Source organism: Helianthus annuus, chromosome 11 (assembly GCF_002127325.2).
Source record: "Helianthus annuus cultivar XRQ/B chromosome 11, HanXRQr2.0-SUNRISE, whole genome shotgun sequence".
Lineage (NCBI taxonomy): Eukaryota > Viridiplantae > Streptophyta > Magnoliopsida > Asterales > Asteraceae > Helianthus > Helianthus annuus.
The window spans coordinates 7,233,028-7,305,116 of record NC_035443.2 but is presented as its reverse complement, the minus strand read 5'-3'; the positions used below and the strand labels follow the sequence as shown (position 1 = coordinate 7,305,116).

The 72,089-nt window shown below is 35.8% G+C and overlaps 3 protein-coding genes and 3 long non-coding RNA genes across 29 annotated transcripts; 2 read left to right on the top strand and 4 right to left on the bottom strand.

The window, feature by feature from the left end:
- The first annotated feature begins 27,016 nt into the window (after positions 1-27,016).
- LOC110887680 lies at positions 27,017-27,607 on the top strand. Its single transcript, XM_022135255.1, has one exon. It carries the CDS (start codon positions 27,017-27,019, stop codon positions 27,605-27,607), a length of 591 nt encoding a protein of 196 aa, XP_021990947.1.
- A 6,037-nt stretch (positions 27,608-33,644) lies between these two features.
- LOC110891701 lies at positions 33,645-35,840 on the bottom strand. Its single transcript, XR_002565493.2, has 3 exons — positions 35,717-35,840; positions 34,345-34,401; positions 33,645-33,903 (listed from the first exon to the last, which is right to left on the bottom strand). It is a non-coding gene; the product is annotated as an uncharacterized LOC110891701 (long non-coding RNA).
- A 3,220-nt stretch (positions 35,841-39,060) lies between these two features.
- On the bottom strand, positions 39,061-40,605 carry LOC118483960. The gene has a single exon (XM_035979780.1). The coding sequence runs from the start codon at positions 40,603-40,605 to the stop codon at positions 39,061-39,063; it is 1,545 nt and encodes a 514-aa protein (XP_035835673.1).
- A 1,033-nt stretch (positions 40,606-41,638) lies between these two features.
- On the bottom strand, positions 41,639-42,989 carry LOC110891702. Its single transcript, XR_002565494.2, has 3 exons — positions 42,866-42,989; positions 42,252-42,308; positions 41,639-41,810 (listed from the first exon to the last, which is right to left on the bottom strand). It is a non-coding gene; the product is annotated as an uncharacterized LOC110891702 (long non-coding RNA).
- Positions 42,990-61,746: 18,757 nt separating this feature from the next.
- On the top strand, positions 61,747-63,899 carry LOC110891703. 2 transcript variants are annotated; one of them, XR_004871953.1, is made up of 3 exons: positions 61,747-62,357; positions 62,766-63,122; positions 63,218-63,899. It is a non-coding gene; the product is annotated as an uncharacterized LOC110891703 (long non-coding RNA). The 2 variants fall into 2 exon arrangements; XR_002565495.2 differs by having other exon boundaries at positions 61,747-62,924; positions 63,083-63,122.
- A 901-nt stretch (positions 63,900-64,800) lies between these two features.
- Positions 64,801-67,109, bottom strand: LOC110889429 (cyclin-B2-4). Of its 23 annotated transcripts, none has more exons than XM_035979526.1 (8): positions 66,961-67,099; positions 66,726-66,886; positions 66,554-66,661; positions 66,295-66,466; positions 66,127-66,192; positions 66,005-66,046; positions 65,126-65,203; positions 64,801-65,046 (listed from the first exon to the last, which is right to left on the bottom strand). In XM_035979526.1, exons 4-8 carry the CDS (start codon positions 66,334-66,336, stop codon positions 64,873-64,875), a joined length of 402 nt encoding a protein of 133 aa, XP_035835419.1. In that variant the 5' UTR covers positions 66,337-66,466; positions 66,554-66,661; positions 66,726-66,886; positions 66,961-67,099; the 3' UTR covers positions 64,801-64,872. The 23 variants fall into 23 exon arrangements, 19 of the variants coding, with proteins under 19 accessions (XP_035835419.1, XP_035835420.1, XP_035835421.1 ...); XM_035979527.1 differs by having other exon boundaries at positions 66,295-66,440; XM_035979528.1 differs by having other exon boundaries at positions 66,295-66,425.
- Between the last annotated feature and the right edge of the window lie 4,980 nt (positions 67,110-72,089).

Genomic DNA, 72,089 nt, shown 5'->3' with positions numbered 1-72,089 from the left:
ATTCTATCCTTCAACCTTATAAATTTTATTTATATTTGTTTAATAATTTTTTTTTAATATTAATATTAATTAATAACCAATATATAGATATCACTTATTTATCCTTATCTTTATCTAAAATTAATAAATAACTTCAATTTTGCAAGTTAAACCCTTTATTTTTTTACTTTTAACCTAAATTTTTTCATCTTTTGCAATTTAATCCCAACAATTTTTTATTTTCAATTTTGGTCCACCATACTTTTCATCTTTCCCAAGTTTTTCGTTTCATTCTAAATTTTATGAGTTAACGCACCATAACGTGCATGTGAGGTTCAACATTTTTTCGTATATTTTTTCCCGTTTGACTGACCCGACTGCGTTTGACAAGTCCGTCCAACACGCGGGTCCTGGATGGCCTTGATTATTTTTTTCTATGTTTTACGTTTCGTTTTAATTTCTCAGCAACGAGCGTGCGTGATTCAAAGATTTTACGTCTGCTTTTCGCTCGGCGTTATTTTTTCCCGTTTTATTAGTTTTGTTTTTACGAGTTTTTCCGGTGTCGGTGGTCGCTGACAATGGTATAGTATTGCTACTACTTAACACAGTTTTATAACAACCACTGCAACGCAGGGGCTTAAAACTAGTTTATTCATTTATTATCTATTGATAGGTTTAACTTATTTATTCATTTAAATAAAACAATTTTGCAAGGCTATTAATATTTATGATTTTATATATTGATAGGTTTAACTTATTTATTCATTTATTAAATTATTTACCGAGATTCTCTTACATAGAATTAATCTGTAAGTTCTCTATGAATTATGATGTTTTACCTTATATTAAGAGTGTTTTTGTAAAAAAAAAAAAATAATAATAATAATAATAATAATAATAATAATAATAAGAAAAATTTGATTTTTTTACTTTTAACCTAAAACGTTTCAGTTTTTGCAACTTAACTTTACAAAATTTTATGTTTACTTTTAATCTAAAACTTTTCATTTTTTGCAGTTAAACTCACAATTTTTTTACTTTTAACTTTGGTCCCCTATAGTTTTTATTTTTTCACATTTCTTTTACATTTCTTTTACATTTCATTCTAAATTTTGCAAGTTAACATGGCACAACGTGGGTGTGTGGTTTAACGTTTTTATGTTTCCATTGTATTACGTTTTGTTTTAAAATTTTGCAATTTAACACGACGCAACATGCGTGCGTGATTCAACATTTTTACGTGTGTTTTTTCTCATTTAACAGATTCGTCGCAACACGCCGGTCCTAGATCGACTTAGTTATCATTTTTTATGTTTTACGTTTCGGTCTAATTTCTTCGTCTTAACACGCCAAAACTTCAGTGTGGGTTGACGATGGTGGTGGTGTGGCATTGGTGCCATTTGGCAAGGTTCTGTGATCCCGCCACAACGCAAGGGGGGTTGACGTTTCACGTTTTGGTCTATTTTTTGGGCATTAACACGTCGCAACGAGTGTGCATGGTCCAGCGTATTTACATCTACTTTTCATTTGGTTTTGTTGCTTTCTTTTTTTTTATTTTTTTGTTTTATGAGCTTTTCCAGTGTTAGTGGTCGTTGGTGACGGTGTGGCATTTATGCTACTTAGCACTGTTTTATACGTCTGCCACAACGCGGGAAGCATAATAGTTATTTAGGCCTCCTCATGTAAGACCCTTAGTTGATTTATACGATTTACATATAGATTTCAATCATAAAAGTGTAATTTACCATCACTCATACACTTTACAATACGAGTTAGTTAAAACATTTTATGGAATAAAACGTTTCAATAGTTTATATTTATAATCGTCGTTTAAAATGTAACGACGAACATAACACGGAAGCTTGAAACTTGATTGTGTTCGGTTCCTCGTTGAGCTTGATCGTCCTCCGGTAAATCAAATCATACCTACGTTTCATATAAACATAAAATGAGTTAGTTATATGAGTTTACAGCATGTTTAAATGAGTTCCTATGACCCAAAAGAACAAACAGCAACAATTTTCCATATAATAATGTTGTCTCGTGCCGCGACAACATACACCAATCCTGTCGCGTGCCGCGACAATGAGTACCCTCCTCCGTCGCGTGACGCAAGGGTGGCATTTCGACAGCAGGTTTGTTATGCAGACCTGCATATTTACAGCCGAACCAATTTCCACGGAAACGAGCATAACTTGCTCATTTTTATCCGATTTACGTCACGTTTCTTCCTACGTGAACCTAAATTGATCCCCCATCATATGGAGTTAAAATCCGTTCATGATTTTATCAAACAAACACGCTTTTTACATTCAAATAATCATGAAATTAATGTTATAAATGTTTGCCTATTATATAAGGTCCAAATCCCAGGTTTATATACATATTTAACCCGTTTTTACTTATATACTTATTTTGACCCGTTAAGGGTGTTTTAGCACTTTTAAGCATAAAATTTCGCTCATCCATTTCTAGCATCTTATTTCCACAATATTTATCAAATGAGCTTCTGCCACAACTATATTTGTGGTGGTTTTAAAGTGGAAATCTAGTTATTCCAAGTTTTACCCCTCGGATTCTCTTTTTACGGCAAAAACTCATATAGAGTCATTTGACCCAAAGATTCACACCTTTCGCTTTTTATACTTATTCTAAGTATTTATTTGATCATAAGACTCGTTTCCAAACAAACTTTAAGGTCGTTTGCTCAATTTAGCTTACAAGGGCGTTTTGGTCAAGTTTAGTCCTTCTTTTACGACGAAGGATTTTTAATAACTTGTTTGACCAAAAAACCGACCTTTTAACTATAATCTTGTTTAGAAACCTTTATGTTTCTAAAAACACCATGATTATAATTTAAGTTATTGGGTTTAACTATTAAGGTAACCCAATCTCCATTATAACTTCATTTAACTCTCACTGAACTTTAAGTCCTAAATGAGTAGTTATCCTATTACGCATACCTGGCTCGGATCAATATATTGACCCATTTTAATACCTTGCTTTAATAACCAACCGCTAAGTAATAGCGATGCAAATATCCATTCGATATTTACTCCTGAAATCATATAACTCGACAATAATCATTAGTCGATATTGTCAAAAGATGATATCTTTACCTTTTGACCCGTTTAGTCTAAGTGACCATTTATCTTTGCAAGATGGTATTCATTATCATCTCATCTACATGACTCGCTCCGGTTTACACCGTACGGTCATTTTACTTATAATCATTTCTTAATTCTTTTGACCCCTTTATGGCTTACGCTATAAAGTGTCTTTCAAAAACTAACGGTTATCGTCAACGAGTGACCGAATTACCGTTTTACCCTTATTATTTGTATTGGTTTACCTTATATGGTAATCATTCAAAACTCGCTATCTATTAGTCATTGCATGACTAAATAATCATATTAGTTCTTTTTAACCATTAAACATGGTTTATCATTATTGTCTTTTGTTCTGAACCGCACATGTCGTGTAGAAACATCATAATTCAAACAAGACTTTATATTATTCATAACCTATAAAACCAATAGGTATTAAATAAATAGAGTGTAAGCTTTACTTACCTTACATCCTGATTATACTTTTCCTTCTTTCTTGATTCGTTTGACCCGCTTCCTTCCTAAGCTTTCACCTAGCTCGTCAAGCGTCAAACTATCATTGAAATTTGTAAGATAGTTTGATTAGTCATAATCATTTACGACTATTCCGTCCTACGACTTTTATGTTGAAATTATCTTTCGATCATATCAAAGGTCAGTTTGACTTTTTAAAGTCAACTGCCTATTAACATAAATAATTACACGAAGTAGCTCAACTACTCGTTTAATTACTTGGTCAATTATCCGGTAAGAATCATTCTTATGTTACCATTTTAATCACTTATTAACCAAGTTCTTGTAGCCATAATTTACCGAATTAATACCCAATGATATTAAACATCATTGAACATAAACATATCATCAATTTTTATCATATCATACTAAACTCATTACTTAGCAAGTATGATTTATATACTTAAACACCTAACTTGTTCAAGTATTATCTTATTAATATCAAATATAATGATTTTGATCATAATTATATCATCAATTTCATCATATGATTAAAACCCACTTATTCTAATGTGGTAAATCATATAATCATTCAATTCATAGCATCATATGTATAATTTTCACTTAGGGTTTTGTTCCTAAGCAAGTATACATCACCAATTCAGTCATTGCTTCAATAATTCATTCATAATTTGCGATTATGATGATTATTCAAATTTCACAACTTCACAATTCATCAAAATTTTACATACCTTATGATCCCCTAGCTTGGGTGATCGTTAATTCACGTGCAATTGTGAATTTAAGCTTCATTTGAGCCTTCAATTTGATGATATTGTTAGAACTTAGGGTTTTGAACTCCTGGGGAGTATTCTGGTCGAACAGAACACACAGAACACGCACTAAGTGTGTGTTTTGTTTCAACTTTTATTTTTATAACATAACTTTCAAGTTATCCTGATTTGGCCCCTCTTGTTTGGTTGGTTATTAAGTAGACCAACACCTACTTATTTTTAACAATATTCCCACTTATTAACAAGGTTAAACATTCCTAGTTAACTTAGTGGGTTTGGGGAATTTATGACTCAGTTTATTTTAACTCCCGTTAACTCGGACCTTCTATAAACTTTATTTCCAAAAAGCATTCTTTTTCCCTTTTTTATTAAATGTTAGGTTTAGTTATATAAATCCTAATATTTTTCGGGTTAATTTTACCACTAACGGTACTTTACTCATCCTTTAGGATTACCGCGGTTTGATTACCAAACTTGTTTTCAGGGTGTTACACCTCAAATCCACCTATGTCCCGTGTTACCTACTTTTCCCTGTTTCACTCCACCTCACCTTAAGGAAATGGTTTAGTCCCGTTAAACCTCACCTAATCCTATTTTTTAGTCTAGAAAGGAAAAAAAAAAGTCTTTCAATCTCTTAAAAACCAGTTAACATATTAACAAAGAACCCATTTAACATAAGGAAGGAGTGATGTACAATGTCGGTTAACATGTCATGTTATTGTTAACGACCGAGATATTAGAGTATACCCCAAGACCATAGGCCTTGGAGTATACTTTAACACCCTCCCCCCCCCTCCTTCCATCTAAGGCCGCATGGTATACTTTAACACCTATGTGTGTTAATCTTAGTTGGCATTCGTTAACACCCGTCATACCGCTCATGGAGGGTGTTAAGGGGCATTAAAAGCTTTACGTGTTAAGAAGTTAACTAGGAGAGAGAGATAGAGAATCAAGCATTGGAAAATTTACACACACACAACATTGTGTATATATATATATATATATATATATATATATATATATATATATATTAATTTAAGGGGCGTTAATGGGGATTCAACCATTTCCTTGGTGTGAGGTGAGGTGAAAGAGGGTCAAGTGAGTGACGTGGCGCCTACGTGTAGTTAAGGGGCGTGAAAGTATAACTTATGGCCTAAGTGTCACATCAACCTTTCTTCCCCATTTCACTCTGCTCCACTCTATGGAAATGGTTTCATCCCGTTAATTTCTTCTAACCTTATTTTTTTAGTTGTTTTTTTTTTTAAAAGAAAAGAATAATTAATTTAATCTCTTAATATCCGGTTAACATATAACTTCTTTAACGCCCTTTAACACGAGAAAGAAATGGTTTACAATGATGGTTAACATATCATGTTACTACACCTCATAACCTTATTATTAACATCAAATATCAAATATAAAATCTAAAGTAAACCTGAATTGAAAAGTATAAAGATAATACTCTTTAAATAAGAATGCTCATGAGGTTTTTTTTTTTTTTTATAAAGTGAACTTTCGGTCACTTACAATGTTCTCATCCATATATTACGGTCTCTAATCCATATATTACTATCTTCATCTAGATCAAAAGTTATCTCTTGAAATTGAGTCTTTTCAATTTTTTTCTACTTAGTTTTTTTTTTTTTAAAGGTAACTATCATTAACACAAACACCGACCCAAGCCGGGCCGGCAAAACAAAACAACACCAGTTACATATTTACAAAAGACAATCAGTCCCTCCACTCCAAACCTTTATGTTTCGATCTATAAGAAAACCATAAAAAACCCAAAGGCTTAATCTCACTCAAAATATTCTCTATTCTAATAGGAGTGTTGGAGAATTTTGCATTGTTCCTAGCTCGCCACAAGCTCCAACATCCAATTAACATAATTCCTTGAACCGCGTCCTTTTTCTTTTCCGATACGTCAAGGTCTTTGAAAATAGATAAAAGGTCTTTGAGATAAAAAGCGAAAATGTTAGGAATCTTACACCAAACACTAACACCGTTCCAAACGTTCGCGGCAATAATGCACGTATTAAACACATGATCGACAGTTTCTTCTTCCGAGTTACACATCGGGCATAAGGAGGTGGTGATACCAATATTTCTCCTTATTAAGGCTTCGGCGGTAGGGACTTTATCCATCTCCATTCTCCACTCGTGTATGTTAACCTTAGCGGGGACCCATTTACACCAACTCAAGATGAAAGAGCTACCTTGAACCTCCTCCTCTTTCAACAATCTTTTAACAGATTTAACAGAAAACATACCTGTCGAGTCTGCACTCCACTTCCACCGATCCGAATAAGCCGAAATCAGAACCCCCATAAGATCCGATTGCAGCTGAAAAAGGTTCGAGTCCTGGCATGCGGCTGCGATATCAGAACTCCAGCTCCAATGATACTGAACCACGTTGTCGATAAGCTTAATTCTGTCGGCCACACTGCATTTTTTTCAACCTCCAAGCTGAATAATTCGGGAAATATGTCTTTAAGAGGGTCATTAAATAGCCAAGAATCTAATCAGAAAGTTATATCCTCGCCATTACCAACATTGCCTTTCATAAAGCTTCTTAACGGTCGCCCCCTACCTTTGTATTGATAAAAATTTTTGCTATGTTAAGCCAAACACCGGAGCACGTGTTTTTAAAAGGAATGCAATTCCAACCCACCCGACTCGAATGAATGGCATCAACGACTCTATTCCAAAGATTATTCTTTTCAGTCTTGTACCTCCAACCCCATTTGGATAACAAAGCCGTATTGACCACATTTAAATTATTCAAGCCCAAACCTCCATTTTTCTTGTGCCGGGTAACCTTATCCCACGCGACCCAATGCATCTTTCTTTCTTCCGAAGAACCTCTGTCACACCCTCAAAATACCACCTAGGGAGTGTCCCTGTTAGGCGTGTGACCCACTAGCAACGAGCCACCAATTACATTGAATCCATAAGTTTCATCATTTTATATTAAAATCCAAACATAAGTTATTCGAAACCAGCAAATTCAGCGGAAGCGTTAACGTGTCACAATATAAACATTTTCCAAACAAATGTAAGAACCAATGTTCAATAAATAAAACCAATCAGTGTGAACCATGACCACTCATGCCCTCCAGCCAGCAAGTTCCTGTTCCAAGATACCTAACGACCTGCAAGCATGTAACAAGAGTATCAGACAAAGCTGGCGAGTCCACAGTTTAAGAAAACGTTTGTTACCAGTTGAATGTAAAACAGTTCAATAACCAATGCAGGTAATATTGTTAATATCTCAATTCCGAACAAGACGGCTCCTGTAATACATGACTGCCCTTCCCACGTACTCCTATCTAGTACTGGGCCACGATTGGGTCATTAGTTCACATCCGTCCTCTCTAGGAGCGGTGTGAGGGTGCCAAACCTAAGTAGCACTACCAACTAATACCCGTTACCCTCCAGGTAACAAAATAAGGGACTTACAAGAATGATAGGTGAGAATATTAACCAATATACCCGTTTTTACCCAAAAGACTTATCCCTCCACGGGATACCCACTGACTGTCCCCAACCACTAGGACGCATGCTCGAATTTAGTGAACTCACCTTAGATTGCTCGGTACGTTACATTTCCTTACCCATTCCAAGTTGGTCAACCAAACCCTACTGTGGTTACCAAAGATAGTTAGTATCGTATGCGCATTAATCACGTATTTTCATACACATTACACACAAAGCGTACTAAAATGTAACAATTACTCATGTATATAACAGTTCATATCACCAATGCATAATTCACATAACACCTTAACTGTTCATTCGGCATTCACAAAGTGTGTGATTTAATCAAGTTAATTGTTCACTCAAGAGCGTGCGATCCAAAGATCTAGTATACTATTCGTATCAACTTGTGGCCCATTAACTAGTACCCAAGCCAACCGAGTTCAAGCTCTCACCCGTGTGTGACCCATTTCCGTTGGTTCGGTCCGCTGTGACACTTCGACCGTATTCACTATACGGCCCAACGTGAATTACACCGGCCAATTGTTTGTGTGATCCACACTGGAATGCAAATCCTCTTATAAGCTTGTGCCACTCAAGTAATTCGTGCAGCCCAATTGTAACAGGCCCAGCTAAAGAAAGTCTCGTGAAATCTTAACTGGGCCCGGAATCCATATGACACCCATGTTCGGCTGAGTTCAATTGAAGCCCAGCTATACACTATAACCCGATCCATTAACATCTATGCATAAACATCAACACAGTTGCTTGAGTCCCTATACTCTAATGTTTCGGCCCACTAACCCTCACCTATGGTCGGCCAAATAACAATTATGAAGTTCCCAATTCATAAATTTAATGGGTGAGCTCATGACAGTTAATACCCATAACCATATTGCCCTTTAGATTACTTATCATTCTACAATTAATCAAAATTAACCCATAACAGTCATCATCATCCTATCAATTGTTATGTATGAAACATGGAACCACCAATGTTAATATCGAACCACAGAATTAGATTCATTACTTAATGTTTCATCATACAAAATCAACTCTAGCATGAACCCTAAGTCATATACTCATCAACATATATCATCAAATCATTATTTCATGTGAAGCAACAGCAAGGTTTGTCAGCCATTTACTTGAGTGGCCCAATCAAATAAAAGGTTCAATTACATTTTATAACCTATTGTTGAATCTATTAAATTTATGTCAGCCTTTTACCAAATTGATTTGATCAAACTGATCAGTTTACATGCATCACGTGAAAAGGACATTGAATATTGTGTACACATATGAGGTTACAAAAGAGGTTCACATGTAGTTACAACAGAGGATCGGTCCAGTCCCAAGCAACGAATATGGCCCACATAAACACAAATTGAATCAGTTAATCATAAACTCACATTATCACTATAATCCAAACCTTGTCATCATGCAAGTATTCTGCCATTGCCTTATATTACTAACAAAAGTTACAAACCAACAACAACCAGTTACTCAATTCCAATTAAATAATTGCAACCTCAATTCCTATGAATCTAATTCTTAAAAGGGGCGGCACATGCAGACTTGGAAAAAACATTAGGAAGTGGATTATTAATGTATGATATCAATCAACAATATTTAGGAGGGAACATCATCATTGGCCAAAAAGAGGGAGACACAAAAGTCAAGGAACAAGCATCAAAGATTACTACATATAATCCTGCTTCTAGTCTAAACAACACATATTCATGAATCATGCATGATTATATAACCAACTAATATAAATATAAATCGTATGATGGTGATAGCATACCAATCCAAGGATTACCGGCAGGGGAGAAAGTAACGAGGGGGGTCCGAGTCCACTGCCGTCACACAATAGGTAGGGAAATAGGGTTTGTTCTAGTTTGTGTTCATAATTATTCACGTATACAAGTAGATGTATGGTCAGGGATTGGGCCGGTTGTGTTTGCTAACCAAAACAGTGGATTGGGCCGGTTGTATAAAGATTTATTCAAGTGTTACATATCATGTTTGGGCCGAGTTCAATCAATCATATTAATGGGTTTCAACTTAAGCAAACACACACACAAGGCAGCCCAATTATACGTTACAGCCCATTCATAAGCACGACATAGAGATTGACCCGTTACACACACACCATACAACTGCAAAAGCATATTAGCACGTTTATCAGAGTCACGGGTCGAATAGATGGATTAAAAGTTGAAATTTCGGGTTGTCACAACCTCCCCACAAGAAATTTTTTATCATAGACTCTAATGTAGCGATCACTTTCTTTGGAGCTTTATAAAGCGAAAAATAATACGTTGGTAAACTTTCCATGACCGATTTGATGAGCACCACCCTTCCACCAATAGAGAGAAGTTGGGATTTCCATTTGGCAAAACGAGCACGGAAAATGTCACATACCGGTTGCCAATTAGATATCCGGTTCATATTCGCTCCGACTCTAAGCCCAAGATACTTAAAAGGCGGACAATCCGGTTTGCAACCCACTATACTAGCCAATTCTCCTACTTCTTCCACTCCCACTCCTAACCCGTATAAATTGGACTTGTCGATATTAATTCTCAATCCCGAACTTAAGAAGAAACAACGAAGAATTCTAACAACGTTCACCACTTCATTCCTAGACCAATCACCCATCATGATAGCGTCGTCCGCGTAAAGAAGGTGAGAGATACACGGACCGTTGTTAGATATCTTAATACCTCTAATCACTTCAGAATTCCTTCGCATTCTCGATCATACACGAAAAGGCTTCCATCACGACCAAAAAAAGGAAAGGAGAAAGCGGATCCCCTTGTCTCATTCCTTTTTCACATCTAAACGTGAAAGTCGGCGAGCCATTGACCAATACCGAAGAGTTTGCCGACTTTAGGATCCCCCATATCTACTTGCACCATTTGTCATGAAAACAGTTTTTTAGTTTCTTAAAATAAGATATAAATCCAATAACTCTTATATCAACTATATGTCATAACGTTTTTAACGATAAATTTCTTTTATTCTGTGCTATATGTGGGACTTGAATCCAAAATCTTTCTCTCCTAAAATATTTAAAGGTTGTCTTTATCAATGAATCACCACCCCATTACGTTTAAGAAATAGTGATTAATAACTTGCTGAATATTCAATAGCCAAAGTAAAGAAATATGAATGTTTGATATGACAAATGGGGTTTAGCGATTTGTTTATTATCATCACAATCACAATTATTGTTTGGTTCATCATGAAACGAATTGCATTAATTTACATTTGGGTGGATATTCAATATTTAATTAATTATCATTGATGGATTGACAACGATATTTTCGTAATCTAACCATCTCTAGTGGTGGCCATAGGTATTTAAGTTCAACTTTGGACATAGCTCCGAAAGGGTGGGTTTACACGTGGAAAGCAGTTAGCCGTTCAAAAAAAAAAAAAAAAATTTAAGTTCAACTTATGGTGGGCTCGGATGAGTTTTCCCTTCAAGGTCTCAAATTCGAGTCTTGGTGATAGGGGTTTCTCATTGAGGGGTTTAAATTGGGGATCTATTGTGCGAGGGGGCTCTCTAGCGCGGACCCGGTTAAGACAACGTATGCTAGACCTCCCGTCATTCGCGAATAATTCACACATTTCAAAAAAAAAATATTTTCGTAATCTATTAAAATTTTAGTATAATCAACATCTTTTATGGTATGGTGGTGGTTCATTGGCAAAGACAAAGCATTTAAACACCTTGGGAGAGGGAGGTCTTGTGTTCAAGTCCCACAGGCGACACGAATAAAAGAAATTTGCCGTTCAAAAAAAATGATTTGGGTAAATAGGACATGTTATGGAAAATTGGTGTATGGAATAATGCCTCTAATTGTTTTATTCTACCTCTTAACATCATCGCAGTGCCACATCAACAACGGGGCTCCACTGCATCCTAATAAAGCTCATGTTATGAAATAAAACCTCTCAATCATTACCTCCGCCACCACATATATTTTTTATTTTTTTAGTGTAAGATGTTGGATTTTAAGAGTTCGACCTCCACTGATTTGGATTTTGAGAGTCTGACTCCCACTGAATTTTCATTCAAGTTCCGCTACTGCATACAACCTCTCTCTATAGAGGCTGAATACAAACATTTTTAAGGTGATTGAGGAAATTTATAAGTGTAATAATTTGTAGAGTAAATTGCACAAAACGTCCTTTATGTTTCCTCAAACTTGCAGGTTCCAGCCTTAATGTTTAAAACTTGCTAAAAGCATCATTTAAGTTTATTTTTGTTGCTGGTTTAATCCTTTATGACTAACCAAGTTAATTATCTTAGTTTATTTCCCTCACATGCCTAACATGTGAGGGTTATATTCGTCATTTTGTTCCCTACTTATAAAACCCTAAAAACAAAACATCGTCAAAACCAAAAACCCGTTATTCAAAACCCTTCCGACGATCAACCACCATCAATTTTCCGGCTACAACCAGCACCATCAATATTCATGCACATCGACCACCACTGTACCTAGATCTGAAAGCCTCATCCATCATTGTCTCCCCACTATCGTTTGATGATTGACATCAACTGACTCGCAAAATGGAACGGAGATGTGGTGCAAACGAAAAACTACCTGAAACCCAAGCGAAATTGCCTCTATATTCACCGGAGATGTAGTCCAAACACAATTGGATCTCTTAAATTTATGGGGCCATTCACATGGAGCAAGCCCCTTTTCATTCCGAGCTATCAACATCCACTCGGAGGAGAGATCCAGCCCGCGTTTCGCTGACTAAATGCCAAACAAGCCATATTTGCAGGTTGATAGCCTCACGTTAGTTCTGTATGTGAATTCAAATTGAAAAGTGCATATCATTTTTTGTAATTCTTTTCCTCTTTAGTTTTGATTACTTTATTGATATTACATGTATTAAATAGGGAAGAATAAAAACTAATATTTAGGTACAAAGCAATAGGTCATGAATGGGAAAAGAAGAAATAAGTGGATTTAATGTACTAATGTATATTTGGGTGCAAAAGGCGTTTCTTTGAATTGTGAATAGATTCATTTCATACTCAAAAGTCTCTAATGGCGATGGCTGAGGGCCTGAAGCTACAAGTATTGGTGGGTTGTGATTGTGGTGTTGGTTGGCGAAGTGAGGGTTATGGTGGGGAACAATGCATTTAGTATTATATTTTTTTTAAAAGTCGTTAGGCGCTCCCTAGTCGGATTCGGAAGTACTCGGCTTAGGCGGAGATTACTCGGGGAGTAATTGACCTAGGAGAACAGTATTCGTGCATCGGCAGCCTACCTTGTAGCGAGCACTTGGGAAGTACTCGGAGCCTAGGCGAGACTTTAACAACCATGAGAAGAACTAAAATAACGAATATAACTCTCACATGTTAGGCATGTGAGGAAATAAACTGAGATAATTAACTTGGTTATTCATAAAGGATTAAACTAGCAACAAAAATAAACTTAAAAGATGTTTTTAACAAGTTTTAAACATTAAGACTGGAACCTGCAAGTTTGAGGAAACATAAAAGACGTTGTGTGCAATTTTTTATCCACTCTATAAATAAGCAATATCTTTAAGCTTAGGGTAGTTGTACCCTAGGCTTTGGGTGGTTTTCAAAATAAAAATGAGAATTTTACTTTTCAACCCAATTTTTTCTATTTGTTGCAAATTTAACTTACAAAATTGATTTTGTTCACCTTAAAGCCATAACTTTTCTTCTTTTACAATTTAACCTCACATTTTTTTCTACTTTTCATCTTTCGCAAATTTTTGATTTACGTTTCGTACTAAATTTTACGATTAGCCACGGAGCAACGTGCTTGCGTGGTTCCACGTTTTTACGTTTTGTTCATAATTTTGCGAGTTAACACGACACAACGTCCATGTGTAGTTCATGGTTTTTACTTCTATTGTTTTTCATCTTACAGGTTCGTCACAACGCGTGGGTCATTGATCAACTTAGTTATTAAAACACTATAAAGAAACAACATATTTATGCATATATGTGTTGTAATATTGGCTTTGGGGGGTTTTCAAAGAAAAAATGGTTATGTATATGGTTGTTATAACCTTGGCTTTGGGGGTTTTAAAAAAATGATTTTTTTTTTACTTTTAACCCAAAACTTCATATCTTTTGCAATCTATCTTCACAACTTTTTTTACTTTCAAGTTTGGTCCTTTATAGTTTTCATTTTCCATAAATTTTTTCACTTTATGCTTCGTTCTAAATTTTGTGACTTAACACATCGCAACGTGCTCCTTTGGTTTAACGTTTTTACGTTTCGTTCTAAATTTTACGAGTTAACACGACTCGGCGTGCGTGTGTGGGTAAACGTTTTTACATCGTCTATTTTTTCCCCGTTTGACAAGTTCAAATAACGTGCGGGTCCTAAATCGACTTAGTTATAACTAAAGAATCTCCGCCGCAATGTGGCGGGTTGTAATTCTAGTTACTATAAAGAAGCAACAAATATAGGCATCAAGAGTTGTAACTTGTGCTTAGGGCATTTTTCAAAAAAAAAAAAAACAAAACTTGAATTTTTACTTTCAACCCAAAAGGTTTTTCCCATTTTCATTTTAACCCTACATAATTTGTTTTTTTATCTTTAACCCAAAACTTTTCATTATTTGCAATTTAACTTTATAACTTTTATTACTTATACTTTTCATATTTCGCAAATTTTCGTTTTGCGTATAGTTCTAAATTTTTCGAGTTAATACGACGCAACGTGCATGTGTGGTTCAACGTTTTTACATCTATTTTTCCATGTTTGTCAGGTTCGTCGCAACACGCCTATCCTAGGTCGAGTCAGTGTTGGTGGTCGATGACGGTTTTTGACACCGTTTTACGCCCCGCCGCAACGCGGGGTGTGCTTTGGGGGGTTTTCAAAGAAAAATGGTTATGCATATGGTTGTCGTAACGTTGGCTTTGGGGGTTTTAAAAAAAATTGATTTTTTTTTACTTTTTACCAAAAAGTATTTCATAAATTACTTTTAACCCAAAACTATATGTTTGTTTACTTTTAACCCAAAACTTTTTATCTTTTCCAATCTATTCTCATAACTTTTTTTTTCTTTCAACTTTGGTCCTTTATAGTTTTCATTTTACGCAATTTTTTTGCTATATGCTTGGTTCTAAATTTTGTGACTTAACACATCGCGACGTGCGTTTTTGGTTTAACGTTTTTACGTTTCGTTCTAAATTTTGCAAGTTAACATGACGCAACGTGTGTGTGTAGGTGAACGTTTTTACATCGTCTTTTTTTCTCCGTTTGACAGGTTTAACATAACGTACGGGTCCTAGATCGATTTAGTTATAACAAAAGAGTTCCCGCCACATTGCGACGGGTGTCACTCCTAGTTTACTCTAATTTGTAACTCGTAAAGCTCCTGACACGAGGTAGAGTTTTCATAATAAATGAACAGTGTGGACTTTAAAAAAAAAAAAAAGCTTTTGACATACCCCATATATTAAACACCCAATTAATTCAAAAGAGAAAAGCTATATACACCCGAAAAACACATCTTACCTAAAAAGCTATTGTGCAATATGGGGCTGCTAGCACATTTAGTAGAGGCAAGTTTTTTTAAAGGAGGGTATCTATGTTAAAACCTCGACATAAACGATTAATTTAGAATTATTAGTGTAATAGAGTAAGAGTAGTGTTCCCGTTAAAAAAAAAGAAACCTAAAAAGTTATTGGAAGATAATCTGAGGTTGTACATTTTATATTATAAAATAAAATAGGTTAGAATCCCATATATTACACGAGTTAAATAAATGTAATTTTATATACTGAATAATAAAAATAATATATATCTTTAAAAACATCATTTAACACGGGTTGATTAAATGGTATATACTAAATAATAAAAAAGGTATATTTTTTAGAACTCAGTGTATTGCACGGATTGAATAAATGTAATGTTATATATCCAATGATAAAAAACTATATTTTTAAAAACTTTGTATATTACACGGGTTGAATAAATGTAATTTTATATACTAAATAATAAAACAATATATCTTTAAAAATCTCATTTAACACCGGTTGATTAAATATAATTTTATATATTAAATAATAAAAAAAGTTATATTTGTAAGAACCCAGTATATTGTAAAGATTAAATAAATGTAATAATATATACCAAATAATTAAAAAAAAACTATATCTTTAAAAATCTTGTGTATTACGCGGGTTAAATAAATATAATTTTGTATACTTAATAACAATAAAGTTATATCTTTAAAAAAACCTCGTGTGTTACACGGGTTAAATAAATCTAATTTTAAATACCAAATAATAAAAAAGTTATATCTTTAAAAACACCGTGTATTACACGAGTTGAATAAATTTAATTTTATATAGTATCACAGCCATGAATAATGCAACGGTTCATTTGATTTGTGTATATACGAATATGAATATGAATACGAAGTATTACGAATTCTTATTTTATCTATATATAATGACTATCTTTAATTCTAAAACGATAAGGATTTATAATTAGACTAAATTGCAAAAATCGTCCTTTATGTTGACAACAAATTGCAAACTATGTCCTTTATCTTGAAAAAGTACAAAAAACGTACTCAACGTTTGCAAACTCTTGCAGTTTATGTCCTTTAGCCCTAACTGAGTTAAGTTAAATAATTAAATTTGACTAGGTTGACCCCACATGAGAGTATTTTGGACATTTTACTCTAAATACTAATAAAAAAATATGAAGAAGAATAAACTAGATCTCCTTTCTCCTCTCTCACTCTCTTTCTCTTTCTCTCTCCTAACTCTTTCTCTCCCTCTCTAACTTCTTCTTCCCATCACCACCATAAACAACCCTTTACTTTTCTCACCATTTATCTCTGTTCTCAACAACCACCACCTGGCTAACGCCATCCGACCACCACCATCACCCGGGTACCGCCACTCTTAGATCTGTAAGATCTTGGATACCTGCAAGAAACGAAAACCCTAATTTACTCTAATCTCAGGTACGTTTTGTAATCTCAAGTCAGAGGCAAAGATAATAGTAACTTGTTAGAGAGTTTTGCGGAGGTTCTGTGGTGGTCGGAAACCTAAAACCGCCGGCGGAAAGGAATGATTGAGATATGCGGGGGTACAGACAATAAACCGGCTCCAGTGAAGTAACCACCGGAAAGAACAGTTGCTAAAAGCAAATCATCAAACGAATATGAGTATAAAGTATGGTTAGTAACGAAATTTTGGTTGAGATTTCCATCTGGTGCTTGTAATCACCCGATGTGTTCGGATGGTGGTGGTGGGTTTGAGTGGTGATGACAGGTGGTGTGGGGTGTCTGGAGCTGGTGGTAGGTGGTGGGTTTGAGATGCGGGTGACAGGTGGTGTGGGGTGTGGGGTGTGTGGAGGTGGTGGCAGGTGGGTGGTGGTGGTGGGAGTCCGGTAGTGAGGGAGAGAGAATTGAGATGGATAGAGAGATAGTTTCTATGTGTTTGTATGATTTTTATTTAATGTTTTATAGATACATGTATATTTAAACAAAGAAATTATTTAATGTTTTTATGATTTTTATTTTAATATTTAGGGTAAAATGACAAAAATACCCTTATGTGTGGTCTACTTGGTCGGATTTAACCATGAAAACTAACTGAGTTAGGGCTTAAGAACGTAACGTGCAAGGGTTTGCAAACATCGAGTACGTTTTTTATACTTTTTGAAGATAAAGGACACACTTTGCAATCCGGTGTCAACATAAAGGACGAGTTTTGTAATTTACTCTTATAATTAAGTAGGAGCAAAAGACGTTTAATTATAAAATGATGAGTATTTATAATTAAATAGGAGAAAGAGACGTGAAAAAAAAAGTAGATATTTTTAATGAGTGACAAGTGTCTCTCAAAGGTTTATTTTATTATATATTATAGATAAATATAGATATATAGATAATATATTTATTTTAAGTCGATTGTGAATATAAGATAAGCTATATGATGTGAAAAGAAGAAATGTTATACCTTAAAATATTTGTCTTGGAGCGGAAAAAAGACACATTTTTAGATGACAAGTAACTAGATCTATGGGAATCCAGGCCGGAACAAACCTAAAATTCAGACTTCTATCAGCATTTCACATCATTTTAATATCATTTCAATTTTATTTTTTCTTTTAACGCTGAACCACTCTAAACCTCCACCTCATTACTTATTTTTTCCTTTTATTTAAACTATATTTAATTTATATAATCTGTTTATAATATATTTAATTAATAATATTATTTATTTTTTTATCAAAATATTAAAAAAATACAGAACTAAGAACAAAATAATCCATTATCCATCTATTAAAAACACAACCTTGTGAATAGTACACTTGCTATATGGCAGTGTACTGTTGGCTGGTGCTTTTTTTTTCATGAACCCTTCTTAACATTTGTTTAAATAGTTTGTTGTTGGAAAACAAAATGAGTTATCTAGCTTGGCTAAGCGGTTGTTGTGTCAGTTGGTTTTTGTATCAACCTGGGTTCGAGTCCCGGGTAGTTTCTTTTAACTTTTTTTCAGTTTTGTGACACGAGTCTCTATGCATTCTTCTTTTGTGATCCAGGCGATGGTGGGCATTCTTCTCATCCAACACATGGCCTCTTCCTCCATAAACTCCTTTCTTGATTGATTCTAAACATTCACCTCAACAAGCATCGGCATCACTTTCTCTCTCTAAAAGCTCAAGGCTGTCGCCTCCTACAACCACCACCTGTCCTCCTTCAAACCTACGTAAAAGAGATCGAAGTTAGCTGTAGATTCGCACAACAGAGAGAGAAGGAGCGCGGGAGAGCACTGCTATGATGACGTGCGGTCGATCGATCACCCCAGCGATGGCGTTCAATTCGCGACACAGATTTTGTTTTAGCAAAGGTGATTATCATTATTTAATTTACTAATTGATTGAGGATTTGTTTGATATGATTTTATTATCTTCTTTAGATTATTAGGTTTTTAATTGTTTTTTCTTGGATCGGTGATTTCGTGCAGTGTATTAGGGCTCTTTATGTGTGAATTGATTGAAATTTGAATGATCTATTTATTGTATGTTCATATTATATGATACGATTGAGAATTTGTTTGATGAAAATTCTGTTATATGCTTTAGATTTATATGGTTTAGATTATTTGGTTTTTAATACATCTTTTAATATGCGGACCATGTTTTATGAAACACCCCACTAATGAAATAGAAGGGCTTTCAATCATATATCGCTTTACCAAGTACCACTAATGCATTGAGAGGCTAAGTGGCTAACCATCTAAGTAATTAACTAACTTCTCAATGAAGTCTAAAAGAGTAATTCGAGAAATCATTCAACTCTACTCACTGTGTATATCCTACAGTAGTAGTATCTAATTTTATAAATTTAACACATTTTTCTTAACACACTACAAAGTTTTTAAAAACACATTTGGTTTCCAAACAGATCAAGTAGAGGGTAAAATCCTAATCACCTAGATGGCTCTTAATGAGCGATTCAATGAAGTAGATTATACAAACTGGTAATTACTTCATCGTCTAGAAAATTAGTGATGTAATGATTTTGTATGAAAACTCTGTGTTCAAATTAGATTTTTAATAATAATAGTAACTATCTCGATTGTTCACCCATAGTTATATGCGTTTTATATCTGTTTGCTATTCAATTTGGGCGGTTTAATGAAGGTATCATGTTGGTGGAGCCTGCAAACCGGAAGAGTTGTTGTTGTTGTTGAGACTTGAGAGACAATATTGGCATTGAATCGTGATGGGACTAATTTGATCAGCTGCATATTTCATTTTTCTGAATGGTATCCTTTGGAATTTAGCTAGAAATCTAATTACTTAGGGTTTAATTGCCCTCATAATCTCTATAGGAGGTGAGTTCAGTTAAATTAAACTATTAATTTCCTATAACGTTGTTGTTTTTGACAGTTTTATTCATTTGTTGGGAAGATATGAATTGCACATTTAAAGTGCAATTTGGTTTAGAAAAGGGCACGGTGCGCTAATGCGATAGGCTCTGAGCCTAGGCGCATATTGCACCGCTTTCCATACTCTAGGCGCAAGGTATTTATATACATATTTGTTTATATTTTCATATGTTTTTAGCATCCTCTTAAAATTTAGCTATAGCTTTATATGACTTAAACATAAATCATCTACATGTACAACGTAAAAAGATATATGTACAACATTCAAAATTCCCATATACAAGCGTTCTCAAACCGCTTTTCTATGTGCCTCACCAGTGCGAAAGAAGTACACTTAAAAAAAGCCTATGAACTTTCTTTAATGTTATACATAGGCTTTATATTATTTTAGTCCTCATATCGACTGTGTTGTGTAAATTAATGGATTTATAGGGGGTTTCCTGTGAAAGGGACACAAAATCATGCATGCAGATTCATTCAGTGTTGAGAGAGAAGATCACACTATAGGAAACATCGTTCGCATGTAAACAACCAATTATCTCAATGGTTATATGTCAGTTCACTTTCAAAATCCTGGTTTAAAACTCCTAATATTCGTGGGTCGTATAAAGTTGTATCATATGAACAGGAAGTTGCATAGGGATGGGAATGTTCTTTTTGCTGGTTACAAACTTCCACACCCTCTTTAGTACGTAATCATTGTTCGTGTAAGTACCATAGGGATTTTAATACATTATGATACACTTTGTATGATTTTGAGCCGTTCGGGTAATTTATTCTTTCTTTGAGTCTAAGTTAAAAACTTAAAATCATGATTTAATGTGCATTAGCTTGACAGGTCCATACAACTTGCCAGTCTTCTCCAATTCAGGCCTATAACGTGGCTATCAATGATTTGGACAAAGAACTTGATGTGTACATTATATCCCTTTGATTTTTCTTCCCACCACACGTCTACAACCCAAACAGATGAAGAAATTGTGGCTCGGGCTCTCGCCATAGATCTGGTTGGCACTACAATCTAACACCACCCATGTCATTGACATTCCCACCTGTTTATGTTATTGAAATTTTCAAGTTCGTATATGTTAATGATTATTGATTCTTTGGTATGGCATAACAGCTATTGGGTTCAAAAAAAGTATCGGTTGTTTTTTTAATTTTACTTTGTTATCGATCATCATTGTGAAATCATTCGAAGCTAGCTGGTTGACGACTATTAGCTAGCTGGTTGACGACGATTATGGTCTGAAAGGTGACATTTGTCAACTGATGTGGAATTTCACATTTACATGTATGGTCTGAATCATATTTAACTTTTAAAAGTCTAGGCTTTTTTACGGATTTATTTAGTATTTTGAACCAATGTTATTCTACACATTTTGCTTTACGTTTTGTTGCATAACAATACAAATTACGTATGACCTGGCTCTGTGCGACTTCATTGAGGTTAGAACAATGCGTTATTGTCGTATTTATCTATTCATTTCCTGCTTTTATAGAGTGTTACTTTCCGTTTCTGTTCTTAAATTTTTGGGGCTCAAGATTCTGTTATGAAAACTCATTTTCTTGGTGGTCTTCGATTCTCACAGCAACTTATAAAGTCAAAGTTGGAGGAAAAGATTATCTTACAACCAAAGGAAAAGATACTACTGCAATTAACAGAATATCATGTACAAAACTTATTCAAGAACTTATATGTACCACAATTACGTTTTCTTTCAAATTGCTTCAAGTTATGGTGGCTTTAGCAGTTAAAATAGTGTGTTATTACAGTATTTTTCTATTGAAGTGAGGTATTATCGTAATTTCCTTACAATTTGTTTTCAAAAATTGAAAATCCCGTGATTCAGGATTCTGTTCAGAAAATTCATTTCCTAATTCACATTTTATGTTCTTGCAGAAGTAGGTGTCGTTTTGAGGTGTACTTTAAGTTGCTGCAATGCGGCGTCAGGTAAAAAACCTAGATAGATAAAATAATCACACTTACAACAATTTTAAAAAAGCACACATAAAACCCGAGAAATACTAACATACAAAAAAATAAAAATAAAACAAACTTAAAGCTAATAAAAATTCAATTTATTTATTATTTCGTTATCTAATATATTTATTTAATAAAAAATCAAAATAAAATACTAAAAAAGTATATTTAATTTTTCCAATGGCTCTTTTTTCAAATGGCTACATTGGTCAAACGGATGCCTAGTTTAATTATGTAGTTTGTTTAGGTTTAATAATCTAGTTTGTGTAATGTTTTTAATTTTAAAAATTTAATTTTTTAGTTTAGATCATTTTTATTTTATTTATTTTTATTTGTAATTTATGTTATTTTTAATTTTTATATGTATGCTATTAACTTAAATAACTTTAAGGTTTTTGTATTTTAATGCAAAAAAAAAATTATTTTAAATTGTTTTGAAATTAATGGGATCTACATGTGGATGTTTTGACTCCTATGATGCACCAAACCGAACTAGTCCACATCATCACCTACAATGGGAGAGTGGTTTGGAATTGTTGGCTTGGTTTTGAACCTCTATTCCAAATCGTTGTGGATGCTCAATTCGTTGGTTGACATATAATTATAAAATCTAAGCTTAAACTTAATGATAAACTATCTAAGTTGGGCAACAAATTTACCATAAAGTTTTTTTTTAACGACAAATTTAAATTATTGACGAACCACTAGAGTATAATTGTGTCACCAACGGAATCACCTGATCATATCCATCTCCATTAGACAAAAATGCATATACAACAATTCAGTAGGAAACCCAATAAATCTTAGAAAAACTCGTTTTGAGAATCGAACCTACAACCTAATGGTCCCTAAGTCTTATTCCACCTTCAAGATGCCATTAGGTTATAATGCCATGACGGATTATGAAGTCTTAACTATTCTGACTCGAAAGAATAACAAAAAATTGAACGACTTCAAATTACAAATTACGAACTACGAATTCGGTTCTCAAATTTTCGAATTAAGTTAAAATCCAAGTTTTAAATTCAATTTTCCACTCGAATTTGTTATCTTTGATCGAATTTAGTTTTACATTCGACCTAAATAATGATTTCGAATGTGTATATATAATTTCTATCTTCTTCTAACAAATAACGCACTTTATATTTGATATATACACATTAATTATTTAATTTATTTTTTCGCATAATTTTGTTTAGATTTTCCAACTAGAAATGGTTTCTCGAATTAGTTCACTTTCAATAGGTCAAAATTTTGAAAACTTATTCGATCTAAAATTGGGTGTTCTGTCTCAACCGAACTTCTGGCTACAAATAGTCCAATAGACAAACAACAGATTTGGAAGGGTTTTAACAAAATAGACATTTCTGAAGAATTTGTGTGCTGGTCGACTTAGTCAAATGATTTTGACCCATTGAAATTTATCATGACGTTTGACTTTTTGGGCCATCGGTTTGAAATACATGTACCATCGTATGACTTATATTTTATTATTATTAAAAAAATTAATATTTGAATTGATTTCGATATTATTATCATTATTATTACTAGTGTTATTAAATCCGCGCATTGCGCGGTGGGTATGTATCAGTTTGTTTAACTACAGTACTAACACTTGTTATAGCAACCAATAGAGGAAAAAAATCATGATATAACTAAAAATATACCAACACGGCGGAAATTTGATCGGTATCAGTTTGTTTTGTACGCCACCTACACTCGTTACAGCAACCCATAGAGAAAAAAATATTGATATGATCAAAAAATACTGACACGTGAATTACATCAATAAAAAACAAACGTAAGTTACATAAGATATATATAAAAGAACCACATAACACATATAAAAAACCACTAAATAACACATATAAAAAAACCTTTAAAACAAATATACTTATTGTTCATTAACTTTGTCTATTAATAGTATACGGCGGGAATTTGATCGGTATCGGTTTGTTTTGTTATGCCATCTACACTCGTTACAACAACCCATAAAGAAAAAGAAAAAAATCTTGATATGATCAAAAGATACTGACACGTAAATTACATCGGTAAAAAACAAACACAAGTTACATAATATATATAAAAAAACTACATAACACATATAAAAAACCACTAAGTAACACAATTAAAAAAAACCTTTTAAAACAATATATACTTACTGTTCATTAACTTTCTCTATTAACAGTATACAATTATTATTATTATTAGGGTTATTGGATTTTAATAATCTTAAATTTCACCAGTTGGCCGATAATAATCTTAACTTTAAAAATTCCCTCCAATAATCTTGTAAAAGTTTGGCCGCCATTGATCATTTTCTAACATATGTGCACTTAAATCAATTAAGGAGTCTCTAAGTGTAATTGAATCTATTGAGGAGACGGAATTTTTAAAATTAAGATTATTATTATTATTATTATTATTATTATTATTATTATTATTATTATTATTATTATTATTATTATTATTATTATTATTATTAAGTTTTGGGTTATAATTTGAATTATTCGAATAAGTTATGCCATCTTTGCAACTAAATTGGAATTCATAGATTCGAGTTTGGGATGTTTAAAACCGTTGATTCGAAATTCAAATTCAGCCGAATAATAATAATAATAATAATAATAATAATAATAATAATAATAATAATAATAATAATAATAATAATAATAATAATAATAATAAATAAATAAATAAATAAATAAATAAATAAATAAATAAATAAATAATAACAACTACTATAAAATAAAATTAAAAAACTGTGTGTTATGGGTTAACTAAAATCATTGTCACGTCACCGTCACATAAGAACTTGACCATTATGTGTTGTGAATTAACTAAACACCCAATAACAATAACATTAAAATAAAAACAAAAAATAATAAATAAAGCAAGACATGTACGATTGGTTTATATTAGGGTGGGCCTCACCATCATTACCTTTTCTTCCCATTAACAAAATCTTCATTCACTACCGCAGTTAACTGAGGGACGCGGTGTAACGGCCGTTAACGGCCTATGTGGCACCATTTACGGAGCCTTAGTTAACTCACGACAACCAGCCTAAAATTGCAACTAGAGTTGTTTAAAAGGCGGAAACGTAAAAATACATATAAAGGTTAAATATTCAATCTTTATCGTCGATGGGTAGTCGAAGTGTGTAAATATGTTTCCATAAAGTTACCGATACAAATATATGTCAAAACCGTATACGAGACCAAGAAATACTTTATTTTGAAACCAACTCAATTTTCAATAAAATTTGTATCCAAATGTTTATGAATAAATTAAATGCATCTTTAAATTATAACATGTGTTTCTTAAAACATGACACGTGTTTCCAAAAACATAACATGCGTTTCTGAAAACATACATGTGTTTCTTAAAGCATAACATGCGTTATGTGTAGTTACACAGAACATGCGTTTCTGAAATCATAACATGCGTTTTTAAAACAACCTCCATTGTCTTCAACATCTGTTATAGTTTAACTTATAGATTATAACTATGTGGATCTTGTCAAATGCAATCACAAACAAATTATTTAGATCGTTCTTGTGAATCACTCGGTTAATCGACTAGAGATTATTCATCTTATCGATCGAATTGGTTGAATTATCATTGTTCTTCAATCGCAAGATTTGATAGAATTGTAATTGAAGTTAACGCCCTTTGCTATAATATTAGGTATTTGATTTGCTTTCAATTTTTGTATTTTGCCACCGATTAATTTGCGTTATAGATTGAGTATGATCTAGGGTTGTAATCATTGTGTACGCTTTGCAAGTTAAGGACACTTTGTATGATAACCTAACCTTTATGTGATAAACATTCTGGACCACTCATTTTTCCTAAGCAAAAATTGTTGTTTTTTAATTATACATATATGTATATACGGTTTCAAAATTGAAAAATAAGTATTGTACATCTATGTTTGATAATGTACATATATGTATAAATGTGTGTAAATGATTGTACACATATGTATATAAAGGAAGATTATGGTTCTAAACATGTTTTTTCTAGTGTACATATCTGGGTTAGTGTCAGATTTGTAAAATAAAAAGAAATTTTAACGTATCAAAAGTAGAATGATATGGATTAGCAATAATACTTCAATACCACGGTAAATACAGGGTTTTTTATATATTGATTAATCATGATCATAATTCACCGCTTCAAATATAGAATTCCAACCGAACTACAAGACAATTATGGGTAGGGGCGGACCTATTGTAGGTTGAGGCGTAGCACGGGCTACGGCTCAACTTTTTTCCGGTAGTGCAATTTTTTTTTTCGATTTTTATACTAAGCACACCCCTCAACAACTACTAGGACGCCCTTCAAAAAAAATTACAAACTGAAATTACATCCAATGTTTTGCTCATCAACTTCAGTTGGTTATTGTCGCTGTTGCAAAAAAAAAAAAACATGCTGGTGTCAAAACTTTCTATGAATTCCTTTCCATGGTCGTCACTACGGTTTCAGCTTCTTGCAAACGAAAAGATATGTTAAGGGAGGAAAAAAAGGCTAGAGTGGAAAAAGAGATACTTGAAGGTGAAATTAAAAAGGGTAAAAGATTAAACCAAGAGGTTTCCCTAGCACGAGCCGGTGATACGCGATGGGGTTTACATCATAGAACCATCATCAGTTTGCTTAGATTGTTTCTGGAAGTTGTTATCGTACTTCAATATGTTAAAGAAGATGGAGATTACAGTCAATAACGGACAGATGCAAAAGGTATTCTATCCTATTTTAAAAAACTCGAGTTTGTTTTTTATATGTATTTGATGGGAGATATATTAAGTTACACAAATGCACTTTCAAAACACCTTCAACAAAAAGGTAAAGATTTATTAGAAGCGGCCAACTTGATAAATGGTACAAAACGAGCATTAGATGCTTTAAGACAAAATGGGTTTGAGCCGATGTTTGAAAAAGTGACTTCCTTTTGTAAAAAATATGACATTACAATCAGGGGCGGACCTATTGTAGGTCGATGCGTAGCACGGGCTACGACTCAACTTTTTTCCGGTAGTGTAAATTTTTTTTTTCGATTTTTATACTAAGGACACCCCTCAACAACTACTAGGACACCCCTCAAAAAATCTTACAAACTGAAATTACATCCATTGTTTTGCTTATCAACTTCAGTTGGTTATTGTCGCTGTTGCAAAAAAGACATGCTGGTGTCAAAACTTTCTTTGAATTCCTTTCCATGGTTGTCACTACGGTTTCAGCTTCTTGCAAATGAAAAGATATGTTAAGGGAGGAAAAAATGGCTAGAGTGGAAAAAGAGATACTTGAAGGTGAAATTAAAACGGGTAAAGGATTAAACCAAGAGGTTTCCCTAGCACGAGCCGGTGATACGCGATGGGGTTCACATCATAGAACCATCATCAGTTTGCTTAGATTGTTTCCGGAAGTTGTTACCGTACTTCAATATGTTAAAGAAGATGGAGATTGCAGTCAACAACGGACAAATGCAAAAGGTATTCTATCCTATTTTAAAAAACTCGAGTTTGTTTTTTATATGCATTTGATAAGAGATATATTAAGTTACACAAATGCTCTTTCAAAACACCTTCAACAAAAAGGGAAAGATTTATTAGAAGCGGCCAACTTGATAAATGGTACAAAACGAGCATTAAATGCTTTAAGACAAAATGGATTTGAGCCGATGTTGGAAAAACTGACTTTCTTTTGTAAAAAATATGACATTACAATGTTGGATATGACGGAAAGTTATTGTAATCCAAGAAACCGAAAGAATGTCATTACAAATCGACATCATTTTGAAGTAGACATTTTTATTGAGGTTTTGGACATGCAGATTCAAGAATTAGGAACGATTTTTTACGTGAAGTAAAAGACGACGATGTGATGGAACGATTTCAAGCTATGAAAAAAAAGAAGAAGACAAATCTATTAGGTATTTGTTTTACTTTATTTATTTATTGTTTTTTTTTTTTAATATTGTATGATTGCATGGTAAAAAAAAATTGAGATACTCTTGAGTTAATGTTCTAGTTCCGCCACTGATTATGGGAGAATAATAAAAGGTAAATACACTAGTTAACATTGGTAAAGTTGTAGGTGTAATGTAGTTTTTTTAAATAATATAAAGAGTTGGAAAGCATTTTTATTTAATTATTTAAAGTGAGGGAGTTTAGTTGCTTCTATAGTTTGATGAGAAATGGTTCCAACACCTAATTGCAGAATAATAATCAAGTTTCCACTTTATTCTACTAAAGTCACTTAATCTTTTTTTGTCTTTCTAAAGTCACTCAAGTATTATATGTTGTTCCAATATTATGTAATTTGTAGGTTATCAGGTAAGCTTGATGACGTGTCATGTCATAATTTTTTTGTTGCTTAAGTGGATTATACATAAAGTGACTTGGCTTTTTTAATTAAAAATGACTTTTTTTTCTTTTATATCTAGTAAAAGGCAAATTTGATTTAAATAATCTCAACTTGCTCAATTTGGTCGATAATAATCCCAACTCAGTTATTGGCCGATAATAATCCGAACTGGTCCGCTTTTGGCCGATAATAGTCCGCCGTTAAAAATAGCTTAACGGAGTTAAGCCTTTTTCCGAATTACAAACAGATGTTTTATGGATTTTGATCAGAACGAGGATACGATTCGATTTATGTAAAACTTACCTCGAAACGGTACTTCAAACGACTTGATTTTTGTTAATTGGAAGTTTAAACACCCGAACTGAAGCACCGTTTTCGTCGTTTGGGGCAGTATTTCGAGGTAAATTTTATATCAATCAACTCGTATACTCGTTCTGATCAAAATCCATAAAACATCGGTTTGTAATTCGGAAAAAAACTTAACTCCGTTAAGCTATTTCTAACGGCGGACTATTATCGGCCAAAAGTGGACCAGTTCGGATTATTATCGGCCAATAACTGAGTTAGGATTATTATCGGCCAAATTGAGCAAGTTGGGATTATTTAAATCCAATTTTCCTTTAGTAAAATAATGTTTTTTTTTGTTTCCTTGGTCGTAAAAAATAGTAATTTTTTTATTAAACCTGTTTTAATTCATCAACACGCATCCCATTAAATTTTCTTATTAAACCTATTTTTTAATTAAAAACACATTTTATGTTACTCAAAATCCCCAACACATTTCGACTGTATCTGTTCTTATTAAAAACACACGTTATATTCATCAATCCTCAAACCCATTTATTAATATTAATTTATCAAACCCAGTAAACCCCTTTTTTTCATCACTTGACCTGCATGAATCAATCAACAATGGATTTGGTTTGGGAAATGATTCATGAATAGTTAAATGATCGATGAATCCAAAATCAATTTTGAATGGATTTGAATTTAAGTTGAAGAGATAGGATTTGCTTTCAAAAATTATTTGATATTTTGAGGGAAATAAGATTTTGAACATGTAGTTGATAAAAAAAATTTGATCGATGATTGAAACTGAAATGTATGGGTTTTTTAGGGTTTAAACTTTGTTTTTTTTAATATAAATGATATTCATATAAGCTTAAAAAATTAAAAAATAATAAGAAAAAAGTGGTAACATGGTGACCTGGTAATTACACACTATTAGAACACTAAATTAAAGTTTAATTACTTTAGAGAGACAAATAAAGTTTGAATGACTTAATTGAAACAGTAGTGTAACACCCTTAAAATTTCTACTTGAATTTAGTAATAATTCATAAGATTTTATACAAAAGATGTCTAAATTAAAGCGTTAGTTTCAAGAACCAAGTTCTAAGGTAACAAACATTAGTTATCTACCGACTAATTAAAACATCCATAAGTTGTTTAGCAAACGGTTTACATCATAACATTGTTTAAACATAGTTAATTTATGCGGAAGCTTCAAAAGTTCATGTTCGGTTCTTCAAAAGCTTGCTTGACAGTCATCCGTAATCCTTGAATACCTAGAAACTGAAATGTTTACATTAAACATTAGTATTAGAGTTCATGGATTTATGGTTTAATCGAATCTGCATTAGAAACGGGATCGATTTGCTATAATATACAAAACTTAGCCAACGTTTCCAGACTCTACCATAACTTACGGTATCTACCGTAAGTTACGGTAGTCATTTTATCATTCTGGTCCACCGTAACACAGGGGTAAACCACCGTAAACATTTGATCTCTACCGTAAATTACGGTGGATACCGTAATTTACGGTAGCCACTAGAAATCCATCTTTTGTTTGATTTGGTTATTTTGCCCAAACCCGATTCCAAGATTTTTCATTCTAACAATTAACACACTGATTTCTCGTATTCTAATGTGTCTTTCACGAACAATGATGATGACCGAATGATCATACTACAATGCATTAACCTCGCATCATTTGATTATTCGACCCGTTTGGCTCGTCTATGGAATTGTGACAACCCTCACCAAATCAGGTATCCGTACGAATTAATTAATATTTAATTAGTGCTTAATTACTGTGCTTGCTTAAAATTGTGGTTAAACTGCTACTTGATTTCTGCTACATGCATATACATGCATCATACCTTATTGCTGACACTTCATGTATTTACATAGAACTATAGTGACAAACTTGATGCACAATAGCACAGTAGCACAATGAATCGGATAACCAATAAACGTGCTGACATAGCCAGCACCAGACAGACACTGTCTCTAAGGCCATTATGAGCTGGGAATAGTTTACTACACTAGTAGAAAGTGTAGGGAGGTGAGGATTGTAGAACTGCGTCACTAGGTGAAAGTTATAGGGACCAGATGTGCCTAAAACATGATTTAAACACAAAATTCTGCACTTTAATACAAAATTCAGCATTTAAGCTAACTAGTAAAGTGCAAAAACATGGAAAAATAATACTAGACACTTTCCAAAGTGTCGGGAACTCCTTGTGTCACTAAAAATAATAATAAAGACACTTTAAAGCTTTGTTTGACACTTTAACGGATCAGTATCCAACCGAACAACCGGACTTTACCCGGAACATAAAAATATTGTCAATGACACTGTTTTTCTTTTTCTGAGCCAGTTAGGGTCCTCGAGTACCCTAACACCCGTTATAAATTATAACACACTAGAAATTGGTTTAACCTCCTAACTTAAACTAACTATAAATTAACTATCAAGTTGGAAACAAACCAAACCCTCCCCCCCCCCCATTCTAACCGATCGGTCCCATGTAGGGGACATCCTCTTACACATTGGAATATTTTAATTGCATATGTCTTATATCTAGTGAGCATATTACCTCTTGGTTAATCAAGTTAGATGGGTTATAAGTAGAACCACAAGACCACTTCATCATTCACTAAACACTCAACAAAACTTGATCACTCTTTCTCTCCCACTCTTGTAATCGGCCGAGAGCCAACCCCCACCCATCATCACTTTCCGACTTGGATCTTGCAATTCCATACATACTCAAAGGTGAAGGATCACACATAAGGAGTCTCAATGCTTACGGATTGCCAAAGACCTCTCTACGACGCTATTATCCACCCATTTTTTGCCTAGATTCTTCCCTAGCCTTGAGCTAGTTGTAAGTGCTTCTAATCACCTTCTTGATCTTGTCTAAAGTGGTTAATAAGAGATTTGTCGGATGAAAATCATAAACACTAAAGATCACAAACTAAAAGTCTTGTAAGAAGATGAACATGGTGGTTAATGAGTAAATATTAGTGTAAAACTCTCGAAACTTGTTTTGTTATGATTCTTTTATGTTGTTTGATGCTAGTAGTAGTTCGAATCGTCATCTAACCTGGCTAAGTCATGTTCATGGAACATGAACTAGTGTATGTTAAGGTATGAAAATGATTAGATGATGAATTCTACTACTTATGAACATGAACTTGTGTAAAAGTGATTTTTCTTATAAAATGAAGTTATAAACTAGTAGATCTAAAGATCTACAAGTGGTATTTTCGAAGAACCAAGTGTAAAATGAAATCATGTTTAGAAGCCGGATCTTTCTTGAAACAAAGGTGTTTTTTGTGAACAAACAAGTGTGTAGACACTTGTGTAACAAAAGGATTTAACAAAGGAATGTTTTTGAGATTTTTGACTAGAAGTTGTATAAATGCATTTTCTTCAAAAATAAGATTTTCAAGAAACCGATTTCATTTATAAAGATAGGAAGATCTACTAAAAATATTGGAAGGTTACTACACACTTTTACATAACCCACAAGTTCATGTGTTTGCGATTTATGTATATTTTTTACTAGATTGATGTTGGAATATTGTTTGTTGATACTGAGAAAACTGTTGATTGAATTTGGAAAAGAAAATAATACGCGTGTAAGCGTGGCCACCTCCAGTTACAGAGGAAACTCTGGCGAAATTTTTCCAGAAATATAACACCTAGAAAATATTTTTACAACAAGTGTTATGAATATATTTTCAACTTGTTTTCCCAAATAAATTTCGCCATGATTTTATTACAAAAGTTCCAAGTGTCGGAGGTGGGATTTTCATAAATAAAACGTGTTAAATATATATTTAGTATATATTTTTCATAGTAACGCTTGTGAGATTTTTATGATTATTTTGTGAGCTATGTAAATATTATTTTTAGAGTAAAAATAATATTACTGGAACATACTGAATAATAACGGCTCCAAAATAATACTAACGCCCTCACAATAAATATTTAAGTTACACCGTTATTATTATTACCACCCGAACTTCAAACGTAACTTACGTATTTTTGGAAAAATACTCTTAAATGCGTACTTTGATAAAAATATTATTTTGGAGAATGGTATGTAATAAAATATAATATTTTTGGGAAAAATATTTATATTTTGGAAGTAGAGTATTTTAGACAAACGAAATAAAATATATTTTATTAAGTGAGACTTAATGATATATTTCGAGGTTATACGAACGCGCATGTATTAAAGCCCCCATCCTTGGGAAGGAATATAGTTACCAAATAATTACGAAGTGTAATTACGAAATAGTAGCCTAACTATTTCTCTAAGACATTAAACTTTAAGCTAAGGCAGGTCGTCCGTCTAATAGAAGTTAGTACGTGTAGGTCGTTACGCAGCAGGTTGACTGGGAAATACTTTTTAGAGACGCACTTCGGTGAGTTCATGTCCCCCTTTTCTCCTGTTTTCAGTTTTAAACTGCGGGGGTGAAATACATGTTACTATGATTACGAATACTTTTACACATGGTATGATTAGCGTAAGGAGGGTTACTACTTAGATTATGTGAGTGGGTAGGCGGGAACTGAAGGCCATTAATCCTTAGTGTAGGACCGAGGGACAATAGCGGTAAATCTATCTGGGTGTTGCGAGCCCAACCCCTGAGTTCGCTGAATGAACAAGGTGGTGACTTGGTACCCGACGCAAAAATCTGCTAGGTTTGAGTCTTCCTACTGCACTTCACACATATCAATGGCCTTGCAAACCATTGGTGATCTCTTTTTCCTTATTTGCTACATACCACGGATTTTTATACATACAGACATTTTTACAACGGGTTATACATACCCACTTACACATGAACTCGCTCAACTTTATGTTGATTTTTCAAACTACATGTATTTCAGGAAACTAACGGATCTCGCACGGTATGCACGTATTTTCAAGCTGCATTTGAATAAAGAAGTCATCCAGGGTTTAGAAGGTGTAACCTCTTCCTGGACGGGTTACATATCCCTAAACCTAGTAATGTTTTAAAGCCTTTTGATAAGTTTTTATGAACTCATTTAAATCAAGTCAAGGTTTGTAACTTATTTTGTGATGATTGAAAATGGGATTTTTCTAAACTTTATTAATGGATGAATATATAACGCCCGTTCCCCTTTTTAACATATAACATAACTTTATACAAATTCTAAAAAAAAATTTGACATGACCCGTTCGAAAATTTAACCTTTCCCTGCTTTTAACAACATCATTTTAATTATATTCTACGACACTTTTCAAAACCACAAGGTTGTGACCATAAGGTTCACCATGAACAATTTTGTACAAAATATACCAAAAGATTTAGAAGTTCTAGCTACTTACTAACATACTAGACACAATTTAACATCATATGACAAAACGAAGTTTTTGACCCATTCATGATCAACAACATGAACCGGAAGCGTGTAAAGGTCGACAATTGTGTGTTCGCTCCGAATGCGCCGCAATCAAGCATGAGATTTACCTAACATTCATAACAACAAACACTTGTTAGTTCGTAACACATAACAATTACAATCCTTTAGTTCCATATTCTTTTTCACCCGTTAACATAGCATAATACCCTACTAACATATTTACTTTCATTCAGAAACATTCATCATTCCACTTTTCCAATTCATTTGTGATGAATCGCCACATATCATTCCTTCATGTACTTACCCCATTTGACCCGTATGGCAAATTTAATTCCTAAACATTTTAACTATCATTCTATTTAACATTTCATCCTAATAGACGGATCCTTTAAATTTTACCACAACTTGATCTTTCGGACATTTCTCCATACAAACTCTTTGCCCTTATTCAATCATGATTCATAAAGGGAAATTATACTAAAATCATAGTTCTAAATGGTATCATTCATAATCTACCAATATAGTACATAAAGTTCATATGAACTTACCGCGATCTTGAGTTGCTTGTGATTTCGAGTGACTTGCTCCTTCTTCTTTCTTCGAGCCTATATGTCATAACTTTACACTTTAGCTTTCATAAACATCACTTTCACAATCCTTATTGTACCTTATGATATCTACTAATCACACACGTCATTATCATAAAGAGTTACATTTAATAGCATCCGTATATTAGGCATGATTATATTGTGATTATTGTAAATATTCTATATCCATATTTAGCCTGTATCTCTGTATTATATATTGTGAAGGATATCAATGAGATAATCACGGTTCATATTATTTCATGGTATCACGAGTCTGGGTATCCCTCTTCTAAAACCCTACTCGCCGCCTCCTTCCCTCACCTGCTTCCTCGATTTTTTTCTTCCCTGTAACCATTGCCATGGGGGACGATGACCTTACTACTTCTAACACCTCTCCCATCACCATCAAATCTGAAATCCACCCCGCCACCACCGTCACAAATATCAAAACCCTAATTCCCTTCACCTTAGAAATCGAGTCCAGTCAATACTCATCCTGGGCAACCTTGTTTACCCTCTACTGCCGTGCTCATTTAGTCGAAGACCACCTCAAAGCCAAACCTGAAACCACCACACCCGAGTCATCCTCCGCCTTGGCTACCTGGAATCGCTTGGACGCCATCGTATTGCAATGGCTCTATAGCACAATCTCCAACGATCTTCTTCACACCATAATCGACAAAACGTCCACTGCTCATGACGCGTGGGTGGCTATCGAGAATCTGTTTCACGACAACAAGGCATCTCGGGCCATTTACCTAATGCAGAAATTCTCTAATACCCGACTGGACGGCTTTCCAAATATCTCGGCTTACTGTCAAGCCCTTAAAACACTGTCTGACCAACTCACTAATGTTGATGCTGCTGTGACTGATGCTGCTGTGACTGACTTATCAAGTATTCATGTAGAAACCATAACTAAACCCATTTAGGCATTTCATCGAACACATTGCGTGCGTACTATCTACAAAGCATAAAGTACAACTACCTTAAACACATTTTTCCCATATTCACCCAAAGATTAATATACTCTTTCACAACCAATATCATATCCATATTACACATGATTTATATCAAATTACCCATTTGAACACATTTTATACATCTATTTAACATCAACATCATTCAATTCATTCCATAAAGTTCACTTAACTCTATTTTCCTACAATTACAAGTGGGTTTTACCCCAAGCTATCAATGCATTCAAAATTGCACATATTACAACCCCCATAAGTTCATATCAAGTAGCATTCATGTTAAATCACACATCTAATCCCGGATTACACAAAACCCGCTTCATCAAACATTACTTAAAACATAAAATTTGACTTACTTGATGTTAGAAACACTTAAGGGACCAACATTCTTGGTTCATGCATACATTTAGTCCTCAAATCCCCTTTCAATTTGATTGATTTGTGTTGTTTAGGGTTTGTTCTTCCCTTGCCCTCTTCTGGTCGCACATACACGCACACATATATCTGATGTGTGTGTTTTGTGTTGTGAATTTTAATTAAATTATCTTTCTAAATGCCCAACTTTGGTCCCTCAAATATTGAGCATTATACTTGATGGTTAAACTTTTATTTTCTTACATTCTTAGTTAACCTATTCATAAATTTATATTTTGAGGTATAATGATAAAATTTATATTTACCATTCTTTGTCGTTAAATCCTCACGATTAATTTATTATATTAAGACATACGAAAACTGGGGTGTTACAAGTCCACCCCCCTTATAAAAGGTTTCGTCCCCGAAACCTGACTACGTACCAAATAATTCCGGGTAGTGCTTTTGCATGTCATCCTCCGCTTCCCAGGTGAGATCCGATCCCTTCCGATGTTGCCATTGAACCAACACTTGTCGAACAGATTTGTTTCGGAGGTGCTTCACTTTAAAATCCTTGATTGCTACGGGCTTTTCAACATAATTTAACTTCTTATCCACTTCAATGTCATCCATAGGCACGTATGCCGTCTCATCCGCAAGGCACTTTCGCAACTGAGACACGTGAAAGGTGTTATGAATCCCATCCAGCGCGGGTGGTAACTCTAACCGATATGCCACCGCCCCAACCCGGGCGAGTATTTTGAAAGGCCCAATGTATCGAGGGCCTAGCTTCCCGCGTTTACGAAAACGGATTATTCCTTTCCATGGAGAGACCTTTAATAACACATGATCTCCCACTTGAAATTCTATTGGTCGCTTTCGTCGATCCGCATAAGACTTTTGTCTATCTTGTGCTGCTTTTAATCTTGACCTAACCATATCAATCTTTTCATTCGTCTTGGTCACTACTTCTTTTGGCGCGATCTCTCGTTGACGCACCTCCCCCCAACAAACCGGGGTTCTACATTTCCTTCCATAAAGCATTTCGTAGGGGGCCATTTTTATGCTGTTATGATAGCTATTATTATATGAGAATTCTACCAAAGGTAGTTGATCATCCCAGCTTCCTCCGAATTCCATAACACACGCCCTTAACATATCAACTAATGTTTGAATAGTTCGTTCTGTCTGACCATCGGTTTGTGGATGGTAGGCGGTGCTGATGTGTAATTGGGTTCCCAATTCATCGTTAAACTTCCTCCAATAACGAGATGTGAACCGGGTGTCCCGATCGGATACTATAGACACCGGAACCCCATGTCGGGATATTATCTCGTTCATGTAGACTTCCGCCATCTTTTCTGAATTATAGTTTTCTCGAATAGGTAGGAAATGTGCACTTTTGGTCAGTCGGTCAACGACCACCCATATTGCATCGTGCCCTTTTCTTGTCTTGGGAAGCTTAGTCACCAAATCCATCGTTATATGTTCCCACTTCCACACCGGAATCTCCAAGGGTTGTAACTTTCCATACGGCTTTTGGTGTTCGGCCTTTACTTGGGAACACGTCAAACACTTAGCAACATATTTGACAATGTCTCTTTTCATCCCCGGCCACCAATAATTCATCCTCAAGTCTCGATACATCTTTGTAGCCCCCGGATGAACGGAGTATCGAGACTTGTGAGCCTCATTCAACAATAATTCTTTCACCTCGCAATACCGGGGTATCCAAATTCGGTTATACCTCGTTTTCATACCATTTGCATTCTCTTCCAATTCATGAATAAATCCTTTTGTTCTTTCTTTCTTTGGGTCAACAGCATTTAAAGATTTCGTTTGAGCTTCTCGAATTTCATCAAGTAGTTTAGGAGTAACTACCATCTTCATGGACTTTACCCGAATCGGGGGCGGGTACTCCTTTCGGCTAAGTGCGTCCGCTACTACGTTAGCTTTCCCGGGATGATAATGGATGTCACAATCGTAATCCTTAATGAGTTCCAACCATCTTCGTTGCCTCATATTGAGATCTTTCTGTTCGAAAAAATATTTGAGGCTTTTATGATCCGAGAAGATAGTACATTTCACCCCATAAAGGTAGTGCCTCCATATTTTCAAAGCAAACACGACTGCCGCCAATTCTAGATCATGAGTTGGGTAATTGTTTTCATGCTGTTTGAGTTGCCTTGAGGCATAAGCAATGACCTTACCCTTTTGCATTAATACGCAACCTAATCCTTGGCGGGAGGCGTCAGTAAATACTACTAATTCATCCGTTCCATCCGGTAGTGTCAACACCGGAGAATTTGAGAGCTTTTCTTTTAAAGTCTGAAACGCTTTTTCTTGTTCTTCACCCCAGATAAACTTTTCATTCTTCTTTGTTAACTTTGTCATAGGAGAGGCTATCTTGGAGAAGTCTTGGATAAATCTCCTGTAGTACCCAGCCAAGCCTAGAAAACTTTTTATTTCGCTTGGATTCTTCGGGGGTACCCAATTCATTACCGCATCTACCTTGGTCGGATCCACATGAACACCGTCCGCATCGATCACATGACCCAAAAATTGTACCTCTCTAAGCCAAAAGGCACACTTTGAGAACTTTGCATATAACTTTTCCTTGCGAAGCGTTTCTAACACATCACGTAAATGGGAAGCATGCTCTGCTTCACTGCGGGAGTATATTAAAATATCGTCGATGAAAACGATTACATACTTATCAAGCATATGTCGGCACACCCGATTCATTAAATCCATAAACGCAGCTGGTGCGTTCGTCAGCCCAAAGGACATTACTAAAAACTCGTAATGTCCGTACCGTGTTCGAAACGCGGTTTTCGGTACATCTTCTTCTCGCACACGCAGTTGGTGATATCCCGACCGCAAATCAATTTTTGAAAACCAACTCGCCCCTTGTAGCTGGTCAAAAAGGTCGTCAATTCTGGGCAACGGGTATCGATTCTTCACCGTTAACTTGTTCAACTCTCGATAGTCGATGCACATTCGCATCGAGCCATCTTTCTTCTTCACGAACAATACGGGTGCTCCCCATGGCGAAACACTTGGTTTAATAAAACCCTTATCGAGCAACTCCTGAAGTTGCGTCATCAATTCTTTCATTTCGGTTGGGGCCAACCGATAAGGAGCTTTAGCTATCGGTTTTGCACCCGGGTTTAGCTCTATTTTAAATTCTACTTCTCGTTCGGGTGGGAGCCCCGGTAGGTCTTCCGGAAATACATCCGGATATTCATTCACCACGTTCACATCTTCAAGCTTTGGGACACCTCGACTAGTGTCAATCACATAAGATAGATAAGCTCTACCCCCGTTCCACACATGTTTGACAACTTTAATTATAGAGCACAATTTCGGCTTGATAACCCTTTCCCCTTGAACACTTATCCGTTTCCCCCCCCCCCCCCCCCGAGGTTACTATATGAATGACTTTCTTTTCACATTGAATTTCAGCATGGTTTTGGGCTAGCCAATCCATTCGTACAACTACTTTAAATTCTCCCATGTACATTGGAACAAGGTCTATACTAAATTCCTCATCCTCGATTATTATCTTACAGTTTTTGCAAATATCATGCAACAAATAGCTTTTACTATCAGCAACTTCAACCTCTAAGGGTAATGACATCTTTTCAAGCTTAAACGATGGGTGAGCTATCAATTCATTAGAAATGAATGACCTACTAGCCCCGGAATCAAATAAAACATTCATAGGCATAGAATTAACCAAGAATATACCTGAAACCACGTCCGGGCTAGCTTTAGCTTCATCCGAGGTTAACTGAAACATCCTTCCGCGAGCCTTGGGGGGCTCATCCTTCTTTCCATCTCTCTTTGCTCCTTGTTGGAGTTTCGGATATTCCGCTTTAATGTGCCCTGTTTCATTACAATTGTAACACGCCTTTGAGTTTTCGGGGCACCTATAAAACGGATGTCCTTCTCGTCCACATTTGTAGCATCCCTTCTTTCCAGACAAACATTCACCCGAATGATGCTTCCCACACGTCTTACAAGTCGGGATTTCACCACTTGCTTTCCCTTTCTTGCTTTGGTCTTGATATCTTGCCTTTTTCGATGGGCTTGCGTTGGTAGGCTTCTCCGCTACCCTTTTCTCTCCCCGTTCAACCTGCCTTTTTATCTCAATTTCTCTGTCTCTTGCCCATTCAATTAATTCATTTAACGTCGCACATTTGGAGGGGTTTACAAATTCCCGATATTCAGCCTTTAACATAGCATGGTAACGTACAATCCTTTGTCTCTCAGTCCCCGCTATTTCCTCACAGAACTTCACCCTCTCAAGGAACTTGTTTGTTATCTCCTCAATCGTTTCATCCTTTTGTCTGAGACGTAAGAAGTCTTCCTGAATCTTATCGATTGCGGATTGTGGACTATAATATTTCAGAAATGACTCCTTGAATTCTTGCCATGTCAACGATCGTACCTTATCATCCCCCAATTCCTTCGAGTATGCGTCCCACCAATCTTTTGCTCGAAGTTGTAGAAGGCCCGTGGCAAACATTACTTGATCCTCCGCTTCACACCTACTTCGTGTAAACACTGCCTCGGTACTGGAAACCCACCTTTGACAAGCTATTGGATCAACTTCCCCTTTGTATGGTAAGGGGTTGCATGCCATGAACTCCTTGTACGTGCATCGCCGAAAGCTTTTCTTCACTTGCAATTCACTAATCATCTCTTTCAATTCTTCTACCTTGGACGTTACCGAGGTATTAATTATTTCCAATACTTGCCCTTCGACTTCTTGAGCTAGTCGGGGAATACTAGCCTCAATTGCTTTCATTACTTCTTCCACAACCATAGCTTTTATTTCATTTCGGCGTGCTTCATCGTCCTCATTCGCATTCACCCTATCGGCCATCTACATAAAACATTCGTTACATTCATTAGATTTCATTTCATTTCTTCCACCATCATGTCTTAACATCATTTTATCATGACACGTTCCATTCATCATTCATACTTCTTGCCTTATCGTCATTGTATCGTATCATTCTTTATTTTAGACATTCATTCATCCTTTCTATCATATGACGATGCTAGTGCTACGTAGCTCTCATTCTTTCTAATATGTGAAAGAAATTACTCATGACTAAACCATGCTTAAACTTTGTTTGGAAACTCAACGTTCCCGACAACCAACTCCATAGTATTCTTTATCCCTTTCATCTTGATATACTTTTCTTACCCATTAGGATCGAATTATATCATTCTAAATACCTTCCGTATGAATAAAACAATAAACAGAACAATGTATTTTGAAATAGGCTGAAAATGAGCTCCACCGTAAGTTACGGTGGTACCGTAACTTACGGTGACCCCTTTCCCTTTACGGTGCCAAGCTACTGACTTACGGTAGCCATTCTTTCTCCCATGTGCTACCATAAATTACGGTACCACCGTAACTTACGGTAGTGCCCAACGTACTTTTATTGTTTTTTTCATGTTTTTCTACTCCTTTTTGACCCGTATTAACCCCCAAACTGATCTGATTCATCCTATATCTTCCACTACGTCACGTAATCATTTCATAACGTCCCACAACAACTTAAATTGAAATGCAAATTATTTCATAACGTAATCATTTAGAACACTTACTTGCTTTGCGCCACGGATCGAACACACACTTCTCCCGAGCTTTTGGTTTGAGTTCAAGCATTTGATGCTTAAATCCCTCAAACCTAGGCTCTGATACCAACTTGTAACGCCCGTTCCCCTTTTTAACATATAACATAACTTTATACAAATTCTAAAAAAAAATTGACATGACCCGTTCGAAAATTTAACCTTTCCCTGCTTTTAACAACATCATTTTAATTATATTCTACGACACTTTTCAAAACCACAAGGTTGTGACCATAAGGTTCACCATGAACAATATTGTACAAAATATACCAAAAGATTTAGAAGTTCTAGCTACTTACTAACATACTAGACACAATTTAACATCATATGACAAAACGAAGTTTTTGACCCATTCATGATCAACAACATGAACCGGAAGCGTGTAAAGGTCGACAATTGTGTGTTCGCTCCGAATGCGCCGCAATCAAGCATGAGATTTACCTAACATTCATAACAACAAACACTTGTTAGTTCGTAACACATAACAATTACAATCCTTTAGTTCCATATTCTTTTTCACCCGTTAACATAGCATAATACCCTACTAACATATTTACTTTCATTCGGAAACATTCATCATTCCACTTTTCCAATTCATTTGTGATGAATCGCCACATATCATTCCTTCATGTACTTACCCCATTTGACCCATATGGCAAATTTAATTCCTAAACATTTTAACTATCATTCTATTTAACATTTCATCCTAATAGACGGATCCTTTAAATTTTACCACAACTTGATCTTTCGGACATTTCTCCATACAAACTCTTTGCCCTTATTCAATCATGATTCATAAAGGGAAATTATACTAAAATCATAGTTCTAAATGGTATCATTCATAATCTACCAATATAGTACATAAAGTTCATATGAACTTACCGCGATCTTGAGTTGCTTGTGATTTCGAGTGACTTGCTCCTTCTTCTTTCTTCGAGCCTATATGTCATAACTTTACACTTTAGCTTTCATAAACATCACTTTCACAATCCTTATTGTACCTTATGATATCTACTAATCACACACGTCATTATCATAAAGAGTTACATTGACTTATCAAGTATTCATGTAGAAACCATAACTAAACCCATTTAGGCATTTCATCGAACACATTGCGTGCGTACTATCTACAAAGCATAAAGTACAACTACCTTAAACACATTTTTCCCATATTCACCCAAAGATTAATATACTCTTTCACAATCAATATCATATCCATATTACACATGATTTATATCAAATTACCCATTTGAACACATTTTATACATCTATTTAACATCAACATCATTCAATTCATTCCATAAAGTTCACTTAACTCTATTTTCCTACAATTACAAGTGGGTTTTACCCCAAGCTATCAATGCATTCAAAATTGCACATATTACAACCCCCATAAGTTCATATCAAGTAGCATTCATGTTAAATCACACATCTAATCCCGGATTACACAAAACCCGCTTCATCAAACATTACTTAAAACATAAAATTTGACTTACTTGATGTTAGAAACACTTAAGGGACCAACATTCTTGGTTCATGCATACATTTAGTCCTCAAATCCCCTTTCAATTTGATTGATTTGTGTTGTTTAGGGTTTGTTCTTCCCTTGCCCTCTTCTGGTCGCACATACACGCACACATATATCTGATGTGTGTGTTTTGTGTTGTGAATTTTAATTAAATTATCTTTCTAAATGCCCAACTTTGGTCCCTCAAATATTGAGCATTATACTTGATGGTTAAACTTTTATTTTCTTACATTCTTAGTTAACCTATTCATAAATTTATATTTTGGGGTATAATGATAAAATTTATATTTACCATTCTTTGTCGTTAAATCCTCACTATTAATTTATTATATTAAGACATACGAAAACTGGGGTGTTACAGAATATCTCATGTTTTTATCATATAGCACTGTTGTGATTGTTGCTATGGTATTAAGAAGTCACACCAAATGAACCCACGCTTCCGCAAAGCCAGGGTGTGACAGCGGGGTATCAGAGGCTCGATCATAGCAAACTAGGATTCTTTCTCGAGTCTAGACTATGATCATCAGGGCTCTCACGAAAACACTTTCAAACACTTTTACATTGCATACACTATACGTCCAGATCCAGGGAACAAACCTTTTTACAAACAAAAAGGCACAAATACACATTCCCAAATTTAAATTCATAGTTCAGTCTGGGAGGCTGGGGAGTTAGTCTAGTGGGACTAGAGGGAGTTCAGTCTGGGAGGCTGGGAGGTTAGTCTAGTGGGACTAGAGAGTTCAGTCTGGGAAGCTGGGAAGTTAGTCTAGTGGGACTAGAGAGTTCAGTCTGGGAGGCTAGTCTAGTGGGACTATAGAGTTCAGTCTGGGAGGCTGGGAAGTTAGTCTAGTGGGACTAGAGAGAGTTCAGTCTGGGAGGCTGGGAGGTTAGTCTAGTGGGACTAGAGAGTTCAGTCTGAGAGGCTGGGAAGGTAATCTAGTGGGACTAGGAGGTTCAGTCTGAGAGGCTGGGAGGTTAATCTAGTGGGACTAGGAGGATTCAGTCTGAGAGGCTGGGAGGTTAATCTAGTGAGACTAGGATGATTACTTGCTTGCATTAATTAAGATTTACAGGCTTATTTGATTTAAGGTTGACGTACGTGCATATGTGGTAGTTGTTCGTATATACTAATTGTTAGTAATTACTATGAATATACATGCTACGCACCGGCACACAAGTCACTCTAATTAGAGAACGAGTTATCAGACATTGATAACCCTACGACCGCCGCCACAGATACTGAGACTACATCTGCGCCAGAGACAATTACGTCAGATACTGAGAGTGATCCTGATATGCTAATGACAAGGACGACTTCTAACAGTCCACGTTACCTGACTTTGGTGATACTTCATCTTTACTGATGATTTCTCTGATAAGAATCTTTCTGTCACTCTTGTTTCAATCCATGACCTCTTCATCACTTGTCATCCCAGTGATGGACACACCATGGCTCCAATCCTCGATGATGCGCCTCCTGCGGACACTTCTACTGAAGGTTGGCTACTTGACAAACAATATATGACTACGTTAGCATGATTATCGATGGTCCTCCTGCCGACGCCCATGATGATAGAAAATTAGACGAGAACACTGTTACTAACTTCACTTCTTAAGACCCGTGTTAACAAGCCATCCTCTGATTCTAGCATGCATTCAGACTCCTTTGAGTCTGTGTTACCTGCAACCTTACAAACAGCTGGATTACGACATTCTACTACTGACATAAGACGACGATGACATGGCTGCTGCCCTATCACCTGCTCGAGACACCACACCGTTACACGGCTCAGAGTCTGCTCTTGAGCTAGCTTCTACACCTTTTGGGTCAACTTGATGTTGCGCCTGCTGAACCTACACCTTTACGTGATCACGATCCTGCTTCTTTTGGTCTGCCAGACATTGCACCCCTTATATCCACCTACATCGGGCAATCTCCTCATTTGTTGAGATGTTTGTTTTTACACCCGCAACCGCTGACATTGATCCTTTCCCTATGAAGACCGACTTCCATTGCACCTTCGTGCCTATCGTTTCCCTTCAAGAGATACCTGCACCCCGAAAAGGTACTCCAGGCCAGTACCCGCATAACGATCCTCTTGCTACTGCAGCCTTTTCTATGATCTTACGGGACGCACCGTGTACTACGTTTGCCTTTACATCGCTGGACGAGCCAATTTGATGGTTTCTATAATACACTATGATAATTTTAGACCCTTACCATCCCTCACGTTATGGAAGCCACACACGAGATGAGTCGCTTCTGTAACATCAACTACAATTGAGGATACGAGTCGCAGAATGTTGAGAGCTTGAGCTGACGCCACAATTGGCAACTTCAAATGCAAAACATTACATAACCGAAAACATGCTTTGAGTGTCTACATCACAAGACAGCATATTGTCGGAAAAGTTTATGTAAAACACCACGTCCTCCACCCTGTCTATCACCAGCATGCTTTGATCCCCCACATTCACCAGGATTCCTTTTGACACTCTCACCTGCTGCTATAACGCCTCTCCCAGGTTTTCTTCCAATGCTTATTTCCTTACTATCGAGTGGCAGAGCAGATAATTACTTCAACGTATATACAAGCTCGAGGAGGGACTCACGCATGTTAACAGTTTACTTTTCTTTCCCCCTCCACCTCAGTCACCAGTATAGTTGGTTTCTGGATTATGCGGATTGCGTCACGCTTGGGTAAGGAAACTAATGATAATCCGGGATTGCGGAGACTTTTGAGGACCACTCCTGACTACGTAATTTTTATACACTGATATACTTGTTGGACAAGGGTAGGGTGACCCTGTGTCCCTTCTGATGTGATGCATTTTGTAAGACACAGTGATCGTGGCCGGAGGATAATGAAAGCCCGGTCATCTTTAAACACGCGACAATACTTACGACCAATGACTAACGAAAAACTCCGTCGCTACGTCCCCACTAAGCACGCTGTTGATCTACATATTTGTGCTATAACTATAATGCTACATGCTTACTTGATGTGCAATACATGAGATAATATGTGATTGAATGTTATAACAACTGCATATATGCATATATGTAATACACCTCTGAGGTCTTATTCGTTGAATAAGAGACTTGTATGCTCGCGTCCTTCACAAGACCTGACCTAACCGACTTTCTTCTAGGAAGATGTCGACTCAAGGGAACACCGATATCAACCACCCTCTACCTACAACGACTGGCGGAAATGCGAGAGCGCCTCTTACAGGCCATCGCACGGTACGAGGCCCATCGCTCCAATTGCAGCGGAGGTGCCTCAGGAAATAAACCCCCCGACGGTAATGTCTAGTCCTTTAAGACACATTACAAAACGTTTGGACATTTCCATGAGTGCCTTGCTAAGGCCTTACGCGAATAATGTTGCTTACATCGCAGGCTGCACCTACAAGCAGTTCTTGGACCACAAACCTCGAGAGTTCGACGGCACTGGGGGTGCCTTAGCCTTCGTGCGCTGGGTTGAAAAGACGGAATCTGTTTTACGATTGAGCAAATGTGACCCCGAATATCACGTCACATATATAGCTGGACTATTGATGGATGAGGCTCTGTCATGGTGGAACCATCAAGTTCGGACAATGGGCGAGACTGCTGCAAAGGCTTTGACGTGGGACGAGCTGAAAGAGCTATTGCATAAGAGATATTGCTCTAGGGCAGAGGTCCAGAAATTGGAAACCGAACTATGGAACTTGAAAATGGAAGGACCAAAGATAGCGGAGTATGTGAAGAGATTTAACGAATTATCACAAGTTGCTTTACTCCTGGGGGAACCAGAGTTTAAGAGAATTGAATAGTTCTTAAGGGGATTGGCACCTCAGATTCTAAGCCTGGTAACAACATCTAAACCTTCAACGATAACCGAGGCTATCAACATAAGTGTGGCACTCACGGAAGAAGCAATTAGACGAGGAGAATTTTCCACTGCGGAGGAGAAAAAGGAGACTGCTATAGAGGCATCTGGGGATAACACGAGAAAGCTCGCAAATTTCAAGATGGTTACTCGGGGGAGTAGCAAGAAGAAGGCCAAAAAGGGAAAAGACTTCATGGGCATCCTACCTAAGTGCGACAATTGTTTACGTTATCATGTCGGACGATGTAGATATGGAAAATGTGCTAACTATGGAAAGAGGGGGCACCCTAAAGAAACTTGTTGGCAAGATACTGAATGGGATAATGGGGGCCAAGACAGTAGTGAAAATCACGAAAGGGACAACGACAATGACAGTTGTCAAGGCAGAATGAGCAATAAACAGAAACGTGCTCAAGGTTGTTTTAACTGTGGAAGCAAAAAGCATTTCAGAAAATATTGCCCTAAAAACAATCAGGCGCAAGGATGAAAGCTCCCCACCGGAGCTAGGGAGACACGCCAGGGATTCAAGCATGGAAATCGGTACATTCCATATTACCCAACGTTATGCGTCTGTACTACTTGATACTGTAGCAAATTTTACGATTCACACCTCTAGAGTTCGAGAGTATAATTGGTTTAAGTAGCGAGTAAGTAGATATTCCAGTACCCATTGGAACTAGCTTAGGGGAAGCTAGTGGAAGCCAACGCAGTAACTGGAATCGGCAAAGATAGAACCCGGAGAGCGTAAGGTTACGCTAGATCTATTGCCAGTTGAGTTGGGAAGCTTTAACGTGGTAATTGGATGTATTAGTTGGCAAGCGGTCGAGCGGAGGTTGATATCCGCACCTCGATGACGAATGAAGGAACGATTGTGACTCACGAAGCAGGATACGCCACCACCGATCACGAATTGTTTGAAGGCACGAAAGTTGTTGTGGGAAGGATGTGTTGTTTCCTGGCTCATGTCGGGGACAAGGGAGCCGAAGAACTAAAACTTAACGATACCCTGTCATCGGAGAATACCCGGAAGTCTTTCTCGAAGACTAGCCAGAATTATCTCCTCAACGACAAGTCGAATTTTTGCATCGATTCGATTCCAGGCGTCGCGCCTGCAGTCAATGCACCCTGAGCGACTTACACCTTCGGAAGTGCAAGAATTGACAGTGAAATTTTAGCAGTGGATAGAGAAGGAAGATAACAGACCAAAACGTTCCTCTTGGGTAACCCCATTCCTGCTCGTCAAAAAGAAGGATGATGATTTTCAATTAAACATCAACTACCAGGAGCCGAACGAGCTAACGCACGAGAGTCGGTGACTCTTACTAAGGGCTAACGAACCTCTTACATAACTGACTATGAGGACCCAACAACTACTACACGACTGGTCGACGATCGAGCGTCGTTAGCGGTGAAATTCAGGAAGAAAGTATGCCAGGGCGAGATTGTGGGACAATGACTTGTTCTTAGACATAAACAAATGTTGTTTCCTACACAATGTACAAACCGGATCCACACGGGATGCTAGATCCGGAGAATCTAGAAAACTTATATCTAGGAACTTTGGGAACCCAGGACCAAACTCGTAAGAGTTCTACTTAGAAACCATATCTGTCAACTCAGTCAAACGTCATTAACTTGACAAACTTGTCACTTCAGTTAACAAAACGAAAGTACTTAAATTTGCTTCCGTTGAAGTCTTCACTTTTACTTCTAACAAGTAGATATTGCATCTCTACTCCCCTCAAAGTAGTTGCATCACGTTAATTTTCTTCACTAAGAGCGGACACACACCTGTTTCGATACTTGGTCATTCCTTCATTTTAGCAAGTACTCATTGTTTCAGTACTCGGAAACTTTCATGACACACATGCATCATTTGCTACGCATGTGGTTTTGTTTCGAACAAACACTTCATTGAAATTTAAATATTACCTTGCTAAACCTAATTACTGATTCGTGATTCGAACGACCTACATTATTGTTATTGTTGACTCTTTTGTTATCAAGTCAACACACTTTCTTGAAACCGCTTTCTTTCAAGCTACGTTTAAGGTTTATGTTTGCTACCATGCCAAGATTCCCTTGTTGATACGTACGTTTCTTGTCGGCTTACGCTGAAACTAAGTTCGATTGCTTGAACTTATCCAGTTCACATGTTTGATTTGAGACACCATATGATGTATTGAGAGTATCATATTCTAATACTTTGGCAAAGATTCTTTTGTTTCGAGTCGTAGTAGACTTGTTTGGTCTATGACTCCACTAAATCGTTGATTGATTTCGATACCTTGCAGTGATACTTTCACAGAATTGAAGCTCGCGCTAATTGGGTTACTCATTTCATACACGGATTTAATTGCCTATTTATTTGATAACAACCCACTTTAATGCCCACGATCGAAGCAGTCTTAACACAATCGTGTGTTAAGACAATGGTACATGTATTCATTTCATAAGCACCATGTACCTCCTAACGATTCTTTCGTAGTCAATCAAATGCCTTACAGTACTTAAAACTTTTTCATCTTCGATCAAAACAGTGGCACCTTGATGTTCCGTATTCAACCGAAAACTTTATGACATTGTGTAAATCAAATCTTCCGGCTTGTTTCGGTACACCTTCATCTGATCTCAAAAACGTTGAACTTATTCAGTCACCACTATTATGGAATTATGTCATTGCGACACCCTGTGGTGTCATTACAAACTTGTAGCTTGTGCTAATCATGGTCAACCGTTTCACACAAAACTACATCAACTTTTGTTGACTTGTCATTTAAACATTCCTGATGCAACTACAAATCAAGGCAAGAATACACCAGATTCGTTTGTATTCACTCGGCGTATTCTCGTAATTCAAAATGTTCAACACACTGAACCTTACCACTCGTCTACTTGGGAGTTGACAGATCATTTTACTATTTCTTTTGAGTGGATGATTTTTGAATTCATATAGCGGGTGTTATGTTTCGTGAAAACTCGCGTGCATAGTGCGATCGAACTTTGAGAGTCTGGTTAGTCAAGGCACCTCTTTTGTGGACCCCCTGCTAGCGGCTTTACACTAGGCTATACATCAAGTACGTCTTGTACCTCTGACGTCAACTGCTATGAGCACGCACCTTCTTAACCCTAGAATTCGGGTTGTTATATATATTCTTGGACTCACCAAGTGTGAGTAAGGTTTGATTCGGTTCGATGATTATCTACCTCGATGTTATTTATATATGTACATGTGTGACGTAACCATAAGGAGTCAAGGTAGTACAAATTTCGGGGATGAAATTTCTTTAACGGGGGGAGAATGTGACAACCCTCACCAAATTAGGCACCCGTACGAATTAATTAATATTTAATTAGTGCTTAATTACTGTGCTTGCTTAAAATTGTGGTTAAACTGCTACTTGATTTCTGCTACATGCATATACATGCATCATACCTTATTGCCGACACTTCATTTATTTACACAGAACTATAGTGACAAACTTGATGCACAATAGCACAGTAGCACAATGAATCGGATAACCCAATAAACGTGCTGACATAGCCAGCACCAGACAGACACTGTCTCTAAGGCCAGTATGAGGTGGGAATAGTTTACTACACTAGTAGAAAGTGTAGGGAGGTGAGGATTGTAGAACTGCGTCACTAGGTGAAAGTTATAGTGACCGGATGTGCCTAAAACATGATTTAAACACAAAATTCTGCACTTTAATACAAAATTCAGCATTTAAGCTAACTAGTAAAGTGCAAAAACATGGAAAAATAATACTAGACACTTTCCAAAGTGTCGGGAACTCTTTGTGTCACTAAAAATAATAATAAAGACACTTTAGAGCTTTGTTTGACACTTTAACGGATCAGTATCCAACGGAACAAACGGACTTTACCCGGAACATAAAAATATTGTCAATGACACTGTTTTTCTTTTTCTGAGCCAGTTAGGGGCCCCGAGTACCCTAACACCCGTTATAAATTATAACACACTAGAAATTGGTTTAACCTCCTAACTTAAACTAACTATAAATTAACTATCAAGTTGGAAACAAACCAAACCCTCCCCCCCCCATTCTAACCGATCGGTCCCATGTAGGGGACATCCTCTTTCACATAGGTATATTTTAATTGCATATGTCTTATATCTAGTGAGCATATTACCTCTTGGTTAATCAAGTTAGATGGGTTATAAGTAGAACCACAAGACCACTTCATCATTCACTAAACACTCAACAAAACTTGATCACTCTTTCTCTCCCTCTCTTGTAATCGGCCGAGAGCCAACCCCCACCCATCATCACTTTCCGACTTGGATCTTGCAATTCCATACATACTCAAAGGCGAAGGATCATACATAAGGAGTCTCGGTGCTTACGGATTGCCAAAGACCTCTCTACGACGCTATTATCCACCCATTTTTCGCCTAGATTCTTCCCTAGCCTTGAGCTAGTTGTAAGTGTTTCTAATCACCTTCTTGATCTTGTCTAAAGTGGTTAATAAGAGATTTGTCGGATGAAAATCATAAACACTAAAGATCACAAACTAAAAGTCTTGTAAGAAGATGAACATGGTGGTTAATGAGTAAATATTAGTGTAAAACTCTTGAAACTTGTTTTGTTATGATTCTTTTATGTTGTTTGATGCTAGTAGTAGTTCGGATCGTCATCTAACCCGGCTAAGTCATGTTCATGGAACATGAACTAGTGTATGTTAAGGTATGAAAATGATTAGATGATGAACTCTACTACTTATGAACTTGAACTTGTGTAAAAGTGATTTTATTATAAAATGAAGTTCTAAACTAGTAGATCTAAAGATCTACAAGTGGTATTTTCGAAGAACCAAGTGTAAAATGAAATCATGTTTAGAAGCCGGATCTTTCTTGAAACAAAGGTGTTTTTGTGAACAAACAAGTGTGTAGACACTTGTGTAACAAAAGGATTTAACAAAGGAATGTTTTTGAGATTTTTTACTAGAAGTTGTATAAATGCATTTTCTTCAAAAATAAGATTTTCAAGAAACCGATTTCATTTATAAAGATAGGAAGATCTACTAAAAATATTGGAATGTTACTACACACTTTTACATAACCCACAAGTTCATGTGTTTGCGATTTATGTATATTTTTTACTAGATTGATGTTGGAATATTGTTTGTTGATACTGAGAAAATTGTTGATTGAATTTGGAAAAGAAAATGATACGCCTGTAAGCGTGGCCACCTCCAGTTACAGAGGAAACTCTGGCGAAATTTTTCCAGAAATATAACACCTGGAAAAAAATTTTACAACAAGTGTTATGAATATATTTTCAACTTGTTTTCCCAAATAAATTTCGCCATGATTTTATTACAAAAGTTCCAAGTGTCGGAGGTGGGATTTTCATAAATAAAACTTGTTAAATATATATTTAGTATATATTTTTCATAGTAACGCTTGTGAGATTTTTATGATTATTTTGTGAGCTATGTAAATATTATTTTTAGAGTAAAAATAATATTACTGGAACATACTGAATAATAACGGCTCCAAAATAATACTAACGCCCTCACAATAAATATTTAAGTTACACCGGTATTATTATTACCACCCGAACTTCAAACATAACTTACGTATTTTTGGAAAAATACTCTTAAATGCGTACTTTGATAAAAATATTATTTTGGAGAATGGTATGTAATAAAATATAATATTTTTGGGAAAAATATTTATATTTTGGAAGTAGAGTATTTTAGACAAACGAAATAAAATATATTTTATTAAGTGAGACTTAATGATATATTTCGAGGTTATACGAACGCGCATGTATTAAAGCCCCCATCCTTGGGAAGGAATATAGTTACCAAATAATTACGAAGTGTAATTACGAAATAGTAGCCTAACTATTTCCCTAAGACATTAAACTTTAAGCTAAGGCAGGTCGTCCGTCTAACAGAAGTTAGTACGTGTAGGTCGTTACGCAGCAGGTCGACTAGGAAATACTTTTTAGAGACGCACTTTGGTGAGTTCATGTCCCCCTTTTCTCTTAACTGTTTTCAGTTTTAAACTGCGGGGGTGAAATACATGTTACTATGATTACGAATACTTTTACACATGGTATGATTAGCGTAAGGAGGGTTACTACTTAGATCATGTGAGTGGGTAGGCGGGAACTGAAAGCCATTAATCCTCAGTGTAGGACCGAGGGACAATAGCGGTAGATCTATCTGGGTGTAGCGAGCCCAACCCCTGAGTTCGCTGAATGGACCAGGTGGTGACTTGGTACGCGACGCAAAAATCTGCTAGGTTTGAGTCTTCGTACTGCACTTCGCACATATCAATGGCCTTGCAAACCATTGGTGATCTCTTTTTCCTTATTTGCTACATACCACGGATTTTTATACATACATACATTTTTACAACGGGTTATACATACCCACTTACACATGAACTCTCTCAACTTTATGTTGACTTTTCAAACTACATGTATTTCAGGAAACTAACGGATCTGGCACGGTATGCACGTTTTTTCAAGCTGCATTTGAATAAAGAAGTCATCCAGGGTTTAGAAGGTGTAACCTCTTCCTGGACGGGTTACATATCCCTAAACCTAGTAATGTTTTAAAGCCTTTTGATAAGTTTTTATGAACTCATTTAAATCAAGTCAAGGTTTGTAACTTATTTTGTGATGATTGAAAATGGGATTTTTCTAAACTTTATTAATGGATGAATATCTCATGTTTTTATCATATAGCACTGTTGTGATTGTTGCTATGGTATTAAGAGGTCACACCAAATGAACCTACGCTTCCGCAAAGCCAGGGTGTGACAGCTTGGTATCAGAGCCTCGATCATAGTGAACTAGGATTCTTTCTCGAGTCTAGACTATGATCATCAGGGCTCTCACGAAAACGTTTTCAAACACTTTTACATTGCATACACTATACGTCCAGATCCAGAGAACAAACCTTTTTACAAATAAAAAGGCACAAATACACATTCCCAAATTTAAATTCATAGTTCAGTCTAGGAGGCTGGGGAGTTAGTCTAGTGGGACTAGAGAGAGTTCAGTCTGGGAGGCTGGGAGGTTAGTCTAGTGGGACTAGAGAGTTCAGTCTGGGAGGTTGGGAAGTTAGTCTAGTGGGACTAGAGAGTTCAGTCTGGGAGGCTGGGAGGTTAGTCTAGTGGGACTCGAGAGTTCAGTCTGGGAGGCTGGGAAGTTAGTCTAGTGGGACTAGAGAGAGTTCAGTCTGGGAGGCTGGGAGGTTAGTCTAGTGGGACTAGAGAGTTCAGTCCGAGAGGCTGGAAAGGTAATCTAGTGGGACTAGGAGGTTCAGTCTGAGAGGCTGGGAGGTTAATCTAGTAGGACTAGGAGGATTCAGTCTGAGAGGCTGGGAGGTTAATCTAGTGAGACTAGGATGATTACTTGCTTGCATTAATTGAGATTTACAGGCTTATTTGATTTAAGGTTGACGTACGTGCATATGTGGTAGTTGTTCGTATATACTAATTGTTAGTAATTACTATGAATATACATGCTACGCACCGGCACACAAGTCACTCTAATTAGAGAACGAGTTATCAGACATTGATAACCCTACGACCGCCGCCACAGATACTGAGACTACATCTGCGCCAGAGACAATTACGTCAGATACTGAGAGTGATCCTGATATGCTAATGACAAGGACGACTTCTAACAGTCCACGTTACCTGACTTTGGTGATACTTCATCTTTACTGATGATTTCTCTGATAAGAATCTTTCTGTCACTCTTGTTTCAATCCATGACCTCTTCATCACTTGTCATCCCAGTGATGGACACACCATGGCTCCAATCCTCGATGATGCGCCTCCTGCGGACACTTCTACTGAAGGTTGGCTACTTGACACACAATATATGACTACGTTAGCATGATTATCGATGGTCCTCCTGCCGACGCCCATGATGATAGAAAATTAGACGAGAACACTGTTACTAACTTCACTTCTTAAGACCCGTGTTAACAAGCCATCCTCTGATTCTAGCATGCATTCAGACTCCTTTGAGTCTGTGTTACCTGCAACCTTACAAACAGCTGGATTACGGCATTCTACTACTGACATAAGACGACGATGACATGGCTGCTGCCCTATCACCTGCTCGAGACACCACACCGTTACACGGCTCAGAGTCTGCTCTTGAGCTAGCTTCTACACCTTTTGGGTCAACTTGATGTTGCGCCTGCTGAACCTACACCTTTACGTGATCACGATCCTGCTTCTTTTGGTCTGCCAGACATTGCACCCCTTATATCCACCTACATCGGGCAATCTCCTCATTTGTTGAGATGTTTGTTTTTACACCCGCAACCGCTGACATTGATCCTTTCCCTATGAAGACCGACTTCCATTGCACCTTCGTGCCTATCGTTTCCCTTCAAGAGATACCTGCACCCCGAAAAGGTACTCAGGCCAGTACCCGCATAACGATCCTCTTGCTACTGCAGCCTTTTCTATGATCTTACGGGACGCACCGTGTACTACGTTTGCCTTTACATCGCTGGACGAGCCAATTTGATGGTTTCTATAATACACTATGATAATTTTAGACCCTTACCATCCCTCACGTTATGGAAGCCACACACGAGATGAGTCGCTTCTGTAACATCAACTACAGTTGAGGATACGAGTCGCAGAATGTTGAGAGCTTGAGCTAACGCCACAATTGGCAACATCAAATGCAAAACATTACATAACCGAAAACATGATTTGAGTGTCTACATCACAAGACAGCATATTGTCTGAAAAGTTTATGTAAAACACCACGTCCTCCACCTGTCTATCACCAGCATGCTTTGATCCCCCACATTCACCAGGATTCCGTTCGACACTCTCACCTGCTGCTATAACGCCTCTCCTAGGTTTTCTTCCGATGCTCATTTCCTTACTATCGAGCGGTAGAGCAGATAATTACCTCAACGTATATACAAGCTCGAGGAGGGACTCACGCATGTTAACAGTTTACTTTTCTTTCCCCCTCCACCTCAGTCACCAGTATAGGTTGTTTCTGAATTATGCGGATTGCTTCACGCTTGGGTAAGGACACTAAAGATAAGCCGGGATTGCGGAGACTTTTGAGGACCACTCCTAACTACGTTATTTTTATACACTGATATACTTGTTGGACAAGGGTAGGGTGACCCTGTGTCCCTTCTGATGTGATGCATTTTTTAAGACACAGTGATCGTGGCCGAAGGATAATGAAAGCCCGATCATCTTTAAACACGCGACAATACTTACGACCAATGACTAACGAAAAACTCCGTCGCTATGTCCCCACTAAGCACGCTGTTGATCTACATATTTGTGCTATAACTATAATGCTACATGCTTACTTGATATGCAATACATGAGATAATATGTGATTGAATGTTATAACAACTGCATATATGCATATATGTAATACACCTCTGAGGTCTTATTCGTTGAATAAGAGACTTGTATGCTCGCGTCCTTCACAAGACCTGACCTAACCGACTTTCTTCTAGGAAGATGTCGACTCAAGGGAACAGCGATATCAACCACCCTCTACCTACAACAGAGGCGGAAATGCGAGAGCGCCTCTTACAGGCCATCGCACGGTACGAGGCCCATCGCTCCAATTGCAGCGGAGGTACCTCAGGAAATAAACCCCCCGACGGTAATGTCTAGTCCTTTAAGACACATTACAAAACGTTTGGACATTTCCACGAGTGCCTTGCTACGACCTTACGCGAATAATGTTGCTTACATCGCAGGCTGCACCTACAAGCAGTTCTTGGACCATAAACCTCGAGTGTTCGACGGCACTGGGGGTGCCTTAGCCTTCGTGCGCTGGGTTGAAAAGACGAAATCTGTTTTACGATTGAGCAAATGTGACCCCGAACATCACGTCACATATATAGCTGGACTATTGATGGATGAGGCTCTGTCATGGTGGAACCATCAAGTTCAGACAATGGGCGAGACTGCTGCAAAGGCTTTGACGTGGGACGAGCTGAAAGAGCTAATGCGTAAGAGATATTGCTCTAGGGCAGAGGTCCAGAAATTGGAAACCGAACTATGGAACTTGAAAATGGAAGGACCAAAGATAGCGGAGTATGTGCAGAGATTTAACGAATTATCACAAGTTGCTTTACTCCTGGGGGAACCAGAGTTTAAGAGAATTGAACAGTTCTGAAGGGGATTAGCACTTCAGATTCTAAGCCTGGTAACAACATCTAAACCTTCAACGATCACCGAGGCTATCAACATAAGCGTGGCACTCATGGAAGAAGCAATTAGATGAGGAGAATTTTCCACTGCGGAGGAGAAAAAGGAGACTGCTATAGAGGCATCTAGGGATAACAAGAGAAAGCTCGCAAATTTCAAGATGGTTACTCGGGGGAGTAGCAAGACGAAGGCCAAAAAGGGAAAAGACTTCATAGGCATCCTACCTAAGTGCGACAATTGTTTACGTTATCATGTCGGACGATGTAGATATGGAAAATGTGCTAACTGTGGAAAGAGGGGGCACCCTAATGAAACTTGTTGGCAAGATACTGAACGGGATAATGGGGTCCAAGACAGTAGTGAGAATCACGAAGGGGACAATGACAATGACAGTTGTCAAGGCAGAATGAGCAATAAACAGAAACGTGCTCAAGCTTGTTTTAACTGTGGAAGCAAAAAACATTTCAGAAAATATTGCCCTAAAAACAATCAGGCGCAAGGATGAAAGCTCCCCACCGGAGCTAGGGAGACACGCCAGGGATTCAAGCATGGAAATCGGTACGTTCGATATTACCCAACGTTATGCGTCTGTACTACTTGATATATTATTCAACATAGCGAACATTATCGCTTTAATTCAGCTCAACTTCTATTCTAAGATTCGACTACACATATGCTAATTATTAAATTACCCAATGTAACGAGTTAAGTTACATACCTTCAAAGTAGGCCCTTCAAACGTGGTTCGCCACCCGCTTGTCCGCTTGACGCTCCTGCGTCTTTTCCTATAGAGTTCATTTATGACATATTTAGAACTCTCTTTAAATCATAATTCGCATAATACACCGAAACATCATAATTATGCGTTTTAACTTTGAATTTCAGTTTTAAGCCTTCTTTGAGGCATTTTCACAAACACTTTATGGGCAGATTTTTACATGATTAAATATCAAGTCTCTAGCTTATCACTTAGCCCTAATTTCACATCAGTCAACCATTTTACATGATTGTTAGCTTCTATAATTCTGGAATCGCTTCACAATTGTCAACTTACACTAGAACAACATCAAATTTCCTAGTGATTATCAATTTCTACATAACCCACTAATCACCTACAAGGGTGTTCATGGATTTTGCTAAATTACACATGATTTCAACTCATATTTGTCTAGGGTTTGTCCCTAGACACTATATTGTTCTTAATCCATCATAAAAACAAACATGCAACCCTAAATTTCAGATTTCCCGAATTTATGAGAATTTCAAGTTGAGAGTTTTCATCAAATTTTACATACCTTGTAATCCTCTTGTGATGAGGATCACTAATCTCAGCTTGAATTTTGATTTGGACAGATCTTGACCTTCAATTTGTATGATTTAAGAGAGTCTAGAGTTTGAAGGGGAGCTTGGGTTCGCCCCTGTCTCCTGGTCGATCTCAACAACACCAAACAATGGTGTTAATTGTTTTGTTTTAGTATTTTTAGTTTACACTTAAACACAATTGGTCCCTCAACTTTAGTTTTTCTCATTTTTTAACTCTTACTACTCATAGGTAATAAATTAACTAGGTTAGTCCCATCCCTAGTTATTTTATTTTACTAATTTATTAGTAATATAATTGGAATTTAAGAGTTTTGTATTTTCGGGATGTTACAAGTAGACAAACTTGGTTACATTTTTATGACATTTTCCCTTATCGTTATATCATTTTTAGGTTGAGATCCTGTACAAATAGTACTAACTGTAAGAACCGTAAGAACAGATCTGAAACATTGATAGTTTAAATCAACGGTTGGGGTTGATTATAAATAAAACCCTTATAATTAAAAATTAGTCTTAAAAAGTTAGGGGTAATTTCGTAAAATTGCTAGTCATTTGACCATTTTCAATTAAATACAAATTCCACCAAGGTTTTTTAAACTAGAGTAACTTTTATATACTTCATTATCTTTTAAAAAAAATATACCATAAAATAAAATATTTTTTTTTATCTTTAATATGAGTACCATATTGCTATACCTTTTTTTTATTGGGAAATTGGCCTGTAATAATCCCACCTAGACCTTATTGGCTATTAATAATCCCACCTCAGAATATTCCCCCCACCAGTCCTACATTTCACCTATTTTTCTTACAATGGTCCCCCGTTAAAAAAACTTAACGGAGTTAAGCTTTTTTCCAAATTACAAACAGATTTTTAGGGCTTTTGATTAGAACGACGATACGAGTCCATTGATGTAAAACTTGTCTCGAAACGGTGCTCCAAATGATGAAAACGACGCTTCAATTCGGGTGTTTAAATTTCCAATTATAACCAAAATCAAGTCACTTGGAGCACAATTTCGAATTAAGTTTTACATCAATGGACTCGTATCATCGTTCTGAGCAAAAGCCCTAAAAAATATGTTTGTAATTTGGAAAAAAAACATAACTCCGTTAAGTTTTTTTAACGGGGGACCATTGTAGGAAAAATAGGTGAAAGGTGGGACTGGTGGGGGGAATATTCTGAGGTGGGATTATTAATGGCCAATAAGGTCTAGGTGGGATTATTACAGGCCAATTCCCCTTTTTTATTTATAAAAGTAACTTTTAAAAAAGTTACCAAAAGTTGTTTTATAATTGTGCTGATAATGTGCTAATTATGTGTTAATTACAATATAATACAAACAAACACCAAAAGTAGATATAATCAGCACATCTGATGTGCTGATAATGAAGAACTATTGAGGATGTTGTGCTAATGCCGTTTATGTTGATAATAGAGAACGATTGAGGACGATGTGCTGATAATGGAGAACGATTAAGGATGTTATGCTAATTATATAGTGTTGTGCTGATTATATTTTTTGTGGTGGTTCCTACAGGTTGGTTCGATCATGAAGAGTTACTAGATCATGGATATGTTAAAAAAATCAAACTTTGATTTGAATTAAACTTGCATGGATTTAGGGATGTTTTAATAATTATTTTTAATTAGTTATAAATAAATATGGTGAAAAGGTCTAAATTACCCCTAAACTAATTTTTTATTGAGGGACACTTGTCAATTATGTGTTGGTTCTTATGATTCTTACAAACATAAGTGTTTGTATTTGATCTTATTCCATCATTTCTATAACAATATATTTAATGACAAACACACCTCCTCTAAAAATTTACATTTAAAATTCACTTATTGTTTATTATATGAGATTTGAACCCGTGTACCTTTTTGGTGAACATAAACACCTAATACTACAAGTTCAGAGTCCATTAACCTGTGTCTTTAAAAGATTGAGTATGAAGACAAGGTAGTTGGCCAAGGGCCCCAAATGTATGATGTCAAGATCTAGAGTATTGTAATTTTGCCATAGAAAACACGTTTGCCATTTGCTATACGAACAAATAAGTTGTTTGTATTAAGGTTCTAAAAGTCGTATGGAGGGTTTAAAAAGTGGTAACTGGATTTGGTAGTAAAGTAAAAGGTTCAAACTTCAAAGACCTAGGGGTTAACCATGGGTTATATCATGGAACCGAATTAACTTTTTTTGTTTATTCTATTTATGTGTATATATACTAGTAGGGTGCCCGCGCGATGCAGCGGGGGACACAACACTTTGGTTGGTGATTTTTAATGTGTGTACGAAGTGGTTCGGTTTGGTTTTGAGGCAGAACCATAATCAAAACCAAAATTTTCAGCTAAAGTATTTCAAAAGTTAGCCAGTTTTGATTATTTAGGTTTTGGTTAATTTTGTGAAAATTGGGTCAATTCGAGCATTGTTAAAGTTAGCCAGATTTGATTACTTAGGTTTTGGTTAATATGTTATGGAAATTGGGTCGATTCGAGCATTTTTAAGTTTTTTTTTTTCTTATTTTCCAATCCTTTTGTAAGCAAGATTTCGAGCAATGTTTTCCCATCCGTTTGATATGGGATAAATTCTCAATGAACAATTTTTCAACTTATGATGTGAGATAAACCTGCTCACGGAGAGATCTTATTCGGCCGGTGCGTCTCAGTTATATTTATTAAAACTTTAAAAAGTATCAGAAAATCATAAATCACACTTGTTAAATTTGTATATATCTCATATATTATATATTTTATATTAACAGGTAGGGGTGTGTGATAGTATTATATATTATATTTATAGAAATATTAAATACTTAGCTATAGATAGTTCGTATACGCTTGGTTACGGTTGGTTATAATTAATATCCGGTTAGTTAACCGATGTCTTTGCCTTAGGCTTTTAAACCAAAATTATAACTAAAATTTTCTTGTTGGGTTAGCTTTAAAACAACTTGAGCCTTAAAATATCAAAGCATGTATGCTAATCTATACTATATTATAATGCATGAGGGAGGGGTATTTTAAGATACCCAAAAAATAAGAACTTTTCCCCTCCTTTATTTATAGAAAGACCCCTAAAATGAGGGTAGTTTGGTCTTTTAAACACTATTTATTTTTTAGCCCCTAAACTTATTACACTTAAATCCCTGAGTTTTGACAAAACTATAGATAATTAGTTACACTTTTTCCCCTCCACAATAAAAACTTATAATTCTTTTCCATATTTTTGTCATATCTTATAAAATGTAATGTTTAAAAAAAATCCAAAGACCACATGACGACCTACACATTTTTTAAGACGTTTCGATAGTTGGCTTGTGTAGTATCGACGTGCGAATTAAAAGGTACAAGTAGATAATGCATTAGTGTAAAAGTTATAATGATTTATGATACAATTAGATTTTTTTTTTTGAAAACTTAACAAAAAATGCCGCGCGGGACGGGACTGTGATACAATTAGATGACCAGGACTTCAAAATTCAAAATAAGAAAAAACTTTGATACAATAACATGAGCGGGACTTCAGAATTCACACGCACATACTTTATAGAGAGGGAGAGAGAGCACACCCAGTGAGAGAAGCCAATTTTCTAGCAGTTGCGGCCGATGGTGAACGGCGAGCCCAGATTGACAACAACAGATGACAACAATTAGGGTTTTGACAAGAATCGCTACTGCCATGACTTCAGCAGCAGCTACTTGTGGTGTTCGGTGTGGTCCAACTACGGCGATGGCAGTTACAAGGCTTTCAGATCCAGCGACGGCGTTAGATGTAGCGGTGCTGGTGTTAGATTATGACGAACCCATAAATAGCAGCGGTGTAATCAACAGATCTGATGACGGATAGGACTCAAAACGATTTTTCCGTTGACTGAGACAACACAAAACTCAATAAAGTGTTCCCTCTTTTAGATTTGCCACTAATGATTTTGTTTTGGCCGGTTAGGGTTTCCGATTCCATGGTGTTGCAGGTCCTCATCATTGGCGGACTTGATGGTGGCTAGGCTTTCCTTATGGTCATTATTGATGACATGAATTTGGGTTTCAGGTTTGTATCTTTTTTCGTCCTATCGAAAGACGTGTTTATTGAGCAATTAAGGACAGACTTATTTGGTATGCTTCGATTTCATATATGTATTTATCATAGTTTTTGGATTTAAAGTTTCTATTTTTTGTTGGGTTTGTGATGTATGTGTGTTGTTCATATTACCAGGTGTAGCTTTACTTTTGATTTGGGTTTCATTTTTGTTTCTTTTGCTTTGTTTATGCTTCTGTACGGAAAATTTGGTCATAGTGTTTGTAGACTTTATGCGGCATATTAAATGTATGCTTATCAGGTGTTTGATAAAATGTTTGACTTAACTTCTGTGTACCCTTTGATTCATATGAGTATATATTATTGGTTATTAACTGTTAGGGTGATGTTTATCATGCTCTTAATAATTGTGAACTGCAGGTTGATTTGAAGCATCTGATGCTGGATTTAGATAGATCTTTTTCTGGGTAATCTTTATTTACAGCTAACATTGGTGTTTCACTTGCTTTTAAAGATAACGTTTATCAGAGTGTTGTTATGATCTCTACTAAGCTTGCTCCTCGAATGGTCGGTAATCATGTGAGTCTTTACATATCTACCCTTTTAGTTCCGAAATAGCTAATCAATATTTTAGAGTAAGTGGTTGAATTAGATCTTCTTCTTACTAAAGTTTGTTGCTTTTTATGTTTCTTTGGAAGACAAGGCTTTGATAATTCGAGTCGTGTTGTTTATGTCAGGTTTGAGGCTAATGGTAAAGCAAAACCCGGAGCAAAGATGGTAATTGTTGTTTTTTTTACACAATTACTTGAACGAATTGTTTAAAACAGTAATCATATGTTAGCCAGATATTAATTATGTTTAGTTATATGCAGATTGTTGTAGGTATTCCTATAAAGATAATGCCTGGATATAACGACCCTGCCAATTTTTCTCTACCACAACAGGTTGTCACAATTAAGTTGTTCATGTCTATATGTTCAACCACATTGTTTGTACTGGTTTCAAAATGACGTCAAACATTGCTTAAGCAGGTGATCTTGCATGTCTTTCTTATGAAGGTCTTGAGGTTAGTTTATGGGTACAAATTAGGTAATGAGTTTGGGTCAGAACAGGTTATTTTTCTGCTGGTTCAATGTTATTGTTTTTGTTGTTTTTATTTATGTATTTTTCAAGATTCAAGAGGTTGCTGATGGTTTATTAGAGGCAATGGAAAGAGGATTTTTGGGGAATTTGGTGGTTTATGTGCCTAAATTATAGTTGCTGGTATTGTTATTATTTTTTTTGGGTTCATGTGTACTGGCGGAAGGTGGTTTTAGCAATGATGTTTCTTCTGGAGGTGAAGAGGAGTCACATAAATCTGACAAATTTAGGAACAATTGCATGAACCACTCTTGTATTTGGAGGTAGGCAAGCCGCTTCTTGTTTTAATTCTATGAATTGTTTGAAAATCATGATTTTACAAAGCTTTACAAAAAAGTGTATTATTTAAAAAAAATGATGTATTTTTATAGGTAAACAATATAGCAGAGTTACAACCGTTCTATTTGTGTTATTCATGCAACCTGTTAGATATGAAACATAAATTGTATCGTCTCGCTATTAAATTGAATGTCTGTTCTTACCATTTTATTCAACCGGACAATCGTGGTTTCATAAAATGGAAACTAGACAAAATTTCATAAACTCCTTAATTTAAAAAAAAAATCCATATTTTTTTTCTCAAATACTCATTTATGGATGGCCAATACAATAACAAATACCATGTAGAAACAATGGAATGGATATGAAATCGATTAACGAGAGAAAAAAATGCAATTTACATGCATTATTCTTACAAAAAAGTATTATCCATACCACGTCACTATCAGAAACGAGTGCCGCAATACAAAGTATCGTCCCCGCCGCATCGCGCGGGCACCCTACTAGTATTTATGAAAGGGAAGAGACCTTTATGATTTTTGTTAATTTTATCACTGTCAATGCTCTTGGAGAGAAAAAAATAACTATCTTTAAAAAAATCCTCTTTAATAAAAGCTCTAGTCATAGACTCACGTGTTACATGAGATTGTATAATAAGAATAATGTAATGTAATTTTTTCTTACGTATAATTCTATATGGTTTAAAACATTTCACTAATTTAAGGATTATTATTGCATACAACAAAAGTAATGGGTTGGTCCACAAAAAAATAAAATAATCAAAATCACGAATTGTGGTCGTTTAAGAAGTTTTACAGATTGGATTCATTTAAAAAAGAAACTTTTGGTGATTTTCAACCCATTTAACTATTTTTTATTCAACTTGTTTGAGATATAGATGAAATCCTTCATTTCTGATATCTGACTACAAGAAAACACAATCAAACTTGGAGAAAGAATGAACGGGGCACCACTTTTATTGTGTGTGGAAAGAGGGGGGGGGGTAGGAGCAACAAAGCCAACAAAAATTCACATAAGGCACAAAGTAGCAATGCCACTAAAAGAAACCAAAATATTTTTAATTAAATTAAAACATACATTTTTAGCATCAAGTAATGTGCATGGTTTGACTTTTTAAATCAACGGAGCCGTATACCTCCATCTTTCTATAATTAGCATAAGGATCTTTAACATACTGAACCATTGCAAGTTGATTTCCACCATCGCAAGCGTCGATATTCACAACAAATTCCTTTAAAGTATCCACCATCCGAGCGTCCTCCTATCATTTTTTTCCTAAAAAAAGTCAATCTAATGATCTCAAAACAAAATTTAATTTAAATATATTTATGGACACATACATCATCAGGATCATCCACCACTGCATCTGCATCTGATATTTCCAGAGAACGAATACACTGGCTGATTCTCAGCTTCATCTTCTCATACACCAAGACGGAAAATGTTGAATCAAATTTGCTGACTAATAATCAAATTTGCAGTTAATATGCCAGAATGCCATAAATTGTAAACCACTGTTTAAATGATCTTCAAACCACAACCCCTTTTCATTTGATTCATTTAACTTGTTAGCATTACACTTACTCGAAATCTCACTTATCAGATTCCTAAAACCCGAATCCAACCGTTCATAAGTAAACCGATCAAAATGGGTGCGGCACGTAGGGCAGGTTAGGTAAGGATCTTGGGTCAGTTTTGGTATAGTTCATGGTCAAAATAGGTCAGGTAGGGTCAATTGGGATTGATCAAAAAACAATTGTATATTTTACTCAAATAACACATTTAATTACATTTTAAGTGATGACACACCGACAATAATATATGATTAAAAAGACTATCCTTATAGTAATTATCTGGTTTTATTAATAATGCCACTTTAAGAGGTTGCATGTATTACCATTTTCACATGTTCGATCTAAATTTAATGGCGAAACCATTATAAACCCCCCCCCCACCATCCTTGACGGTCACCATTATTATTAAGCACATAAAACAATGTGTTAGAAAAGGGACCAATTTATCTATTATTATGTTTAAAACATACTGTCCCAAAATGAATATAGCCTTTCAGTTTAATCATGTTCAAAACATTATTCTTTATAACATCCGAGAAAACATATTGCAAATTAGTGTTTGTGGGTCGACGGAACCAAAATTGACCTTTGCACAAACCCTTTTCCAGTCCACTTTGCCACCCTTAACTAACTAAAACGACTCACCAGAATCATGATGGGCTGAGCTTCAACATCCATGATAAGAACCTGGTTTAAAGAAAAAAAAAGACAAATTACAAATTATATCAAAACTAACAATATGAACAAAAAAGAGAATTAAATTATACATCAAGATTGTCTGTATGTATGGCTACCATTTTGTTGTTTTGAGGAAGCTCCCTGGTGTGATTTACCTTCACAAATAAAAGTGAATATCAAATAGAAACATGTTTGTCTTGCAAATATGATATATATAACTCCATATTTAACAATAATGTCTTTTATTGATCATATACCCTTTTGACATTACGTTGATTTGCTTCAAATAAACCATCCATCAAACCTAGATAATCAGCTACATATTCTTCAACAAAAAATCAAGCTTTTTATGAAGGTCCACGATCTGGAGATAAGTTAAAACTTCCGACTGCAATTTTAAATCCTAGAGTTGCAAGATCAAGTACATATCTAAAGCAAATTCAACCGAAGATAACAGATGTAATATGTGCTTTAAAAGTCAAAATAAAAAATAATTCATCTTGACTCTAAAATTACCTCAGCAACCATGTTCAACTTCTCATTAACATTTTACAACAATTGTGAAAGATCACCATCCCATTTGCAGAACTCTGGTTCCTTACCATTCAAAATCTTTGCAGCCACCTACATCAATCACCTCAAAAGCTACAACTTTTGTAATTAGGGTTCTTGTAAAAGCAAGACATACCTGTGTAATCTTCAAAATCTCAAAATAGAATCTCATGTATGTGAAGAACGAAAGATAGTCCAATGAAAATTTCCCTCTCTTTACCCTCACATGAACAACTTACATCAGTTTATCCCCTCCAGATTTGTTGCTTTTCTTTCTCTTTTTTTGTCACCGTGGCCCTAGATATAGCAAGAAAACGAAGAAAACACTTGATTAGAAGGGAAATTAAGATGTAAATAGGTGAAATCCATACCTTGATGATCTGGATTTAGTCTATGAGGAGTATACAGGGTTTTTTGAGAGAGAGTGCCAACCGAACTTGGAGATTTCATTTTGAATTTTGAATCTCTCCCCTTGATACGCTCTACATAATTTAGAGTTTAAAATTTTAAAAAAATTTCTCCTCCTTATCTAATTTTGTTGCCTTTAAAGTAGGAACTTTTGTTGATATTTGATCTGTAAAATAGATTTTTAATCAATTGTTGCCTCTAAAGTAGTAACTTTTGTTGATATTTGACCAGTAAATTAAATTTTTAATTAATTATTTGAACAATAGTTTTAGTTTTAAAAATGATAGTGTTTTAAGCTTTTAATTTATATTTTATATTTTATTTGTGATAATAACTAAAAGTGCGTCGGGCTTTGACTCTTGTACACTAATGCATCATCTACTTGTACATTTTAATCCATACGTTGATACATTAAGAGGGAAAAAGTTCTTATTTTTTTGGGTATCTTAAAATGTTCATCCCTAATGCATTGTAATATAGTATAGATTAGTTGTTATTTTCTTCCTTAATTACTTGTACATTAAAGCATTATCGACTTGTATATTTTAATCCGTGCGTTGATATTGAACAAGACAACTACCGAAACGTCGGCAAAAATGTGTAGGTCGTCATGCTATCTTTGGATTTTTTTTAAACAATATAGTTTATAAGATATGTAAGAATACGTAAAAAAATTATAAGTTTGTTGTGTAGGGGTGAATTGTAACTAATTATCTATAATTTTGTTAAACCTAAGGGATTTAAGTGTAAAAGTTTAAGGGCTAAAAAATTAATAGTGTTTAAAAGACCAAACTACCCTCATTTTAGGGGTCTTTCTATAAATAAAAGGGGAAATGGACTGTATCACCCTCAACTATGCAAAATTGGCCGATATCACGCTCAACTTTCAAGTTGGCTCCCACCACCCCCTACTCGACACTTAGGTTGCTGTGTCACCCCGTCGTTAACCAGACACTAACGAGGTTAGTTTTTTTTGCTGACCTGGCCAATTTTTGCTGACGTGGCCAATTTTTACTAACATGACATGGTTATGTGGACTCACCCTTTACCATCATTCCTGTAACTAAATAAAAACCCTAAATCAGTGGTGGTCCGATTCAATATTTTCCGATTCAACCTCTCAGCCACCTGAGAACCTTCATTTACGTGTCGTTAACTGCCGCTGGATGTAACCGGCACCGCTCTATGTGGATTCTCATTTTATTCCGGTTGGAATAATGTTTGAAGGTCAAAATCCAGATCAGATCAAAACAAAAGCTAAATCAATCCAAAAACAGAGTATGATGATCAATTTCTTCAAGAAAGAGAACACCCATATCAAGAAACAAGATCAGAACCTCAAATCTTCATCAAGAACCAAACTTTAAACATAAAAGTTGAGAATTGTGAACATTAGATCTGAAACACAGTGACGTTGCATACGAGTGCAGCAACCACTGCAGATTTAATCGATGAATAACAACAACAATTATAAAATCTTTCTTCTACTTTGCATATTTCAGCAACAACACAAATTGGAATTTTCGATCAGTGACAGTATGTTATAAAGTGACAGTATGTATTTCACTAATATTCAGCAATGATTTAGAATTGGTGAAGAAAGATATGTAATTGTTGTTGTTATAAAGTGACAGTATGTATTTCACTAACATTCATCAATCGCAACTTTATACAATCAGATCTAAAAGACCACGGCTTGCATTTTCGATCAGTTCAAGATCTAAAAGACCACGGCCTGCACTTTCGATCACCGCCGCCACCGTCAACACCACCACCACCTCCTTCCCCCCCTTCTGACCACCGCCGCCATCGACTCAGCCACCACCTTCTTCCCCCTTCTCACCACTAGGATTTTCAGATCTGACCGGATTTGAGAAAGTGTGGTGCCGTTTTCGCCTGTGATGTCGAAGAATAAGAGGTAAACGACGATGATAACGGCGACAGCGTTGAAGATGTTGAAATACCGAGATTTGGTTTTTTCTTCGACGGCGGTGGAGGACGGAGGAACTTCGCCGGTGTTGGATCGTTGTTGAAGAGTGCTTTGCAGATGTCGGTGAAGATGGCAGAGCTTAAGCCGAGATAGCCTTTGAGGATTCCGGTAACTGGTCCTCTGCAATTTGGAGAATATGTGTTTGTGACTTTGTGTTGAATTAGGGTTTTTGTTATGTTTACAGAGACAGAGAGATAGAGATTATAAAGGGTGAGTCCATGTAAGCTGTCCACCTCACAAGTCCCTTGCCACGTCACCTTGCCACATCAGATAAAAAGCCACATCAGCAAAATAAACAAACTCAGTTAGTGTTTTTTTAACGAAGGGGTGACAGTGACACCAAGTTGTCGAGTAGGGGGTGGTGGGAGCCAACTTGAAAGTTGAGCGTGATATCGGCCAATTTTGCATAGTTGAGGGTGATACAGTCCATTTCCTCTAAATAAAAGGGGGGAAAAGTTCTTATTTTTTGGGTATCTTAAAATACCCCTCTCTCATGCATTATAATATAGTATAGATGTAGCTCATATTGATATATCAAAGTCCAATTTTTGTATAATATACTTGTGCAATGGTGATGAGTGTATTGGCTAATGACATATTGGTCGAGGGTTCGGTTCTGTCTTGTGACCATTCTAATATGGTTTCAGGCTGAGACAAACAAAAAACCTAAAAAATCTTAATATAAAATTTGATTGGAAGGCTTGGCCCGTATCAAACCAGTCGCAATTTTGGGCCTCCGACTCAGCCATACTAGACCGATATTTGCTCACTATCAAACATATTATTAGTTATGGTTGTAGCTAGGAATTTGATTGTTTCAAAAGAGATAAATCAGTTTATTTAAATTGGTATCTTTGTTGATGCCTCAAGCAATTTTCTAGTTAGCACTTGGCAAGTGTTCTTAACATTTTCTTTTATTATTCTATATCTGTTAACTTAACGGACATGTAAAAATGAAGATTATCATGAAATTTAGAAAGTAGTTTACAAGTGGGCCAAGCCACCAAGGGGAAGAAATCCAGCCCATTATGAGAATCCGGCCCATTATAATGGTCCAGAGAGTTCAAAAAGAACTAAGAAGGCTTACATCAAATGTCTATAAACAGCCCCAAAATAGTCCCCTAAACTGTTCATAAACTACACTATGGGCCATAAAAATTCAAACTTCAAAAGAAGTGGGCTTTCAGATACACACGATGAGATGAGCATATCGGGTTTTTTTATACCGGAACCGGTTCCTAACCATACCCGGTTCTTGAATAAGTGTCAATGGAACCGGTTCCAGTTCCTACCCAGTTTTAGACCATTAATACTAGAACTGATACTAACCGATTCCGGGTAGGGTTGTAACCGGTTCCTTCGGGTAATTCAATGGAAAAGATGCAAAAAACTGTAGGAACTGGGTACGGACCGATTTTTTTTTTATAAAAAGTGGAACCGGGTAAGAACCTACGGGTTTTTTTGAACCCGGAACCGGTTCTTCAATAAAGCAGGCAGGAACTGGAATCGATTCCAGGTCGGGTCTACCGGGTCGGGTTTGGAACTGGTTATTATGCCCATCTCTACACACGTATCCGTTGAACATCCCTTGGTGAAAGCTGGTCCCGTCGATAATACTTTGTTGGGAAATATGATGTGGCTAAAGAATTTAATGATGAAGATGACTAAAGGATTACCAACACATTGTATCACCGGCGAAGTAACAACAAAATTTATTGGTAGATCACATGTCAATATCACCGGCATGTATTTCACTGTGGAATCACCAATGACCAATCGGGTTTTGAGTTGTTTTGAATCCACCAATAAAAAAAAGTAATGATTAGTTAGTAACTAAGTTTCGTATGTGCTCCACTAAATCACACACTAAAAGAATCAATTTTTGTATATGTGAATGAGTTTATAAATAGAACTCTTCGAAAATTTGATTATGCGAATATAATTCATAAATTTTATTTAACCATTTGTAAATCACTCTTAATGCATATAAAATATAATAAAAAATTCTTGACGCATAAGTTCATGTTCATAAGATGTTTACAATAAAAAATCGAGGGAAATATATAACCATCTAAGAAAGTATTTGTTTTATATGTTGGTATAATCTTCTATACTATATAATAAAAGAAACCAATAAGTGGACACATGTCATTCATAGGAGCTATCTATTTTTTTTAGTTTTTTCCCTACTTAATTATAGATAATTAATATTAATTAAAAGATAATTATAAAATTTAATTTCATATAAATTTAAACAATTCGTATAGGAGATAATATAATATTTTGAAATATTTATTAGATTTCAATATTATTTATCCTGAAATTAGCAAAAGGCGTACACTAAATATAAATTAGAGTAAATTACGATTTTGGTAGTTATATCACTTTTACCCTTTTAGCCCTAAAAAAATCTTTTAACATGTGAACCCCCAATGTCTTTTTTCTAACCCTTTTGGCCCCTAACACTAACCACATCCGTTTACTTTTAGGGGCCAAAATGGTTAGAAAAAAATACGTTTGGGCCAAAAGGGTTAGAAAAAAAGACGTTGGGGACTCAAATGTTAAAAGATTCATTTTGGGGCTAAAAGGGTAAAACTGATATAAACACAGAGGCCAAAATCGTAATTTACTCTATAAATTAATATAATGTAAATGATTTATTTATTTATTTTATTAAACTAAAGTAGTTAAGAGTAGAACTTATTTAAAAAATGTTTATAAGGGGTAAACAAAAACATTAATCAATGTTTATTGGTTCTATACTTTTATTTTCGTGTTCAACTCTCAACTCAAATACCGTATTCACTATGTTTACGTGACATTTATAAGAACCATTACTGCAATCACCTCATCTATCATATATCGAGTATATCCGTTAGTTTTTTTAAAGATATAATCTTTTATTAGATTCATTCAACACGTGTAATAAACGAGGTTTTTTAAAGATCTAATGTTTTTATTATTTACTATACAAAATTACATTTATGCAACTTGTGTAATACACCGGGTTTTAAAAAATATAACTTTTTTTATTATGTGGTATATAAAATTAGATTTATTCCATCTGTATAATACACAGAGTTTATAAAGATATAACAAGAT

What these genes read in the sequence shown, in the direction of transcription:
- LOC110887680 (XM_022135255.1), top strand. Translation starts at nt 27,017, where the DNA reads ATGGCTAGAGTGGAAAAAGAGATACTTGAAGGTGAAATTAAAACGGGT.
- LOC118483960 (XM_035979780.1), bottom strand. Translation starts at nt 40,605, where the DNA reads ATGGCCGATAGGGTGAATGCGAATGAGGACGATGAAGCACGCCGAAAT.
- LOC110889429 (XM_022136946.2), bottom strand. Translation starts at nt 66,336, where the DNA reads ATGGATGGTTTATTTGAAGCAAATCAACGTAATGTCAAAAGG. An exon ending in CTCAGCCCATCATGATTCTG is followed by an intron (nt 65,204 to 66,004) that starts GTGAGTCGTTTT and finishes GTGTATGAGAAG; the next exon opens with ATGAAGCTGAGAATCAGCCA. An exon ending in TGGTGGATGATCCTGATGAT is followed by an intron (nt 65,047 to 65,125) that starts GTATGTGTCCAT and finishes AAAAAATGATAG; the next exon opens with GAGGACGCTCGGATGGTGGA.